Genomic DNA, 62857 nt, shown 5'->3' on the forward strand with positions numbered 1-62857 from the left:
TCAATTATCTATAGATTATAGCTTGATTATAATAATGACAACATTCTTAGATGTTTTCAGGCATATCATTGAAAGGGGTCGAAATGTCCAAAGAGTTGGGGTTGAAATGTCTTGGGGGTCAAATTGTCTCTTTGGGTTGAAATGTCTTGGGGTCAAAATGTCTTGCTAGCAGTATTGTCACTGTTTTCTTCATTTGTCACATATGTCGTCGGAAAATGGAAACGGTAAAAGATGTCGGATATTGGCTTGATGCCAGTGGATTAGGGAATTATAGGGATAGTTTGAAGGTGTATTTATTATCATAATACATAAAAGTTGTAACTTTTGGCCGAGTTTGTTTTCTGCCAAGGGCGTGCATGATTCGCTTTCTCCGGGATCTTTGGAATATCCCGAATGACACTTAATGAATCAAGCGTTTTGTAGAAATTATTATGGTAAAGTCTGCAATATTACTTGCATCAGTATCCTAGCTGGGTATGTGAATATTGTAATTTACAATGATTTAGAGTCACGGCTCAAGTGGAGATGGAGATTATCATTGATGTGTAAAAGTAGTCCAGTTAACTCTGACAGGAGTGATTGTTTTCGCTTTGTGTGTGCCCCACTAAATAGCGAGTTTTCGCCCCGAGACCCACTGGCGTAAACAAAAAAAAACAAAAACAAAAAAAAAAAAAAAAAAAAAAAAACAAACAGAATTAACAAGTTAGTTAAAATCATGGGGATTATCTAGCGGGCCGCAGAGCAAAGATATAATAACTAGCTGGATCGTGAGGCGAGATCCAGCAGTGAAATTTTGGGGGTTGGGGGAACACGGTGTTTAAGCAGGGATAATTATTCTGTTTCCGCCCCGCGCCCACGACATACTAGTTACTAAATCTCGTTCCGCGACATGGTTTATCATCGTGTTTTTATTCCACGCCCCCTCTAAATAGCGAGTTTTCGCACCGCACCATTTCAACTTCTTTATACTTGTGTTTTCGCTCTGCGGGTCGCGTTTCGAAAATGCGAATGGCAGAAATCAGCCACCATACAGAGTAATGCAGTCCGCAAGGGGACGCGGTTTCACATTTCTCTCATATATGAATTTTTTTGACATTTGATGCCTTATAGGGGACTGCAGTAGCTTTGCATGGTTAGTATCAGATGCCTGCACTTTCTTACATACCTAATGTGCATATGTATTGCCAAAAAGTGATACATACTACAATACAGTACAGTGACATTAAAGTGGACGTAAGTCTAACGTTACTTAAGAAATAATATATCTCATCCAGTGATTTGTCGTTGAATAAATCATTGCTTTGAGTTCAGATGCGAAGGAATTATATCAAGAGGGCGTAGCCCGAGTGATATAATAATACGCATCTGAACGACAAGCAATGATTTATTCAAGAGCAAATCACTAAATGAGATATATTATTTCGATTCTAACACGTTATAAAGGATTTTAAAGTAAATCCTCGATGTCATGCATTAAATATTTGCCCGTTTTCAATCGGTTTCTTTTCCAGCGCGCCGCTATGCCGCTTGACGCCATGACGTAATAATTGTGACGTCAGAACAGTGATTTGTTGTATGATAATTCATTGCTTTCTTCTTTCTTTGTTTAATAGGAAACTGAATCGGATCGTGTTAGAATTCTGTATTCATTTTTATAAATTTGGACAAGGAGGTATAACTTGTAGTCAAAGTATACATGTATTAAATCTAGCTAATGTTTATCAATAGTGAATACTCATCATATTGCTGAGAGGTTTTTGGAATTACCATATCTCTTGATGCATTTTATCATTTACATACTACTTTGCTTTATCAGTATATTTATATAAGATGTAGGCCTAAACAATTTAGTCTTTTGTTTTAATATTGATATATTGTTTCTGAAGGATTAAATACATATCTTTTATTTAAATACATGTCACAGTTGCTATGGGATCACCTCTTGTAGTGTAAAGAAACACACTTACTCTTGTAAAAATTCTAGGTTCAAGTCCTAGCAAGAAGCCCTTTGCACATTCACAAATCTTTATATGTACATGAACAGCAATGCAATTCTCTGGCCTGACTTAAATATGCAGTTTTACTTTTTTAAGCAGAATTAGTATTTATTCATATAATTAAACAATTCAGTTTCCTACTAAATTTACAGTTTTTGTCCCTGACAAGATATCGCATAGAAATAGATTGACTGATATGAATCAATACTGACAGAGCAGAAGGATCAAGTTACTTATGCAGAAAAAATAGCTAAGTCATAAATACTTGTGGGGGACTAATAATTGTCATGGACTTCATAGTTGTGTAATTAAATTCTAACAAGTCAATAACAATACCATTATTTTTGTCTTCCATAAAATTAATTTATATCCATGGTTTCTGGTCCCCCTTAATACAGTGACACAAAAGTTCAAAGTATTAAGTATTATCTGATCAAGTCAGGGGTGTCATTGGATGTCATCCAACTCATTGTTGCCAGATTTTGGACATATACATTGAGCCATCATAAAAAATGCGGCATCCACAGACTTTGTCCGTAGCATATTTTCTTCATGCATACAGGGATTTTGATGAAACTTGTCACATGTTTTCATAATCATGAGACGGAGTGTCCGGTGCAAGAACCAGGTCCCTAGGTCTAAGCTTAAGGTTACACTTGGAGGTCAACGGTCAGATTCAAGAATGACTTTGTCCGGAACACCTCTTCATCATTCATGGAGGGATTTTGATGAAACTTGGCACAATTGTTCACCACCATGAGACGAAGTGTCATGCGCAAGAACCAGATCCCTTGGTCTAAGGCCGTGCATTCTCTTTTGCTGCATTTGCAGCAAATTATTTACTTGTTACTTCATGGTTGTGGTAAAAGATTATTAAAAGAGACTGTAACAATAACAATAAAATCTGTAAAAAGATCCTTTAGAAGCAACGATACGAGAATAACGATAAAACAATAATTATCAGAATCCTGTATCAATTAAAAGTATTTACTTTATAATTGCCTAAATAAGTTACAAAATTTATATTTTATCATTTAAAGATTTTACTTCAATCGGACTGATTCGGAAATCAGTCCGTTTACTTAGAATAGATAGAGAATGCATGTCAAAAAGATGTTAGTTTGGCAGGAATTAGATATTTCGCGAGGTTAGCAAGATTATGTGTTGTAAGGCACATGAAATTTAGTGACCTTTCACTCACAATTTATTTCTTTCATACCGCGTACCATCCCTGGTAACAATAACACAGTTATGCAAATACAGCAGTTAGGCAGACAAATACATATGAGCCGTGCCATGAGAAAACCAACATAGTGGGTTTGCGACCAGCAAGGATCCAGACCAGCCTGCGCATCCGCGCAGTCTGGTCAGGATCCATGCTGTTCGCTAACAGTTTCTCCAATTCCAGCAGGCTTTAAAAGCGAACAGCATGGAGCCTGACCAGACTGCGCGGATGCGCAGGCTGGTCTGGATCCATGCTGGTCGCATACCCACTATGTTGATTTTCTCATGGCACGGCTCATATGACGTCGCAGATCAGTAAGGACAACACAATATTTATAGGGATGGATACAGGATGGTGTGCTGCATTGTATAACGAATACAATGTTTGGCTTACCATTAATAATAAAGTTCTATCATAATGTAACGAGGGCTACACACAAAACTAGTCTCATTCCATAACACGGATTACATTCGTATTTTTTTATCTACGTATTTAACGGCAAAAGTCAACTCAATGTACATGTATTTGTCACGCCTGCGAACCAATTGTCTTGCTAAATTCGTCCAAACAACATCAAAAGCAACATTGTTGTCCATATTATTAATTTATACAAATTATCATAACATGCTATCAAACCTTTCATTTTTACCTCCTAAACCAAAGTTCTCATTCTGAAATTTAAAGAAAGGTTGTCGTGGTAATGTCTAAGTTCCATACGACAAAGTTTCAAACAATATCATCATTATATGACGCATTTAGTATACTGATATATTACAAAATGAATTGAAACATACGAAAAGGTATCAGTTATTAATATGAAATATCATGTGCATTAATATAGGATTTAATTTCTTCAGACTTGCTAACATTCAGTTGAAGCTCCCTACTCTGTATTGGATCCCTAAATAACACATAACCCCTTGTTAAGCTTGATTCATTGCTTATTAAACGTTATGTACTACAAAAAAGTATTTCTTTTCTTTTGACTTCTTGTGTACTTGCAAAAAAAAAAAAAAAAAAAAAAAAAAACAACACGTGCATAGGTATTGCTCTAAATTATATGAGAACTCTGGTGTTAATCTGTTTTGGTTCATTAAGAATTCCAATAAAAAAGATTTTCTATTAACACCGCATTGTGTGAAGCGTAGCGGTTTCTGTTTCATACATTCTGTCAAAAATACGGTTTCTGTTTCACAAGTAAACAAGAACAGGCAGAGAAAAAAATCCGTATCATATCTAACTTTTGATCTAATCCGTATAACGGCAAAAAGAGGTACCAAAGGGAATGTACTGCGATTTGACGCTTTCCACCAAAGCCTTACAGGGTTACTCTCCTTTACCGGTCAGTTTAGGGAATAACTTGTTTTATGACATTAGGTTATACATTTTCATCGTTCAGTGAACAAGTAAAAGTGATCACAACTGGAAATAAACTTTATAAAAGTATTATGTTTGCCTAAACCTAAATGGATAATAATAATTCAAACTCATATGTGTAACATTATACACACTCTTACAAAAAATAAAGTTTCTTCTGCACTACAGCTGATATTAGAAAAGGGGGAAAAGTGGGACGGGACACAATATCCCCGGCTTTTTTTTGGAATTCATTATCAGTTCAACAAGTTTTTCTTTCGTCCTAAAAGCTGTTTTATACCAAGTCCGCTTAAAATTTCTTTCAGTTCTTTTATCGTCTTATTGTTCAGATTTTCTTTATTTTCACAAAACAAGGAAGCTGATTCTTTGTACTCGAAGTCAATAATATATGATATTTCAAAGTGAAGGCCAGACTTGAAGTCAGGCATACTTAAATTGATCAAAATGCAGTTTGTTGGTTATTCCCTAGAACGAAGCTTCTTTTATTAAAATTTAAGTACGTTTAATATAAAATCATATGATGATAAATGCAGTTTTCCTCTTTATTTGATAGACACAGTCGACACCAGCACTGACTGGATATTGAATTACGTCTCTGACAATTTGGGCATGCATATGGCTCTTGATAGGGGGCAATAAAACTGTATACCACGAAAAGATATCTGGAACTTTCCCTCTGATTGTAAAGACGGTCAGGTAGTATTTACAGCGTCATTGCATACTTTCTTTATAAGGCCTTTCGAAATTTTAAACACTTTGAATGAATTTAAGGGAACATAATCGCTAAAGACGGTAAAAGTCCTCTTCATTAAACAGGTGCAAACTTGAAAAGAAAGCGATCAATAAACATAATAGTAATGTTCAGGTTAACTTGCATTATTCGTAAAATTGTATACAGATAAGATGCTCTCCGGTGATCCATGCCCAAATGGGGTCATCAGTATTAGCAGCGCTGGTATAATATATAATCTTGTTGTAATGTATGCCTTTCCGTGAAATTTTACGGGGCCTGACTTGGGTTGACGTGCATTTCCCATTAATTTTTCCATTTGGTAGGGTGTAAAGATCATGTTGTAATTTGTTGCAATTAGTTATGTTCTTAATAGTAAAATAGACAGCTGTGTCATCAGCAAAAAGTCAGACCTACGATTGTACATGGTCATGTTAGTCATCAATATATTATTGGGGGAAAGAACGACAAACCCCAAGAGCACACCAGATGTCTCGCGCTCGCTCTCGAGAACAACCACTTGAGTTCTGTCTATCCAGTAAAGAAGGAGTTCGAAGCCTTTGATTCCATTCTTTTGAAGTTTTGAAGTTTGTAGAGTAGTTAAGTGTGACTAATTTTATCAAAAGCCTTCCTAAAATCAAGGAGAATAAGGTCTAACTGCTGGTCTGCAACAAGGGTTATGGCTTAGTCTAGTTCATCAACCAATTGAAAGCCCGCCCGCTTAACTCAGTAGGAAGAGCGTCGGTCGGTCTACAGATCGCGGGGTCGTATGTTCTCCGTGACTATTTGATAAACGACATTGTGTCTGAAATCATTAGTCCTCCACCTCTGATTCATGTGGGGAAGTTGACAGTTACTTGCGGAGAACAGGGTTGTACTATTACAGAATCCAGGAACACTGATTAGGTTAACTGTCCGCCGTTATATGACTGAAATACTGTTGAAAAACGGTGTTAAACCCAAAACAAACAAACAAACAATCAACCAATTGAAAGAGTTGCGTTTCACATGAGCGACGCTCCGATTCATCTTGCAGTTTATATAGAAAATCGTACCTAATAAATACGGAGGAAATATTGGATATATTAATATGTTTTGTCAGTTTACAAATAAGACAAGTTAATGTTATAGGAATATAGTTAGATGATTCACTAGGAGGTCCTTTCTTGCATAGACAGACGGAACGTCGTTTTATCCAATTTTGTATCAGAGTCAAGAGGATTTGAGATAAGAATAATAAGAATAGGTTCTATTTGACCACGAAGTTCTTTGAGGACGATTTGTTTGATGAAATTAGGGCCAATAGCTTTATCAGCTTAAGATTTGCCAACAGTATGAGAATACCTGAAGACTTGCAGGAATGTCTGACCTGGAGGAATAATTCCTTTTGAAAGAGAAGGGGAGATAAGAATCCCATTGGTTCTGGTTTAGTACTTAAATTTAGTCATAAAACTATAGAAATAAATCAAAAACATGGTCAGTGGTTTTTATCTGGACATTTTTTTCACATGATAATTTCTAGACTGTTTTCTATGATTTTGAAATGCAAAAACTTTATTGATCTTTTACCATTCGAAAGTTCGTCAAATTAAAAATAAGCATCCAAAGAAGGTTGTGTAGTTGGTAAATGGATACCAAATGCCTAACGGAAGTTGAATTGAAATGATTTTATCCTAAAGGTAGTAGCACAGCTATTTTGGCAATACTCTTGCAGCGCTTTTTAAGTTTTATTTTAAGAACTTCCCGAAAAAAACATAATTTAGTTTTACTTGTATGGTACAGCTTTATCAAGTACCCTTAAATCGTAATCTCACATTGCACTGTCAAGATTACTTAAAATGCTCTGTCGCAATTTTAAAATCATTACTTTAACTATGTGATTGAAGGCGCCAAATAGCTAATACTTCCTGTAAAAAATATATTTCCTTACAGTACATTTACGATAAATGTACAAATGTATCCCTTTCAGGAGATGTGTTAATAAGACTTTAATCCTCTATTTTATTGTCAGTTGTCAATTTCAAGTGTATTCACGTATGAAATATATTTTGTTTTCCGGTAGAGATTGTCTGGACATGAACATCCTGTCATCAGTATTGGTGAGCATATATTAGAATCAGAGTAATATTTACCTTGTAATATTCTATGTCTTTGTTGTAAAACGACGCAAATTGTGAATGTTTTTTTTTCTATTTCAAAGCTGAGCGTTTTATTAAATTTGCACTTGAAACATTTATTTACCACGGTTGCTTTACAAACGACTTTATGTGTCTGCAGGGGACATTGTTTAAACTACAAAGTTACAACTTGCGCGTTTATGGAAATGAAAAGAGCTATATAAATATTGGATCAGTCGATCTAATGTGTTGTTTATAATGCCCGGGTTATCTTTATCAGAAGTATATAACCATTTATGACTTGCTACTGGTGTGGGTGCGTTTGTAGGCTTGTGAGTCTATAACTGTGCCCTACTGTTTTCTTATGTGTTGCTTGTTCGTTTCTTTATGTTATTCAGTTGATCGTCGTTGAGTGTTTATCTTTGGTATGTACATGGCACTCCCTTGTATTTTCGTCATTGTTCAACTTATCCGTTTCGGAATCCCCAACCCACCTAATGGTACTGGGAATAGTCAGCCCAGTGTCAGTATAATATGAGTGTAAACAAATTATACAAACAAAGCAAACTAGGATTATAGAACTTTTGTATTGCATGTCAGATCATCACATTGAACAACTAGTTTCCATAATTTCCAACTATAACATCTTACAAATAATTAACAAAGAGTATGCGAAGTCGACGAACGGATGCGTGCAATAGTCCTTTGTATTCTTCAAGTAGTCCATGTTAATCATCTTATGGAATAATGAAAATAGCTAATGTGTACAGGGGTTGCTTTTAAGTTAGTAGGTGAAAGGGCAAACAAACGTTTTTGTTTAATTTGGGCCTATTTTCTAAGTATTTATTAATTCCCTTTTCTAAACAATCAATTTACAAATGTGATAAACAAATAACCATTTATTGTAAAAGAATACAAATCAAATAACCCTCGAGACGATAAATGGAACCCAGGGTTTCAAAAACGAATGACATGAATATCTAACCAGCCTGGTACTCTAACGTTCTTACGCTGCTTTTTTAAAACTCGTTTTACCTACCTATCAGGATATATAGTGTTTCATTTCAAAAATATTCCATAAAATAAATCCGTTATTGAACGTAACACATTTTTCTCTGGGTATAGTGTCAATTTCGAATCGTTTATACACATCTCTTAATTTTTGCTTAGATATTTAGTTTTATGACCTTCAGTTTATTTCTTGCACTAGATTTTATGCAATCCATACAAAAGGTTACCTCTTATATCCAAGAAATGAAAAAAGGAGATAGATGTGGTTATATTATATGGTTTTATCAACTCTGATAACGATTTTTCGCGCAGGAAGGTGAATTTAATTGCTATCCAAACCGGTGTATACACAAAATCCAAACTGTTACCTGCTTTTCAATTACTTGTATCCAAACCGTTACACACTTGATACATATTATTGACTTACGATGGTATGTTTTCGCGGAAATACTATACTTTTAGTTTAGAGACCGATCACTAGATATGTGAAAATGTTTCTTCTTTCTTCTTAATTAATTATTTTGATGATATAGTTGCAAGAGGTTTGAAAACAGCATTTAAAATTTTCGTTTTCGCTTCTTGATTCTCATAATCTGCGCGTTTTTATCACTTAGTAATTATGTCTCCCCCCTCTGGGGGAGACATATTGTTTTTGCCCTGTCCGTCCGTCCGTCCTTCCGTCCGTCCGCCCGTCCGTCCGTCCGTACGTCACACTTCATTTCCGAGCAATAACTGGAGAACCATTTGACCTAAAACCCTTCGAATTTTCATGGGGTTTAGGGCTTTTAAATTTAACGCCCCCTATTTTTTGGGGGCACTCTGTCAAAGGTTACGGTACGGGGGCCAAAAATTAAAAAACAATATCCGATAAAAATAACTAGAGAATCACTTGACCCGAATTTTGAAATTTCAAAAGGATGTTTTGGTTTCCATAAAGGTAAATAAACCTCTAAATTTTTTTTGGAGCACCCCTTTCAAAGGGCCAAGGTCAAAGGGGCCTGAACATTTAAAAAACCCTTTTCCCAAACAATAACTAGAGAACCACTTGACCCAAAAATGCGGAACTTAAACGGAGGGTTTTGGCCTGTAGGTAAATGACCCCAAATTTTTTTTTGGGGCCCTTTCCGGGTTCAAAGGTAAAGGTCCGGGGGCCTGAACATTGGGAAAAATTTCCCCGTCAATAACTTGAGTACCACTTGACCCGGGAATGTTTGAAACTTCAAAGAGATTGTACATGCAAAGAAGATGACCCCTGTTGTTTTTAGAGCACCCCCGTTAAAGGTCAAGGTCACGGGGGCCTAAAACTTTGGGAAAACCTTTTCCTGCCCTAACTTGAGAATCACTCGACCCAGAATTTTAAATTCATGGGATGATGTTCATGCAGAATAAAAAACCCCCTTATTTTTTTGGGGTCACCCCTTTAAAAAGGTCAAGGTCACAGGGCCTGAACTTTGTTTAACCATTTCCTATAAAACAATTTCAAAAACCTCTTTATCCGGAATTTTTGAAATTTCCAATAAATGTTTCCATGCAGAGTAGATACCCCTATCGTTTTTGGGGGTTTACTCGTTAAAGGTAAAGGGTCACAGAGGCTGAATATGGAAAAAAATTTTCCGATCAATAACTTGAGAACCACTTTTTGACCCAGAATTTTGGAAATTTCATAGGAATTGAAAAAGCAGATGGTTTTGACCCTTTTTGATTTTGGGCCCGTCTTTTAAAAGGGTCAAGGTCACAAGGGCCTGGTCATGTAAAATATTTTGGAAAATCCCTTGAGAACCCCCTTTGTTTAGAATTTTAAAAAACTTAAAAAGGACAAATTGGAAAATGCAACCCGGTGACCCCAAATTTTTTTTTGGGTCATTTAAACCAAAGGCCCAAGGTAAGGGGAAGCCTGGCAGTGATTTGAAAACCCACTGGGCCAATAGTTTTAAAATTTAGCGGGTAATGGCCCATCCCAAAGTGGTTGACCCCTTTTTTGCACCCAAACCTCCAGGTTTTTTAAAATTTTTCCCGTCCTGCCCCCCTATTGACTTCTTCCCAAAAGGACTTTGCATTGGGGGACAATGTTTTTTTTTAAAAAAACCCAATTTCTATTTTTAAACTGGTTTAAATCTGTTTTTTTATTTTGAATAATTTAAAACCCTTTAGAAGGGAAAACTGAAAATTTAAATAATTCTTTATGTAAAAATATGTTTTTAAATTTATAAAAAATCAAAACTTACATGATTTTTTTGACTTAAATTTTGCTCGGGGAGGCCATAGGGGAAATATCCAAACACCCCTTTTTTTTTTATCTTTTAAATTTAGTTTCCCCTTTTTTTTTACTACATTAATTTCCATGTTTCAACCACACCATTGTTTTATATTCAGAAAGCCAAAATGATGCAGAACATGAAACAAATATAGTCCGAAAAATTAAAAAAAAATACGTAAAAAAACGAAAATGGCAGCTTGAAATTAAAAAATTTAAAAACGGGGGTTTTTAATTTAGGGAACCCACAGCTTTTTCTTAAGCCCCGGGCAGGGGCCCCTGTCGAAAAATTTTTGGTTTTCCCTTTAATAAAAAAAAATTTTTAGTGGTGGGGGCATGGTAGACCTTATTGGCCCCCGCACTAAAGTGATTTTCAGCTGAGTCATGACCTTAAAATGTCAAATTATTTGATCTGTACTACTGCTTGGAGTTACCCCAAAAATTCACAAAAATTCATCACTACCAAGCCCCTTTTGTATACATCGTTGGTTTAAATTATGTTTAAGCTTTTTAAAAATCCCGGGAAAAGCCCCTTTAATTGGGGGCCCGTTTTCAGATTTTCTACATGAAATGGTAATGTTTTTCCCTACCTTTTGTATAAAAAGACAACTACTACCACTGTCACCACCACTGCCACTACCACTACTACTACTACAACTAATAAAAAGGGATGATGGATGGAAATATAATAATAATAATAATTGGGTTCATTTTTTAATTTAAGTTCTTTTAAAAGATGATAACATATTTGACTGGGCCAGCCTGGGGACAGGAAAGGCCGTACCGGCGACAGAAAACCATCAAAACAAATCAACACCCTTTACAATTTACAAATTTTTTTACATAAAGATAAATGTTTAAACCCAATGAATGGGATATGAAAAAAAAAAACTGATTAAAAAGAAAGAAAAAAAAAGAAAGTTCAGTACCTAGATACAAAATTCTTATAGCCCCTTTCAAAACGGACGTGACAGGGGGGTCTTTAATGTAATTGTGAATTTTTAAAGTACACAAAAAAAACATTCTAAAAATTTCCAGCCCTTTAAACCGTAAAATCGTTGTTTCCCGAATTGGCTCTCAAAGGGTTGGTGGGGTTGATTGCATCCCTGAGCTGATTTCAAGGATAAAAAAAATCATCGTCTTTGGGGTTTTAGGGCACAACCTGGGCCCAAAAGCTCTCCCGCTAGGAAAATCACATCCGGGGCGAGTGAAACAAGTAAAACCCTGGGCATTGTATTTCCCGGGGTTAATGACATCACCAGGAAAAAACCCTTTCCTGGGGGAAAGAAGCTAAAATATATAACATATGGAAAAGCCCCCAAAAGCAAAACAAAAATTCGGGGCCCAATAAAAAAGCCCCTTGGGGTAAAACCATACCTCCGGGGGCCCCCCATAAAAAAATCCCGGGGCTACTTAAAAAAATTTATGTCTACTAAGTTCAAACGTCACTGTTTAAAAAAACGCCCATTTTATTCCCTTCCCCATTTTTTAAAAAAGATTTTTTTATTTTAAAAGACTAAAGTTAAAGTATAAAAAGATTAAAAATTTATTGAAAAAAAATTTAAATAGATAGGGAAATATAACTGCAGCTTTTATTTACAACTCCCAAATTAAAAAAATTTTCAATGTAAATCAAACGTTATATGATATTGGCATCCCCCATAAATATAAAAATGCCAAAAAACCTAAAAGGGGGACAAAAAAATGGGTTTGCAATAGACTTTCACACAATTTCATATTACAATAAATATACATGGTACTAGATTGCCAAAAAAATTTTATACATAACAACCCAATTTGCAGAAAAGGCTTTCCCAAAAAAAAACAAAAATGTTTGACAAAAATTTTTGAAACAAAGTACTTTTATAAATTTTATTTTAAAAAAAATTTTCAGTAAAAATTTTTACATTTTTAAAATAAAAAACATTTTAGTTTCCTCTTTCAAAATAATTTAAAAAAAGGTCTAAAAAAATTTAAAAAATAAACCGACTATTTAAAACTACCTAAAACATATGCCGAAAAGTAAATTTTACAGAATTCTGTAGAATGCCCAAAAAATTTTAACCCAAAAAAAAAATCGAAAATCAAAAATCATAAAAAAAAACTAACAAAAAAAAATTTCTTACCTCATCGAGCAAAAAATTTCTAGCAAAAAAAATTAAATTCAAAACATAGATTCGCCCTAAAAAGGGTTCGTGGTGGTGTGCGCAAGGCATATCTGCCCAGTCTAAAAAAAGGGATAATGCCCCCCAAATACTAAATTTCATAGGATTCACGGCAAAGCCGGGGAAATTTCCGACTTTTGCCCTTTTTTCACGGGATTCACGTTTATGGGGGGGGAAATTTCTAAAACTTTGGCGCAAAATTTAAAATTTGACAATTTGGGGCCCCCTTTAGGGGTTTTTGGGGATAAAAAAAATAAATTACTAAAGTTTATAAAATTTTAAAACTTTTTTAAATTTCTGAACAAAAATTTTTAAGGGAAAAATTTAAAAGGAAATTTATAAGTTAGAAATACAAAAAATTATGGGGGTATTTCAGCGTGAAAACCCCTAAATTTTTACCTCAAAAACTCAAAAATTTACAAAAAGATATGCAATCCCTGCATTTACAATACATTTTAAAATAAGGCCCGTATGTAAATTTGGGGGTTTTGGACACACTTTCCCCCCCTTAAATAAAAAATTTATAATTTTCTTAAATGAAAAAAAATTTGACATACTAAAAATAGCAAACACAAAAAAAAAACCCCACACGGTCACAATCTGTACATTTTTATAATTAGCCACCTGCAAACACTCTACTCAAAAAAAACTGCGCCTAAAATTTTTCTCTACCAGGAATTGCTCTAATACTGATCTTTTTGGCTCCCCCAATCCCCAAATGCCTTTCTCATCAGCTGGAATTGTTTAATTTTTCCTTTATTAAAATAAGTGAGGCGGTTTAGGATCTGCCCCTCTAATACAAATTTCTTTCCCGAACAAATACCGGTAAAAACTTAGCTAGGGGCCCATACAAACGCTAAACCTCCTTCTTAAAATGAGTATTTTTGCTCCCGGGTAAAATTTTTCCCTACAAGCAACGCTACAGGTAATTTCTTCCATCATTTTCCTGAACCCAATATGAGCCAAAACCTAAATCTGAAGCCAATCTATTTCTCAATATAAAATCTGATCAAAATTCGGCCCAATTTTCAAAAAGGGGGACCCAAAAAGCTAGCCCTTCAAAGTCTGAAAAGCCTTTTCTTGTTTCCTTTTAAACCCCAAATTTCTACAAGATTTGGCTGACCCTTTTTTCGTCAAATCTGTGAGGGGAAACTGCAATGGCGAAAAAATTTTGGGTTTAAACCCCTTTTCCCTGTAAAATCCAACTACCCCTAAGAATAAAAGGTCTTCCCTTTTTGGGTTTTTCGGTTTTTTTGGGGCACCCTTTAAATACCCTTTTTCCTTATTTGGAACGGTTCAAGGGCCCTTGAACATCTCCTATCATGTGCCCTAAAACCCATTCTAACTTTAAAAACCCTAAAAAAACATTTAGTGGGTTTTTTGCTTTTAAAACTACCTCTCTTATTTGGGGTTTAAAAAACTCATAAGGGCACTACTGTTCGGGCCCATGTGATTGTAAACACCGGGGTTTACCCTCATGAAAGCTATCTGGTGCCCTGGGTTTCCTTAAAAACCTTCCGCATCATCTAAAAAAAACTTTTGCGGGTGCTTAACAAACCCAAAGGGCATTTTAAACGGAACTGGGAAAAAAACCTTTCGGGGTTTCAAAAGCAGTCAGGGGTTTTCCCTTTTCAAAAAAGGAAACCCTTTCCCAGAAACCTTTGCCCCCAAGTCAATTTTTAGAAAAAAAAATTTTAACTTAGATACTTTAAAACATTTCCCCCCATGTTTGGCTGGGTTTCCAGAAATGAAAACCGCAGTTTGTTGACCTGACAAAATAAACAGAACCAAATACTGTTATCTTTTTTCCTTAGAGGACAATAGGGGGGGAAAAATGGACCAATTTTTTTGGTTCGATTACTCCCAACTCCAACTTTTTAACTACTTCCTCTTTCCCCTACCGGGGTGTGAATGAAAAGGAATAGGATTTAACCCTTTTTCTCTTTCGGGGTTCCCGTATTGACAAATGAATATCTTTTTCAAACAAAATTTTTGGGATTTCCCGGAATTCTGGCAGTACTTTTGAGAAATTTTTCTAAAAAAGCTTTCTACTTCCTGTTTTCATTCTACTGGTAAATCCCGGGTTTATCTCTACATCTTTGTACGGTTTTTTTAAACCCCGCTTTATAGGACCAAAAAAATTTAAACCTTTTCTCTCTACTCGAAAACCAACTTTCTTTATTCGGATCTAACTTCATAAAACTTTTCTGGGTCCTCCTCTACCTTTGCCTCCAACCTTACTTAAAAATTTCCTTTATCTGGTATAGACTTTCTATCTTTCCCTTCCCTTTTACAGTACTGTTTCAGCATGTTTTCATGAAACGTTTTTTAACTTTCCGTCTACATTTCCTGTAATCTAGTCTATTTTCTACCTCTACTACACGTAAGGACCCCTTTCCCAAAGTAAAAAACAACTTTTATGTTTTTGTAGGTAACCAAAACAAGTACCTTACTTTCCTGCCTTAAACCTCCTATCTTAGCCCTTTCCCCATTGTAATACTTCTTTTATCTAGCCCCAAATTTTTTCCCAAATGTTGCTGAGCTATCTTACACCCTATCTTCCAACTTTTTTGCAAAATCCAAAACATACCCGGGAAAGGGGGTTTTTAAAACCCCTCATTCTCCGTCTTTCCCCGCCCATAACTTTTCCCTTTGCCCCCGTTATCGGTCCAAAGGATTGGGTTTTCCATAAAATAACTCAAAGGGAGAAAAACCAAACTTTCTTCGGGGAACTTCACGGGAAACAAACAACAAGCATTCAAATACCTATCCCAAACTCAAGGGCTCTCACTAAACATTTGCTTCAACATTTGCTTCAAACTTTCCGTTAAACTTTTCTACTTAAAAACCCTTAAAACATAGGGTTTATACGGGTTGTAGTTAACTGCCCTTAAAGCAATAACCTACAAATTCTGCCATAAGGGTTTGACGTAAAAAAATGCGATCCACAATCGGAAAACTTTCCTCTGCACTCCCCAATTACGGGACCCTATTACTTTAAAGCCTCTGCTACTCTCTCAGTTTTAATACTAGGTATTTCTAAAAGCTTCTGGATATCTAGTCATAATTACCATAGTTTAAAAAAGTACCTGTTTTTCCTATCCCTCATAGGTTCGATCGGACCAACGTTTTACGGGGAAATCCTTTTAAAAGGAGTATCAATCCAAAAGGGATTTTTCCCCAAAGGAACTTTACCCTTCTTTCCCTTAAAATATAGTACGTTGGGGGAAAAACTACATGGGCTTTACATACCTTAAAAACCCCGCCATTCCCCTGCCAGTAAAAATCGCCCCAATACCCCATCATAGTTTTCCTTATACCTAAATGGCCTGACAGTTTAAAGATCATGTGCAACTTTTTATCAAAAGTTTTTTCCCAAGACATTTGGAAAATAGTGTTTTATTTTGTCTAAATTCTGGGGGGTATACTTCTAAAATAAAAAATCTATTCCTTTTTCCCAAAACCTTAAATGAACCCTTTTCCTCTACACTGCTTAAAACGTACCTTCCTCCGCCTTCTTTCCCACCCCAAATCTAACGTGCTATCTTTCTGTTGCTTTTCTAAGAATTTCCCCTTAGATACAAACCCCCCCCCCCAAATCCCCCCCCCCCCCGGGCGGAACTTTAAGCTTTTTCTTTCTTCTTTAAATTGGCTTTCCCCTAGTTTCTACTGCTGACGGCCCAAGTACTTTAAACCCCGGGTTTCACAGCTCCCTCTCATTACCAATTATAAAACCCCCCCCCCCCCCCCCCCCCCCCCCCCCGGGTAGGATTATCTAAACCCAAACCCCCTTTCTGTACCCTTGAAATACGGACAAACAATATCTATTCCCATTAAACTAACCTATGTTCCACTTCCCATCTATGTACTTACAATCTACGGGGGTTTTTTTCTAAAAACGCTTGCTTCTACTAAGTTTCCCTTTTACTAACAAGGGACGCCTGTAAAACTCGCCTTAAACGATTACATCCCCACCATTTTCAAGTAACCCCGGGTTTTTTTAGGACATTACTTTCACCAAACATACCCCAACTCCTCAACAACACTTAGTTTTATAATTTTCTATTTTTCCCCTCCTGACCTTTCTTACTTACTCCTATCTCTATCTCTATTTCTTCCTCTACCTCTACTCCTTTGATCGGGCCCGGGCCCCTACCTTATTTCTACTTTCCTTACTATTTAATTTTCCCCCTTTTCTACTTTTTCCCTTTTCCCGCTCAATTTCCCAACTCTGCTGCTGCATTACACGGTTTTCCGCCCCACTTTCCCCCCCCAAAGTAATATGAACTATGCCCCAAATTCCCCACCACACTTTAAAACAATTCAAATACACCAAAAGGGGTTTTAACCTCACCCCCTATTGGGAACATTGTTTTTCACCTTAAATTTCTATTCCTACTTTTCGACTACTAGGATAGGGGTCTCTGAGGTTTTTATTTGGTTTTTTTAGTCCGGTCCCTTTTGGTTCATTCACACTTTCTTGGGACCCCCACCCAGTCTTTTTCAAACAAATCTGCATCTTCTGCTACATCCTTTGCTTTAACAAAAATTCTTACTAACCCAAAATTTTGGTATATTTCTATTTTCATACATCTAAAAATTGGGCCCTAAGTTTAAAATCTAATAATCCTTCTACCTTTTCTCTACCTTACCCCAGTTTTAAGCCAAAACCCTTAAATATCTACTTATTTTTGGCTAAAACATCACAAAAGGTCTCATTATCCCAAAGGGCCCTTTTTGTTTAAAATTTTTTTTTAAGCCATCGTCATGAGTTTTGAAATGACGTTTGCAAAGCGGCCCTTTTAGTTTTTCTAATCCCTTCCCCATCTTCCAACGGAAAGCCTAACAAAAAACCCCTCTTTTTCCGTACCTTTAGAAGGAAAAGGTAATTTTAAATGACCATATCTCTTTATCCCAATCCTGCGCAAAAAGCGAAAGTTTCCCCTACCCCATTTTAAGTACCATCCTTTAAACAATTTTTTCATCAAAGGGGGCATCTTAAAACCCTTTTCCTTTTTCTTACTTTATCTTTTCTAAGTCCCGTTTTTAAACCTTTTGCTCTTTTTCTAATTCCTACTTTCTTGGGTTCCCCTTCTCTGTTTCTAACTTTCCCAGCAAAAATTAACTTCTCCTTTTCCATTTCTAACTTATCCCGTTCTAACTTTCGTCCGAAATTTTAACTTTTCTAATTCCCAACTTACGTTCAAACTCTAAAACTTTTCCCTTTTGCCAAAACCCAGCCCCCAAATCTAATCTTTCCCTATCTTTCTTCTAACCCTTTCCCTTTTCTTTTTCTCTCTGTTCTAAATATTTGTTTTTTTATATTCTTCTTTTCTTTCTGCCCCAAACCCGCTTCCCAACTCTAAACCCATCTTTCTCCTTTTAAACCCATCTTCTCTGCCTCTTTCTCTTAATTTTTTCTGCCTTTAACTTTCTTTCTCTGCCTCTAATCACTATGTCTTTCCTCCCCCTTCCCCCAGCCTGCCCCCCTTCCTTAAAAAAAAAGTTAGTAACCCTCCTTCTTTAAACCCCAATCCTGTCCTAACCTTTGTTAACTCTAAAACACTATCAAGTTTTTTTTTTCATACGTTAACACTATTAAAAAAACTACGCACTTCAGCTATATAACAAACCAAAAACACTAAATAAACAAACGTTTAGGGAATTTCTAGACTACACTAGTTTAAAATAAGGCTCTTCAGTTTTCCACTGAAGCCCAAAAAAAAATACTTACTCTACTTTATACTACACAAAAAGTCCCCACTAAAAAAATAACTAATTTGCGCAACAATACTATGTGTCAAACAAGGTTGCCCTAGGCAACAATCAACAAAGTACGTGAAGTGGCTGTAAAAATTCCTTAGCCTTACCAAAAATCAATCAAATTAATGGTTTTTTAACACTTTTGTTTTAAAAAAAACAAAAAAAAAATCAAAGTGGGTTTTTTCCCCAAAAATCAAAATAGGTTTTAAAACAACTGGTAGCACTAAAACTTAAAAGTAGGGAAAAAAAAAATGCAATAAACAATTTTGCTAACACACACAAAGTAAAAAACTGTATCTAGTATTTTGGGACAGTAACTAAACATATTAGGGTCAAAGGAGAAGTAGGGCGACGCACAAAATAAAAATGGTAGGATAAAATCTCCTTGGCAAGGGGGGTCACTCTCAGCCCAGTATAAGGTGGCCCCTTTAAACATTTTGAAATGACACAAAATAAACCCAAAAGAAAAATAAAAGGAAAAGAACTCACCCCCGAATCCCAAATGCGTATAAAATGTCTATTGTCTGTAAACCCAAAAAGGGGGGTTTGATGAAGCTTGGCTCTGTCTTGTCTTGTCTGAGGGAAGAAGTCACTCTGAAAAAAGAAAAAAACTATTTTATTTGACCAATAAACAAAAAAAAGGGAATCTTTACAAAATTTTTGCTGCGTTAAATGGGTGTTTAAAAATGTTCGAAAAGCTAATGTGTTGGGCGAAACCCAAACCCCCTTCTGGGCACCCAAAAAATTTTTGACAGGAAAGGCCGTACCGGGGGACAGTAACCATCAAAACAAAACAACACCCTTTTAACCAAAATTTTTTTCAAATTTATTTACATAAGATGAATTTTTAAAAAATGAATAAAATATGGAAAAAAAAAAAAAAAATGGGTTATAAAAAAGAAAAAAAAAAGAAAGTTTTTAGTATCTCTAGATACCAAAAATTCTTATGGGCCATTCCCAAAAGACGTGACACAGGTCTTTTTAAAGTAAATTTTGAACTTTAAATTGCACAAACAAAACATATCTCAAAACCAGTCCCTTTTAAAACCCTTTAATACGTTTTATTCCGTAAAGGCCCCTCTATGGTGGTAGGTGATTTCATCCCGAGTGACTTTAGAGGATAACAAAAAATTTTATTGTCTTTTCGGTTTTCGGGAAAAACCATGGGACGAAAGCTCTGGCTGGGAAATCAATCCCGGCGAGGGGAAGGGCAAGTGAACCCGGGGATTGTTTCTTCCGGGGTTTTGACAACACCAGGTAAAAACGTCTGGCGGGAAAAAGGGTAAAAAAAATTTTAAATATGGTAAGCCCATGCAAAACAAAAAGTCAGGGGATTAAAACTGCCCCCTTTGGGTAACCATTTCCCCCCGTAGGCCACCCCTAAATAATACGTGCTACTTATACAAAATATATTTGCTACTAAGTTCAAACGTCACATGATTAAAATACGTCACTTATTACTTCCATTATTACAAAGATTACTTACTTAAAAGACTAAAGTTAAAGTATGAAAAAGATATGAAAAGTATATGATGAAACATTATAGATACGGATATGATAAACTGCAGCTATTATTTACAACTACAAATTAACAAAATTCAATGTAAATCAAACGTTATATGATAGTTGGCATCCATAAATATATAATGCCATACACTAAAACGGACATGTAATGTGTATGCAATAGACTGCCCACACAATTTCATATTACAATAATATATACATGGTACTAGACTTGCCATATAAATTTATACATAACAATACAATGCAGTAATGGCGTTCCATAATAACGAAATTTTTGACATAAGTTTTTGAAACAAAGTACTTTATAAATATCATGTTACAAATTTCAGTACAAATTTTACATCTTATAAAATAAAACATTTTAGATTCCTCTTTCGAAATAATTTACAAAAGTCTGAAAATTTAATAAATCATCCTGACATACCGAAACTAGCTAAAATCATATGCCGAAAAGTAAATGTTACAGAATTCTGTAGAATGACCAAAAATTTACCCAAAAAAAAATCGTAATGCAAAAATCATACAAAAATCTAACAAATAAATTTCTTACCTCGATCGAGCATAAATTTCTAGCAAGAAAATAATTCAGACATAGATCGTCTATAAAGTCGTAAGGTGGTGTGCGAAAGGGCATATCTAGTCCAGTCTATATTAAAGGATAATGTCCCGCCAAATACTAAATTTCATAGGATTCACGGCTAAGCCGTGGACTCCGACTATTTTCATTTTCACGGGATTCACGATATAGCCGGGGAATCTAACTACTTTGGCGCGAATTTAAATTGACAATTTGAGGCCCATTATAGTGGTTTTGGGGATAAAAACATAAATTACTGAAGTTTATAAAATATCAACTTTCTTATTACTGAACAGAATTTAATGAAATTTACATGGAAATTTAAGTTATGAAATACAGAAAATATGAGAGGTATTTCATGCGTGAAATCTGACATTTACCTCAATAACTCAAAAATTTACAAAAAGATGATGCAATACCTGCATTTACAATACATATAAAATAAGGCCCGTATGTCAATTTGTGACACAGCCTAACATATCGTCCTTTAACAAACTGATTAAACAATTCGATCTTTCGTATGGTACATAGACAATAAAGCGGAAAACCATAATGGTATAAACAATATGTTGTACTGTAGTAGGGTAGAATATTAGAGTGTTCTTTTACTTCCTTGCTATTGAGCTAGCTTTAATAGCGATGTGGTAGAGTGTCCGCTTTACGTATGAAAGGTCCCTGGTTTCATTTCCTGTCACGGCTATTTTCAGTATATTAGCACCCAACGTAATTAACTCACGAGTTGATATAAACAAATACATTGAAACGAATGTCCCACAAAGGTTCAAATTTCTGCAATTCGAGTAAATTTATGTATATGGTGCATATATACTTCCTTACTATTGAGCCAGCTCTTATAGCGAGTGTCAACCATAGGTGTGAGAGGTCCCGGGTTCATTTCAAAGTCAGGGCTGAAACTTTTTAAGTCTTTGACAGTGGTGTACTGAGTTTTAAATCTAGGCAAATTAAGGTTATGTTCAAGGGGTGAACGAATAAATGTTATTAGTATTAGACTATCACGAGCACGGATACTAACATACGGAAAATAATCTGATAGAAACTGAAATTTAATAAAGTCTCATTATTGTCCCTAAACATATTTAGTAGGTAAAGTACCATAAATATTTTCAATATGACTGTAAAGTACTTTAAGATGACGGAGGAAAAAACATCTGACTCACATTTTGTTTTGTGTTAGTTAAGCGTGTTTTTCTGTTTAATGATTTGAACATTTTGAGTAGAACCACAATGCAAATATGTTCAAAAAGGAACCGTAGAAGGCAGTTCATCATGTTTGTAAAAAAAAAATAGGACCATAATATATATAAGCACTTCCTGACACATGTCCACTCTTATGTATAATGATTGATAAACATATTTAACCCTTACCATGCTAACGTTTTATGGTGAATTTGTCCATCTTCCAATTGAACAGTCCCATTAACTGTTACAAAAAGGTGCTTACCAAAAGAATACTGGCTAAATAGCAAACATTGCAGAACATGATCAGCACGGATGTGCAGGCTGATCAATGACATAATCTACACTGGTCACAAAGGCAAAACCAATCGTGTCCAGCATGGTGAGGGTTAAAGCGACATATAACTTTATATGAAGCTACACCACAGTTACTACAAAGGTTTGTACCAGACGTTTCAGTCAATACTGGTACATGTTTATGTCGGGTCAAATCAATATTGAATTGTCCAATTCCCTCATGTTACAATTGTTTAATGTGTACCTTTAGATTATATAGTATTGTACTATTAATACAACGGTTACTTAATTAGAGTAACTTTTCATAGCTGATAAACGTCGATCGTTTAATATTTGTTTGGCAAATATGATATTTATCAAAGCTTCTTGTTTAGTGCCGGTATAAAACAAAAAAAAAAAACAACAAAAAATTGAAAAGACCTCCAAGACATTTCTCTGCCGAATCGAGCCTTCTATTGAGAGATAAAAGTGTAAAATGTGCAGTAAAGCTTCTGACTAGTCGGATTCATTTGTTTACTGGACTTGTATATGTGATAGTGTAAGAAATATTTAAATACCTCTGTGTTTAGCGATATTTTTCTGCAATTGATGACATGCATTATAAAACTTGTGTGGTAAAAGTCAGTGAAAATCGTGGACACTAAAAAACTGTGTATGTTTATGAGTAAAACTGTTGTCAAAATATTCATAGTTAAGCCACTAACGCAAAGCAGATTTTGTAAATAGTTTACACGTTACCTGAAGTACATTTCGAAAACTACGCGAACAATTAAACAAATGTATTTTGAATGACACTGAAATGTAAAGGCAAAATATTTCAGCCATCTTATACTTTTTTTTACAATTTAAGACCATACAACATTTTTCCTACGTACTGAATTTTTAAACAAGAAAATTTGTTTTTGGCAATAATAATTAATAAAACAGAGTAAAACCACTGTTTAGTCACACTTAAGAAGAAATGTAATTTTAGTTTTGCAAAATAAAGTTAGTGTCTACTCCTTTGTGTTCTTTTTTAAAATTTGAAACCGTTAATATCACGGTAACTGCAGAGAAGGATAGGGACGTGCAACATGCAATGACGATAATTCTGAATACTTCTAACTTTTCTTTTAGGCCTGAATGGTGCCGTGAATGTGAATCGGCGGGTTCCACTTCGAGACAGCTGTTTTCAAATCTTACATAATTCTTAAGCTACATTACGTTCCGTTTTTAAACCTATTGTGAGATGGAAATAGAAAAGTTGATAACTACATGTAGATACGAATTATTGAATGGAAAGAAATGATTACCTAATTCCTTTTATAACGAGGCCCTCGACAAACTCGGCTATACAAAGGTGCTTGTAGAGAAAAGGGTCAAGATATATGACAATGCAGCCGATTGTTTGGCCGGGGCAACGAATAGAAACTGGCCAGAAAGCATATATTATTGTTGCTGGACGTCGTGGTGAAGGGATGGCAGTTTCATGCTAAAGTGATATGGATACGATGTTTGTTCAGCCAGTAGTCAAATGTTTTGAAATTTTCCCAACGACTGAATCCAAAGAAGCTGAAAACTGTGTTGCAGCCTTTGAACTTGATTTAGATGATGTTCCCGAAGGTTATACAAAATTACTTTTAAAACATATTGAATCGTCCTGGGAATATAGAAAACTTACATCTAGACTTATAGTGTCATTGAAGCACAACACATATCTGAAGAATGGCCAGAGACTGATTGAAGCGGTAAAGTATGGTGGCAAAAATGTTAAAAAATAAGGCTTGATCAGCAGAAATGACCTATTCGGTGAAGTAACCGGACCTGCACAGCCACTCCAATTTCCACTTCTATTCCCTAACAATTATCTGTCTTTTGACTATGTTCAAGAATTTCCCTGTCGGTATTATACGACTGGTCAAAACGAGAAAGACCAAATGTCTGGCCTGGTTCAGATGACCTGAATGCAGTAAAGGAAACAGATGTATTTGTTGTATCTGTTGGACTGTCCGGTAGTAAAGAGGAGATATTGCAATGGAGAATTTAATTAACACTTGCAGAGAGAGCTCTGGTACGCTCATTTAATGACAGGCAAATAAAAGTGTATGCTGCAATGAAAATGCTGGTGAAACATGAACTGAAACCAATATGCGCTAATATCACTTCTTACATAGTGAACAATGTGATCTTCTGGGTGTTTGAAAAGAGACCAGGCACATTTCAGAGAGACGAATTCGTTGAGATATTATTGCAGTCACTGATATACATGAAATATTGTGTAACTGTGGGAAGCCTTCCAAATTACATGATTCCGTCTAGGAATATGCTACAAGGAAAGTTATCACAAGAGGAAGCATATGCTTTGAAAGTTCATCTAGATATTTTGATTACAGAAGGTTCGACTGTTCTACTTCGTTGCCCTCTGGTATACAAAATGGCTGAACTATCAGAGGATGCTCTTAAAGATAGATTTTTATTTAGGGAACTGTCGGACAAGTTATTTCTTGCAGTCTTCTCTGCTCCACCGCATATATTTGACGGAATTGAACATTCATTTCATCTGGCACAGAACGCCGATGAATGTTTTCAGATGTATTTTAAACACTTATTACCAATAATAAGAGAGGCAAATCTCTTCGGTGCATTCAGTCTTTTGAAAACAATGGCGGATGAAGAAATCATAAGTCGGATAATCATAGGATTTGGGCTTTTATGATAAAATGTGGATGGATTAAGAATTATAATGGACAAATAAGACAACTCATACAGTTCTGAAAAGTTTAAGACCCAGTTGAAAAAATACTTTGTCGTTTCCTCAAAAGCCACCATATCACTATAGTTAAAGAGCACTGAATTGTACATATAGAAAGAGTTCATGCACATGTGACATATTCTTTAACTAATCAAAAACAAAACACAAACTCCAGTTTGCAGTGGACTGCTAGTTATTGGACAAAATGCAGACGCATAAAATATATACATGCATATATATATGTACATAAATACGGTAACAAATAATGACAATTGTGTTAACATAATAACTTGCTTTAGAATAATTCTGAAAATCGTATCTGTTATGCTATCAGTGTAGCTTCAAATATGTACATTTTAAGTTAAATTCTGGTACTGTAGTTATACATAAACCTGTAATATGACAAAATACGATACATACAGAAATAAATCAGGTACGCACGTACGACTGGAGGTGAAATTCTAATCTGTATCGACAAAGCTGCAACGTTTTGAAATATCTTTGTTAATGTGCTCATAATGATTAAACGTTACAATTGATGTTCGTCTGCTGTCAAACCACAAGATGTAGGGTCTTATCCCTGTAGGACCTTCCATACATTTAGATAGTATTATTATAATTTCTTTAAATAAAATATCAAAATCTGAATAGCGGAAATACGTGTAGCCGTATGGCAGTAAAGCCTTAAACTGATTTACACGCCTCTTACCGTGCAATAGCCCGCCAAACAGCAGGTGACGTTCTTCGTCACCGCATCGTACAAAATGTTACCGCGATGTTGTGTTTCGCTGAGATTAATTGCGTAACGCTCTTAATCTAACTGTACATAAAACACGATCTTCTGTTTGCAGTGGTCAATACTTTCAATAGAACGGATATATATGTTGGAGAGAATCGCTATTCAAATTCGATCAAATTGTTTGACGGAACTATTATATCGAAGCTGTACTATCTCAGAAAACTTGAAACTAAGAAACTAATTTTGTTTCATAAAAGTGATTCCTACGTTGCTCGAATTTAAGTAATAAAAGATGCAAGTTAAATTGTAATTTAAAATTTCTTCTCTAAATAAAAATTTTATGTACCCGTCTTTGGCTTCTCCCTTAACGTTACAAGAACTTGTCTGTAACGCAAGAAGATAAAAATCATACATTATTTCATTGTTTAGTTTATGCATATTTGTAAAAAATTCATGTTACATAATATAATTATCATAATTAATAGTAGAACTAGGGCCGTCAGCACTTTCTATATTGACATGCAAATCTTAAAATAGGTGAGTGACGTCATTTGTGAGGTCATGTTGATGTGTCGCTGTATTACAATAAGATTATGTCTAGCTGTGCAATTTTCAATGCAAAAATTTGTTCAATGCCTTTTTCATTGTATATATCAGATAACTAAATGTTAATAGAATGTCATTGTTAAATGTTGTATCAAATATGATACTTTTTAGTTATTTTATGCTGACTGATGAAATACTATGTTTTGTCAGTGAGATATAATCCATATCTCTCACTACATATCACTAACTGTAAATGCCGATCTATTTTTACATTGTGTATAAATTTTCAAATAGTTGCCTAAAACAGGATGAAAATTGTAGTCGTACTTTGTTCTTTATAGTATATTTCTCGATTCAAAGTATGTTACTTAATGGGAATTTAATAATGTTATACAGCAAGAACTGAAATAGAATGGAACTTTATGTTGTGTGCGTCTTTCTAACGTCACAACACGTCTGAAGTCATATCTGTTTACGCGCGTCTATTTCCCGCGCTGATATTATAATTTGTTGCAGAATACACATCTCAACGCAATTAAGCATAAAATAAAAAGAAATTGTGTTTGTTTTGAGTGAAGATGGAATCTACAAATGTATTTCATCTCAAAGTGGGAAAATTTTCACATTTTCACTCGCGCTACGCGCTAGTCAAAATATATGAAATGTTTCACTTCTCAGTGAAATATATTCCATATTCACTCAAAACAAACAAATATGCTCTAGATATCAGGTTGAAACATATAATGAAGATTTACTTCAATATGCCTACTGAGTTAGCTTACACTTATGCAAACACGGACTTTTATCAAGTTTTCTTTTTTTTTACTTAAAGATTTTACGTTATATATTATTTCCTTTTGTTGTTGATATTTGTCGTCATTTCTCGCGTTATGTTTCAAGTACGTGTCAGGTTACTAGTGAGACACTAAGTTCGTATACGTTTTCATTTACTTTTATAAAGAATGGGTAAAAGCTCTTTCGATGCCGAAAAAAAAAGAAGGAAAAACAGTATTAGATAATTTTTAGTAAATATCACAAAGAGGCATACTAAAATACTAAATTTATCGAAGAGATACTTGAATGATAGATACACCCATGCTAATATATTATAGATACTATTGACCCATTGAATGACATTATCAATAGATTCATTGTACGAAAATGCTAGATTCTAATTACTATTTCTGAATATTTTTAATTGGCAACACTACAGGCAATATCGTTATGCTTTGTAAAGTGAAAGATATACGTCTTCCGTGGCCTTGATGAATGTAAAATAATTTATAACTGTAATAAGAGCTGGAGATCTATATGTTTAATCTTTTCGGTCCAGGGGCTAATATAATATTAAATTTTATCTACATCTAGTCGATAATGGTGGTCATGTGTGAACATAGAAATGTACAAGAGTGTTAACAACATTATTAAAAGTATAAGTATTCAAAAGGTTAGGATAAAATATTTATTTAAGAAATAATAAATCTCATCCAGTGATTTGTCGCTGAATAAATCATTGTTTGGAGTTCAGATGCGAAGGAATTATATCACGATGGCGCAGTCCGAGTGATATAACAATACGCATCTGAACGACAAACAATGATTTATTCAAGAGCAAATCACTAAATATGCTGTAAATGTTCATTAATACAAATCAGTTTCACTTACTATAGGTATATAAATTCTCATATCATAATTATATAATATATGATGGTATGCTTTTATCACAGTCTCAGTGTGTCTGCTGCTGTTTTGTTCAGATGTGTTCTATTCTTCCAAAAAAAATCTTCATATAAATTGTGTTTTAAAACTAATTTATAGAAAGTAACTTTTTGAAAGAAAGACCAAATTTTTACATGACTCAGCACATATAGTGAAAAGTCGGGCATAAACTTCGCAAAACGACATGTAAGTAGCTTATGAAAAGAACGCTAGCATCATATAGGTAAAATATGATTATTGTTAACATATGATACGAAAGCAGCTTCAAGGACATAGTTTGACAGATTGCCTAGATGCAACGATATATGACAGTCTTATTAAAAGTATATATCAAAATAAAAGTAAACACCATTTTTCTACAACTGTATGTTAGAATTAATTTGAGGAAAGAAAAGTTATAGCGGTCTAGCTGTTACACTCTCTGACTACAAAATCAGGGATCGTGAGTTGAAGACCTGCTCATGCAGCTTAAACTACTAATAAGGGTTAGAGTCTCGTGTATAAGAGCTTTACACCTTCATGCTAAAGAATAAGGGAATGTTGTGGAATTAGAGCGTGTTCCGTATCTTGCGCTATTTTCCAACTAGATGAGTTTCCGTAAGCGACAATAAATAAGCTTTCAAACACGCAAGCATTATGAGAAACTCATTTGATGTGAAACTGAACGTAGAAATATAATTCAAGAAAATGCAATTATTAGTTTCTTTTTATGTAAAGGATTTTTACATCAAGGTTTAAAGTAACAATAAGTGTACATAAATCTAAATAGTTCGGGCGTATTACTAGCGTAATACTAGTCAATATCTATGTACTGCAAACACATAAGTTTAGCGTAGTAATAACTGGCTACAGTCAGTTAGCAGGGCTGCAAAACGTCAGCGTGTAAACAACTTGTACACTCGAGCAAGAAGTAAAGTATATTATACTGAAAAAAATCCAGTGATATTTGAAATAGATCACTAGACATGTTGTATGGTTTGTCAATGGCATTGTTGGATTTCAAAGTTCAAAATGTGAATTTAAATTGTTTACAAATAAATTGTCATCTTAGTTTATTCACATGGTATATTACTATGTGTGAAACCATTTTAACATTAACCGTGTTGATAGTTGAAAGCTTTGACTTATAAGTATTTGCCATTTACATGTAGTATGGTCTGTGTAGAGTGCCCTGCTCCTTGTCTTTCTGTCATAACAGTGCGACAATACTCCTCTTCTCAATGGTATTCCAGGCTTTTCCTTGAAAGCATGCAGAATGGCCTTCGTCATTGAGAGGGTCGTTTGTACCCAAATCTTAGCTACATATGCCGAATAAGCAATATCATGAAATAACTCAGACGTGTCATCAATTCATATCATAATTCACAAGAAGGGAAAATTAAAAGGAGACGTGTTTAATATTAATTTTATTATTTATTTAGTTAAATAATATTTTATTGTAGATATACACGTACATGCATAAATCACAATTATACAGGTCATGAAAATAAGTATATATGAAGGGGTTGGGCCGAATGTTATTCAAGCATTACTCAAGGCCCACTCAACGCAACTCCGCGTCATCATTTTTAATAGGCCCAGATATTTAAATTCAGAAAATTGCAATAAATACGTCCAGCGAGTTGAAACATTAAACTGAAAATATACGATGTAAGAATGGTTAAACATTACTCAAAAATTTGATAGTATTCTCAACTTGTGGAAGATAGACAAATTGCAATATAAATGCTAATATGAAATATCTTCAGCTTTCATCTAAATTACCTACCAGTAAATGTAAAATCAAACACAAACTCAGAAGTTAGTTTCATGGATGTTAATGACAAATTATTAGGCTGATGATTGTTTTCTATATTGATGATAAATCAATGGTGCAAGTAAATTCAGACCTAAATGGATAAATATTCACACCTTGAATTCATACCAACTTAGACAAACAAAGGTCAATTCATATAGGTTATGCTGCAACTAACGCATATTATGCATATCTTCACGTAATGTCTTACTTACTCTCTTTGCCTGACGCCTGACATATCTACCTTTGTGCAATGTTTTACTTTCTTTTTCTTTTTTACATTTCTATCTTCCGTGAGGCTTTGCTTTCTATTTTCAAATAACGCCTTACATTACTATCTTCTCGTATTGTCTTTATTTCTGTCTTCACGTAATAATTTCTTTCTTCGTCTAATATCTTAATTTCTGTCTCCATCACATGACTAACCTTCCTGTCTTCTTTGTTGATAATGACAAAGTCGTGTTAAAGGAATCTGTTTTGACGAGTAATATAGATATTAAGCTACAAAATGTGTGCTTTTTTAAGTTTTTAATAGAAATAATGATATAATTCAGTTTATTGTTAGGCCACTACCGATTGTATACTTATTTCGGTGTTAATTTCACATATCACGTTTCAGATTATTTTTGCTATATAACGACATGACAATAAATAGTTTTATTATACACCTATACAAAGTCTGTCAAATATAAGGCTTGTATTTAACAAGCAAATATGAACTGCAAGAAATAATCACGCATTGTACCTTTTTTATTGTATATTGCCGGACTACTATCATTTAATATGCATGACCTGGCACAGTTCTATAAATAGCAGAAAGTTCACTCACTTTAATTTTAACATCGAAAAGTATTTAAGATTCCGTTTGATAACAAAACAACAAACAGACAGGTGGAGGTATATGATAAAAGGGTCATTACAATGGGATTTTATATTCGGCTGTCGTAGATTTTGCAAGGATGGATGACACTCGGCGCTTGCACGCCTCGTGAGATCCGATCTTGCAAAATCCACTGGAGCCGAATACAGCATCAAAGATCAAGCTACTTTTATAATAACTCTTTTATATTTCAATTTTGACGCCTTTCAATGGTAATACTGTGTCTGTGTAAAATTACACACTATGTGGTCTGTATATAAATGGTAAAATATTGAATTTCCTTTTTTTGGCTCACAGAAGCATATAATAATATAAAGATAAAGCCGGGTTTCATAAAATATAATAATCTAATTGTAATTATAAATTTCAGACGAAGATAGACTATAATTATATGTCTTGTTTTCTTTGGGAAAGATACTTAATTCAGCAATGTCTATAAATAAGCTTATTTATCCCTCCTGTTTTGTGAAATAGATAGTGTCGTATACTATACAGTTTTATAAAGAATACGTTCCTCATAAATCACATTAACCTTTCCCCGTTTTTCAGTGAAAGGGAGACTGAGGATGTTATAATGAAATGAAAAATGAGATATTTATCCATTAACTCAAAAGTGAAAATATTTCAACAGAGCTAAACGTAATTTTAAAATCTTGATATAATATACCAGATAAAATCAGACATAACAAAATTGTTTACGTGTCTGCACATTTTATGAAACTATATTTGCAAAAAATATCTGAATAAGTTGCAATTTTCTTTTCATTTTTCTTCAATTTTTAAAGTAAAGAAAGCAATTAATTTGCAATAATCATTAAAGAAATTAAAATGAATTACAGACATAAGCAAAAGCAAAACTGGAATCCCCCCACCCCCAACACACACACGCACACACCACCCCCACCCCACGTTCCATAAAATAAAACAAATGGAAATAAAACATTTCACAAGTTATAAAATAACATGATAAATGATCATAATTAAATCCCGTAAAGGGCTTCTGCTGTTCCTAGTTGTAATTGCTTTCTTTTTGAATGCGCACGAATTAAAATACCTTTAAAACCTCTATTTACAGCGTCGTGTCTTATATCAGTATGCAGAAGCTTTGTGTATTGTTGTTCCTGTGTACTTTAATGATTGAGGAATCATATGCTGGAACCCAAAATACATGTGCCACTTCACCAGATTGTCCACTTTTCCCGAACCAAAACGATGCCACGGTTTCACTTCAAGAGCTGACACAGGTATAGTTTATGTACAGGCATAACATTATTACTATGTTAAGCAATATTTGAAATTTGAATACTTGTTTACGATATGTGTATAATCATTGAATGTGAACCAAGCAAAATTGGACACTGCAATGTTTGTCTGTAGCGTGATCATTTCTTTAAAAAGTTGGAACGTTTAAACTTTGAATATAATATGGGGACGTCCCATTATAACACATGTATCAGTGACAAAACACCCATAAGGAAAATTATTTTACCTCTCTGAAAATTTAAAGAACATCAAGAACCCTCTTCTATTTCAAGACTTAAAGTCCTTTTATATAAGCAACCGAACATTTTATTGAAAAATAACTTAATTATGAATTTCGGGTTTCATCACGGGATTGTTTAAATTCTTATAGTGCTTTGGCATTTTTGAATTTCGACTGTCATGACGAAATATATTTTTATGCAATAATTATATCACGCAAAAATTAAAGGTTTTCTTAAAAAATGTATAAATCATACATATAATTAGATATTTAAAGAATCAAACTGTATAATGTTCTGAGTTAAGAAACTTACGATATCAGATTCCGTTCGGTCATAAATTAGATAAAAAGAGCAAATCTTCGTAGTTGTGCCGCCATGATAGAGAAATAGTTTTGTTCCGTAAGTATGTATATCTAAACTTTATACCTTCCTATAAATAATATGTAGACCGATTTGCAATACCGATACTTTCCATAAAAATCATTGGTGTTGTTTCACATTTGTTATAAACGAATTGAATATTGTAGTCTAGGTCATAGCTGAAGGTTTATTTTTAGTCGTCTCCGTTCATAAATGTTGCATAATTTTCAGATACGCTGGCAAAAAAGAAAAACGACATTGCAAAAAAAAAAAACAAAAAAAAAACAAGGCTTAGAAATGTTAGTACCGCTGATGAATAGACTCAATCAAACCGTGCCAGCTGTAATTGTGATTGGCAACTGCACCAAATGTGACAGCTCTTAACTAGATAGTTGCATCGTGTATGTGCCAAGATATTCCATTACAAAACATTCGCAACCCACCCGCTTAGCTCAGTAGGGAGAGCGTTTGTCTACGGATCGCGGGGTCTCGAGTTCGGTCCCCAGGCGGGGCGTCGTATGTTCTCCGTCACGATTTGATAAAAGATATTTTGTCTGAAATCATTCGTCCTCTACCTCTGATAAATCATGCAGGGAGGTTGGCAGTTACTTGCGGAGAACAGGTTTGTACTGGTACAGAATCCAGGAACACTAGTTAGGTTAACTGCCCGCCGTTACATGACTGAAATACTGTTGAAAAACGGCGTTAAACCCAAAACAAATAAACAAAGTTAACAAAACATTCGCGAAAGAGCATATACAATGGTGACATGGTCGTGTAAAAGAAGGCAGTTAATCACGACTTATCTCGTGATATATCTAACAATTTTGTCGTAAAAAAGCGCATACGATGATGTTATATAGCAGTTTATGCCGTCATATCACGTTTATCAGTCGAATCTCTTAACTTTAAATGAAATGCCTTTTCAATTACCGTAAAAAAAAACATGTAAATAAAATGAGTTAGTTCTGTTGTAAACAATGTCCGCAAAGTTTGCAGTTTCATATTTGATTATACGACAGTTCTGATCACAGGAATGTACTCTTTATTGTTTAATATTGATATCTAGCTCACATGCGTTTTGTCAAATTACTATAAGTAATCGAAATTTCAAAACGTTAATCAAATCATGGATTTCATTCAACTTTTATGGGTAAAAAACTTCCGCGTAAGCATGTTACGGGAGGGGTGGGGGGGGGGGGGGGGGGGGGGGGGTAGGGGGATAGTTGGGGTCGGGGGAAGTTTAGGGGTGTTGCACTTTATAACCTCTTAAGGACAGACTTAGTCAAACTGAGTCTGTCAATTTGTGTTTGCGTGCAGGCTATGCTTCGAACGGATCTTCTTTTACCTTTCATTTTGTTATACACACTCGCTCGTCAGATAACTTTATTAGAAACAAAATCTCAATGATGCCAACAGTAACGTCAGCTTATTCATGCCAAACTGGTTCTTGTGCTTCAAAAATTGAAAAAGTGAATTTTAAAACATAATATCATCACGGATTTTGTTTCGATTACATTCTTAAGGCAAAATAAATCATCTAGATATCGCAAAACTCCATGTGCTATTTTTGCCAGTGCAAAAAACTCAATCTCCGATTACGAAGAGGTTCTCAATGGGTTACAGTAAACAAAAATTAAAACAAGTTTAGTTTTCTGTATTTAAGCTAGTAAGCCCATTTAGTATGGTTATGCTCAACAATATCTGCGAATAGCATTAACTGGTATACCTGCGGCCAATAATGCAAAACAAAAAACAAGTTTAATTTAGATAGATACTTTTTGTTCCATACATTATAAAAGCTGGTTCTCAATTTGTCAGTATTGTATAGAAAACGAGGAAAAATCCTCCATTGTTTTCGTTGTTTTTAGAGAAAAACCTGTCATTATACATAAGGACCGGAGGTAAGCAATACACATCTATATTTGATAACGTAACTGCAAGGTAGTCCTTGTTGCAATGATTGAATTATTATTGGAATTTCATTTTAACATATACCTTAATAGACTGCTTAATAGACCGTTTATTCTGGTGTAAATGAGATACCCTACATTTAGTCATCTTTAATGTAATGTCGGAGATGAAAGCCGTTTGTATTATGCTTGTTTACTATATCTTATTTTTTCATATCTTCCATATTGATCATTAAAGAAAGTGCAGTCCAAACACTGGATCATGATCTATTACTCCGAGTTTGCCGCCAAACAAACGTATGGAAAATGTAACTTCAGGTGGAATGCTCCTGATTCAGAACAGAATGTTAACAGGGAGCTGATGTGTTAGTAAGTGAAGGGTTAGACACGGTTCTTAAGTTTAATAACTCGTTAAATTCTGTTTGTATGTGTGCTTGTATTAGAGGACTATACTCTGTTTTCTCCGCAGAATTTGAATCTTCTAACAGTACCTACTTAGTATTTGTTCCAAGGAAGTAAATGACATTTTACCTCTATGAAAAAGAAACGGATAAGCATAACTTCAGATACGTTCTCCCTTACATTTTGTATCCAATCGTCACGAAAAACGTTCGTCTCACCTAGGGATCAAACTCGCAATGACTGGATTTATAGTATTTATTTACAATTCTAACACGATCCGCAGCAATTGCTATATAAACATATAGCGAAATCGCCTATACAACAATCTACGATAAAATATGGTTGGCTGTTACATTTCACCCCCTAAGATTGTAACATAAGAGATTCTACTTCAGTTCCATTACATACGAATTATTTCAGGGCCAAACGGTTGAAAACAGCATTTCAAAAACATAAATATAATAAAAAGTCATACTGACTTATGTGTAGGTCCGTAAAACACGTTCTGATCTCTACGAGCGAATTCAATTAGCTTAATTATGATTCAGCGTTGACGTCATAAATGTATGACATAAAGTATGACATCATAATAATGTGACGTCATATAAAAGTTAAGCTCGCCACTCGTAACACAGGGTCAACTCGCCTACTTTGATGATTCTGTTCATAATTAGTTTGCGAGCTGTTAGGTTACTAATTTATAAATACTTCTCAAAATTCTGATAAAAAAGAAACAAATATCTATACGTTCCATCGGCTATGCAACACTTTCTAACCATAGGGGGTAAATTGTAACAGCATTTGACCCGAATGACGTATTACGCTGAAAATGTAGTACTGTAAAATGCGAGTTATTTGCGTTGTTAGAATCGAAATAATAAATATTTTCCAATAATTTTATCAATTAATAAAACATGGGCAGTCGTTTGGATGCGAATAATTAAATCACTCGTGCTACGCACTCGTGATTTAATTATTACGCCTTCAAACTCCTGCCCATATTTTATTAACTGATAAAATATAGGAACATATTTATTATTTCTTAAACATATAGTTAGCCTTGCCTTTATTTTGATAACTCGTAATAGCGTTTAAAGATGACATCCTCTAAGTGAAAATAAAACAAAAAAAAAACAACAACGCAAACTTGAATTAGTTTTCATTAAATTAAATTCACTCCATTTTCTTTATATATTGTGCATACTAGCATTGTAAGACAAAACCCTTTCCTAAATACACTTAAAGTATCTGTTTATGCAATTTTCATTATGTTTACTTAGAATATTTTATTTGTTTCCTCTTATCTTCCATACTAATCATTGAACGAATGAACATTTATTAATCCTGCTGCATATATCTTTATATGTGTACCGCTTCACATACACAGGCTAACTATCAGAATATGACAACAAACTGTAAATACTATCTTACAGATGTTTCGATTTGTATCAACATATATATCACCAATATATGCACCAAAATCTTGAAATCCAAAATGTTATCCTCTGTTGCTAAACTGATATATCTACCACCTACATTCAGGCCGTCCTTCTGTGTTAAATTGATACAACAGACTATTAACCATGAGGCAGAAGCGCCATAAAAAAACTAAAGATGAGCATTTCTGCATTTTTTACTTGGAATTTTATATTATGAATACTTATACTTGAAAAAGTATATAACAACGGTTAGTAGCCTGAAATCTACAACTAATTTGCCTGAAGGAGTAAATGAAAATACAAAGTTCTCTTATATACTAGTTTTAATTATTTTCCAGTAATTATGAATTAAAGGATTGTGAAGACTATGCAAAAACAAAGTATATAACAAAGGTTAGTAGACTGAAATCTACATCCATTTTGCCAGAAGGAGTAAATAAAAATAAAAGTTTTCTTATACAGTTTCAATTATTTTCCAGTAATCATGAATTGAAGGACTGTGAAGACTATGCGCAAAAAGTAAAAAGGATGTCGGATGACTGCAGCAGAGCATCTGAGAGTAATGGTATGTTATGTAGTTTACATATATAGGACAATGACGAAATGAAAAACTGTATGTTATGGAGGTTACATATATGGGTGAATAACTATATGGAAAATAGGAGAATAACGGCGTGTTATGTAGGTTACATATATTGGAAAATAGCGGTATGGCATGTAGATAACATATATATGAGAATAACGGTGTATTACATAGGTTACATATATAGGATAGTAAAGATTTATAATGTAGATTATATATATATACAGGAAAATAACGGTATGTTATATAGGTTACATATTTTTTTTTTAATTAAGAGAATAACGGTATGTTGTGTAAGTTACATGTAATGTATATAGGAAAATAACTGTATGCTAAATATGTTATACATGATAACAACATAGGATTTTTATTTACAAATGTTTATGTACAAAAATAATAAAATTCAGAAAAAGAAATCCGACAAAAATATCTAGTTTACTTGTTCAAGTATATAATTTTCCAGGGTACTGGTAGATATGCTGATAAAATGTAATTACTAAAACATTTCCGACTGTTGCCACAAAAATTACAGACCTAGTAAAATTGTCCTGTCAATACAAGTCGATTAAATAAAACACGTTAAGTGTCTTAATAACACCGCGAAGAAGCATTTCGAATACTGGTAGTCTTTTAATGACCATCTTGACAATACATATCCAGTATTTCTGTTTCATAACTCAGTTAAATATCAATCCCTCGAGGTGGAAAATGGCAAAATGCTCTTGCTGTCTACTTACAGGTTTTCGAGAGATCCAGTCATACAAAATATAGGGACAAGTAAAATTGTGTACGAAAATTATTTTAAAATGTCGTCAGTAATACGTACCGTAATGAAGAAGGCCTGATTTCTAAGTATCAGCATATGCAAAATTAACGAAACGTTTAAATTGTGTATCTTTATTCAACAGTTACAAGCAAACTAATGGATGCAAAGTTCTTCAGTCAGAATCTTGACCAGTACTTCTGGTACGATTCCTGTTATGAATACAACGACGCTAACCAGTGCACAATCCGCTACTTGGATCTTCTAGTTAGGAAGGATCGATACCCTGGTGAGTAATAGCCTCCTAGTTAGCTACACTCTGGTACGTTATCATCTGTCCGTAAGTATGTCGTTATACCCAGTTAGTAATTACCTGCTAGTTAACATCTCTTTGTTAGCCAAGCCCGATACCACGGTACGTTATTTTATCCTTGTTTTTATAAGTCCCCATTACATGGTTACATGTGACTTTGAAAAGACATTACAACAGCGTACATTTTTCGAAACGTTTCAATGACCTTTTTCGTTCTAAAAAATGGATTTATTTACATTTTCAAAAGTTTTTTTTTTCATAAATGAAACGGTTTTTCAAACTTGATATTAATTTGAACATAATTGGAGATTTTAGTCTTCAAATGTTGACGTTAGCTTACTGGCAGAAAATGTAATATTGAACTATAGACTGGTCAATAGGACAAACTAAGGGTAGGTGATTTATGTAAAAATGATTGTTGTAATACATCCTATTTTCACTCAAATATTGGTCATATATCGACTTTTCAGCTTTGATGATGGAGGAAGACATTATGTTCCTCTCCGCCATTATTTCATCACGAGCAGGCTCCTGAGCACACCCTATAAACGACTGTATTTCCCCTCTTCCTCTTGCGAGTGATCAAAACAATAAACAGACAAGCAAAAGGAAAGAATCGTCTTCAAATTCATTATTTGGCTTTACACTGTATGTGTATTTAAGTTAAACGATAAGTCTAACATAAATATGTGTATATGGTGATATAATAGATGAAACTGACAGGTAATGTTTAAAAATGTTGACTGATCACACTCATTGCATGAAAATTCACTCGACCAAGTCAAGAAACTGATGAATATCACGCCAAATTGATTTGTAATCCTATTATCCATGTTTTCTGTATGCATACTCCATAAATATATGTAAGTAAAATGTTTCGTTTCTGTTGCGTTTTTGAATGAAATTAATTTTTATCTAGCCGGTGAAAAAACATTTACTGTATGCCGACTTGCCAATTTTGATATTTGATCTGAATGCGTATTTGCGAGTGATACTGTATTCCATCTTGCGAGTACAATAGGCGATTTATGTCCTTAAAAGGCGTAAATAAAATAAAAAATACGCATACAAAATTGTTTCTTTTGATCAGTCGTCATGTTTATAATGTCATTTAATGTCGACCCCTCCCCCCATGCGATGATTGTACTTACCCATTGGGGATGGGGGGAGTGTCTGTGAGTCGATATCCTACTTAATTAAATAATTAATTGAATGTTTCGGCGTCGTATACATACAAGTGTTCAGTGTTGGTTTTACACACATATACTATCATAAAATACGAATTAGAAACTGAATGTATACACAGGGTCTCTACTATGTCTTGCAAGAAATTAACCGTCGATTCCCTATGGAAATCACACAAAGAAATGTTACCTTACGATTTCAAAATATCGATGAGATGAGACAGGAGAGGACTATTGGTTGATCCCCGTCTGTCTGTCCGTCTGCAACAAAATGATCGTCTGATTAAAAAAACACTATTTCACCCGCAAGTATCCTGCGAATGGACGTATAAATAGAAAAGGATAACGAAAACATTATCGGAAAAGTCGATTAAGTCTTTATTAGTAATTCAGAGTTTACTTCATGGTAAATCAGTCAACAAGATTCAAAAGAAGTACAAAATAGTTGAATGGCCTAATGGTTTAACTACCCGATTCCCCCTTCCTCAATAATAAATAAACATGTTATCGTTACAAATACAGCCGTCGTGTTTACTACCTGTCAAGTTTTACCGCTATTTCTCATGTGATAAATAATTTATATTTGATAGTGATAACGCACACATGCCGGGAATCTGTCCTTGCGGATTTGGTCGTTGTTTTAAAAATGGCGTGAGTTGTACCTCGTCTTGTTTCAGTATGATCGGCAAATTCCGACATTTATATCGAAAGCTGTATGTTATTTGTTAAGTATAAATGTATGAGAACTTATTATCAAATCACAGCGGGTAGTCTAGGGTAGGCATTAGAGATATTGCCATATTTATGGCCGATAGAGAGTTAACAGGCTTTTCCTTTGATTTTATTTGGTGACCTAGTTTTTGACCCCACTTTACTCTGATTTAAAGTCACCTATAGATTATCAAGATCGATATTAAGTTTTATTACGATATGGTCATAGATGTGGCCTCTAGAGTGTTAACTTGCTTTTCCTTTGATTGACTTGGTGACCAAGTTTTTGACCCATCTGACACAGATTTGAACTCGACCTAAATATCACCAAAACACATTTTTAAAAGAGTATCATTAATAAATTGTGATAAATGTGGCATCTAGAGTATTACCTAGGTTTTCCTTTGATTTGACCTGGTGACCTAGTTTTTAAACCAAGATGACCCAATGTCGAACTGATTCAAGATTTCATTGAGGGCAATATTCAGACTAAGTTACATTGAGATTGGACCAAATTGTGATCTCTAGACTGTTAACAACCTTTTCCTTTGATCTGACCTGGTGACCTAGTTTTTGAGCCCAGATGACCCAATATCAAACTCGTCCAAGATGCTATTGAGAGTAACATTCTGACCAAGTTTCATTAAGATTGGACCAAAAGTGTGACCTTTCAGTGTTAACAGTCAAATTGTTGACGACGGACGACAACGACGGACACAGGGTGATCACAAAAGCTCACCTTGAGCACTTCTTGCTCAGGTGAGGTAATAAACCTTCATTTTTTCCTCTAATGGCACTTCTGCTTGTAAAATGGCGACTTATTTCATTCGCAGAATGTATTTTCAGTAAAAATAAGACATGTTTCATGTTAACGTTTATGTGTATGGCAAATACAAAGACAAAACTAAAATAGAGCTGTTTACTGTGCGACGCTGTCAAGAAAGCGATTCACATAGGACTAGTGGATTCGATCTGGCGCCGTTTCACTCAAAATCACCCTATCTACTGTTCATATTTACACACCTTATTAATTGCAGTTGCGATTATATACTGGTTTCAATGGTTTGAAATTCTAGAAAATATAGTCTTGTATGCGACACATCGTCGCATTACGGTCTCATGATGGTGAACATTTGTGCCAAGTTATTTCAAAATCCCTTAATGCATAAAGAAGTTATGGTACTGACACGAAAAACAGACCATGTTTCACCTTTAAGTGTCACTTTAAAAAGAAAAAGGAAAATAATAAAATGGACATTAACTACATATGGCCGATGTTTGTATGTAAACTTTGAGAGAGGTAGGTACAATAGCATTGAAGTAATTGGACAACCAAATCTATGAGGACAGGAAACATATACAAACGGACCAAACAGACAGACCGCATGGTGGCTGCTTTATACCATCCTCTTTCAAACATTGTTTGCGGGTTCTAAATATGAAAAAATACTACAGGAGCATAGGAAACGCCGATATTTCATAAAGAAGTCACTCACAAACAGGCATACAGTCTTTTTACCAAACTCGCAAGTACAGTAATTAAGCAAGCGTGCATACAGTCAGGAATAACACCGTATCTTCTTTCATTTACGGTTATAAACAAATTGTAGAATTTATCAATGGTTTTATTTCATTTTACCAAACTAGTATTGTTTCTTTATCCATGAAACAGCGGAATTTACATGTAGGTCATTCCTCAAGCAAGATAATGTACAATTTCTGGACAAAATCAGTGATCAATCGAGTTTTTTGCTATAATTCTACCTGTCATCAGACTAACACATTATATACAGAAACAAATCATGTTTAGCTTCCAATAAAATGTAAAGTTATATACCTTCAAAGCAAATCAGTCACTTTAAAATGTTGTTTTTAACTTTTAGCTGTCCGTTTATTGTTTTGATCACTCGCAAGAGGAAGAGGGGGAATTCAGTCGTTTATATGGTGTGCTGAGTAGACGCACCTCTGCAAAGTATAGATATTAAGTGGTGCACATAATTTATGCAGTAATTTTGTTTATTATACATGTAAAAGAATAATGGTGGCCAGTGATATGCCATTTTATCAAAACTTGACATTTGTAGTAAAAAAATAGCATTTCGTCATACAGACACTAAATATTAAGAATGAATGCAAGACTCATGTATTGTTTGAAGGTTGAAATCAAGCCCGCTAGTTTCACGCAGTAGGTAGAATGTCTGTTTATCTGAATTGGCCGTCTTTAAATAATAGAGTAATAGTTTGATACCCAGGTGTGATGCATGTTCTCCGTCAAGATTCGGCGGGAGGCATTGCTGTGGTTGATTTGGGTGTCGAGCATCCTATGAGGAATTCATCGAGCTGGCTTTAGGGTGGTTAGTGGATGTACCCAGGAGCCTGCTCGTGATGTAATAATGGCGGAGAGGCAGTCTCTTCCTCCACTATCAAAGCTGAATAGTTGTCATATTACCTATAATTGTATTGGTGTTATGTTAAACACAGTAAAAACAAAACAAACGATTCTGTTATTCTAAGAATAGGAAATGTCGGCATATTGTAAATATCCAATCGATGAGCTTTATGTTTTGTTATTAAAACATGACCTTCGCCATATTTTGCATACACTTAAAGATTCGGTAAATAGGAACACAATTTTACAATCGTGTTATATTTAGTACGAACATGTTGACATGCTTTCAAGATTATACAAATTATGTGAGCTATTACATAAAAGCGTACATGTAATAGAAAGAGCATTGAAACCCGAGGGTAAACGATTTGTACAAGGGGGCGTAGCCCCCGAGTATAAATCGTTTACCCGAGAGTTTTAATGTTCTTTCTGTTTTGTATCAAAGCCATCCATATATGGTAGTTGTGGGCGTTCCACATTGCCATATACAGCAGTTCAGTGAGTACTTAAAATCATTGCTTTACAAATGTGTAAAGCCCAGGTAAAATAAACCAATGCTGGAGCAGAAAATCAATAAAATACACTTCGCTGTCTACTGTTCAGGACACGCTGGCATACTTTCCTACCCAACAGTGTGGTAACTAGCGTGCGGGTATTAAATACCTGCACACTTTTAGTTACCGCACCCTGTACTCAGTGTATACGAATTACCTGCACCAAATTTGTTAAGAAAAAACACCGAGCTATGATACAAATTGATATTTGGCAAGGGCGTAAGTATGATTCCTACATGCGATTCAATATATTCACAGTTATAGACGAGCCTTTATCTAACACCAAACTCTTTCTAAAAGTGGGGAGGGGTGTTGTAAGAAAACCGCCCATGTATTAAAGGAGATCAGTGAATTTCCTTGTGAATGCACGATTTTCTCCAGTTAAAACATACTCGGATCCAGTGAACTTAGAAGTATTTATGAACATATATAGGTACAACTGCATGCTTAAAACAGATTGAGTGTGCCCTTATCATTGCAACGAGCATAAATTGTCATTTATGTTACTTGTAACGTAGTAGATCTATGTTCAATATTTTGTCATTTGTACAATGGTTAATTTAAAATTTACATTTTGTAAACGATTCAGGAGTCTATTCTATGCGTTAAAGATAAACTATTCCCAAAGATTGGCGGAAACGGAGTTGGGGGTCAAACTGCAACTTAGACTGAACCGCCAATTAACATGCAACTTAAGTCAATCAAAATAGGTTTTGAATTGAACTTTTCAAATAACATTTGTTTTAAAAAAAGATTGTTGAACGCATAACATTTGTTTTAAAAAAAGATTGTTGAACGCAAAAATTCGTTTTTCAATTGTCAAAGTTTGGTGATGCATGTAACACCATTTTGTCAAAACTAGCCAATATTCAAGTAAAACTCATTTGAGCTTACTGTCGTATTGACCTTTTGACTAAATTGGTGTCTTATTTTGTTCATTATGTCTCAAACCTTTCATCCGTTATTTGATACTAAGTAAAAAGATTTTATTTGCTGCGTTTAGTCTTTTTGTACAAAACTGTTGAAAGTTTTATGAAACTTCCGAAATCTTTGGGTTCGAAACTGAGCACAATTTCAAATCATACTTGGTGATGTACAGTTTTCAAATCCACCAGCAAGGTGTTTGTCTATGCGTATGAATAATGTTAATCATGTTTAACATAGAAATGTGGTATTGCATTTATTTTCCAATGTGGTACAGTCTTTAGAGAAAGAAAAGAAGTAACTCAGTACGACCACATTTTTTTTGCAGTTGTAAATCAAATCTTTTAATGCATAATATACACTTAAATCCAAACTATAGGTAATATTTTTAAATACTGATAGATCAAAATTGACTTAAGTTCTTTTGTTTTTGTTTGTTTAAAGTTAAATCTGGTAAAACTAGATTGTTTTCTTTGAATCAATAAATAGAATACACTACCAATATATGAAAAGCGATTTACAATTTTGTGAAAAGGCAGGTAAAATAGTCATTTAAACAAATTACTTCTTTGGTTCGTTTAAACTCCCAATGAACGGAGCATATATCTTCCTTTGTCTGTTTGTACCATTATTTACCCACAGATTCGGACGAGAACGACAGTGAACTTGACCTTCAGGGACTACCATGGCATCAAATAGTTTCTGATCTTAAAAACCACTTCAATATGGAAATCTCGGATGTGAAAATGAAGTTTTCGTGGAAAGGACCAGGTATCAGCAACTTTTGTTTACTTCTTTATTTTTTTCTGTATTTAATCAAAGCAACTCTAAAGTTGTTATCAAGCCCCTTGGTTATAAGAAATGAAACGAGACATCGATGTATTTGAGTTGATCTGTATGTATTATCAAAAGCTACGTGTAAGGAATATATTTTACATACGTAAACAGAACATTAACATGACTCTGTCAGACCAAAAATTTTGATTTCGGCTGATTTTACAAATTTTGTTGTCACGGGCAGATAAAATTCTTTTTTTTAAATTGTCATAATCTGCTTCAGTTGTTCAACATTTTCATTTCGCTTTTAAAGTATTTGCTGAAAAATGTACGGATAACCATTTTTGTTAAAATTTGTACAAAAAATGAAGTCATATTATTAGTCCTTTTTTACAATTTGTAGAATGCGGATTTGATGGAAAGATCATACAAGAAACAAGCACTGCAACACGAGGAGGGATTAATTTCTTGGCATTGTTTCTCATTTTGATAATAACATGCATGTTTTAAAACATTACCTGTTTGTAATATGATGTAAATTCTGTTGCTAAGAACAAAACAAAACAGTTTCAAATAATGTAAGAAGAGCCAAACTAAAATTTAGTTTCTTTGTAATTTTATTACTGTAAAATGTGTAAAAATTACAAGGGTGTAATTTCGCCTGTTGTCGAGATCAGAGCGACACGGGAATTCAAAACCCTAGTGAATATTAACAAACATTATCTATGAAGCGCAAAGCTTTAATAACATGTATATGTCTTTTTGTCCGTAAAATCTCAAAAATAATGTATACATTAACTAAATCTACAGTAAATATATTAGCAATCAAGGTTCAGATGGTACATACCTTTTCTGATGATAATCATATAATATGACATGAATAATCTTGGAAGGTGTGTCTTTATTTTTACGAACAGAATTTATATATTGTATCACGTGCATGTTCCTCATTCATCAACGTTTTAACAAAAGTTAAAAGATTTTGCTGTCTTTTTGTTAAAGAAGCACAGACTGTAACGAAACGTTGCATAAGAGTAACCTTTCCAGCTATATGCTGCTGAGCAAAGTGAGAAAGAGCTATAAACAATTAAATAAATGACATTGTGAACTATATAATCTAATTTGCTTTAAAATCGTTGATCAACAAGGTTTCCATACATGTGGCCCGGGGTAAATCTTTTCGTTCATTATGTTCTCAAAATTTATTGCAAGCTTATGTATATGACTGTAAACTAGTGAAACAATATCACGTTCTATACGGACAATTCACATTTTTCGAACATGCCCTTAATTCATAGAGACGTGTCTTGTCTTTTGAATATGGCATGCGTCTTCTTGTCCTCCCTAATGACGTCTGTTGTCAGTATGTTTATCATCTTGCTTGCTTACATTCTGTATAAACTAATGAAGTACACATCCAAACGTATACTCCCATTTAGGTACTAAGTTTGTTGTTTGATAACGAAAGGTGGTATTTTTTCAAAAAAAAAACAAAAAAACGATAAAATGGTGAACAGATCCATTTGAGGCGTAGAACGCAACAAAGCCGCCAAAATAATAATTGACTTCATCTGATTGAGACTTTTCATGACCATGATGACAGTTTGTAAAATGTTTAACACCCATCAGGTCCCCTAGCACCGCCTTACACGTAGTTTTATTATAATATAATTGAATGATCTGCATGATGAAAAAAGACCAGGAAATATTAACAACACTATAAGTCCCAGTGCAGGGGAAAACCTTTAAAGGTCACCATACGACACTTAAAGACTGCTAGTGTCTACACTAAACCTTTACAGGACCCACGGGACGAAATGAAGCTAAATAAGAGCAGAAATGCCTTACATTTACATTTTTTTTGCTCTGTTGGATGTTGTCATTACGCTTATGTATTCAGATCCAAGTGACAGACAGTTCTTGTAAAGATATTAATATGTAGACTGCAATGAAGAAACATTTGTTTTTATTCCATTGAGAATTCTTTTGCTTGTTGATACTGGTCTTATACATGTATACCGGATGTGTATGTTAAAAGTGTTATAATCAATATACACGTTATATCACAATTTATATACATGTCTCTAAGTTATATTCCGGTACTTACATCATGTGTAAATGTTGAGTTTTGCTCAAACCGGGGCTAAAGGGCGTGGACGGTAGCTTGCATTATCACTACCGTTCATGAACAGGCTCAATCAAACTAAGCCTGCAACATTTTCGTTTATGTCATGTTAGGCGACCTGTGGTTTTCCACTTTTTCTATTCTAATACAAATAGACATGTTCCTATTTTGTTTGTTTTGGGTATAATACCGTTTTTCAACAGTATTTCAGTCATGTAACGGCGGGCAGTTAACCTAACCAGTGTTCCTGGATTCTGTACTAGTACAAACCTGTTCTCCGCAAGTAACTGCCAACTTCCTCACATGAACCAGAGGGGGGTGGGGATAATAATTTCAGACACTATGTCGTTTATCAAATAGTCACGGAGAACATACGCCCCGCCCGATGATCGAACTCACGACCCCACGATTTGTAGACCAACGCTCTACCTACTGAGCTAAGCGGGCGGTCTTCGCTTCCTATTAGAAATGAAGTATTTAATTTCCTTCATACACTGCGCTTTTTATTTACCAAATTTCGCATAGCTGAGTATATCTTTCGATTACAATAGAATTTTTATTTTGATAGATATTGAAATATTTTAGCTGTTTTAACCTAAAAGAGTGTGAAACAGATTGTAGTTATTTAAAATATATTTTTGTTGCACAACAAATAAGACAAAGCTGAATTTCTGGTGAAATTTACTAAATGTATTATCATAAATCCAGGACAAAAATATCTGCATTGTTCTCATAATCATATCATTCCGTATGCTGTGTATGTTAATTAACCTTATGTTAAAATTTATCTTGATTAAGGTACAAGGACAGAAAATGCCAATAGTAGGTCTTTGTTTATACACGCCAGGGCCGGAAATGGTAATACGTCTTGCGGCAGAGTTCAGTTCGGGCGAAAATTTATTAAATGTGCATTGGGTATGTATGATTAACGTGTTGTCTCCATTTTGCAAGGATTTTACATCATTTAAATCTTATAGATATTTTTTGTCGCATTTAAGATGACAACCGACACAATCGTATGTCGTATGGCGACACTCCAGGTTTTGACGGTGGAGGAAGAACCCTGCATTATTTCATCATTGGTGGACACTTGGGTAGAACCACTACCCCTTCCGAAAACCTGCTGGATAGTTTTCACCGGTGAAGAATTTAACAACCCGAGCGAGGCTCGAATCCACATCGATGAGTGGTAAGTGATCTTAACAACTCAGCTACGGTTTCCCCTTGAAAGCGTTTTAGATAAAGCACTATCAAACAAGTTATCCATTGACACTCATACCTTGTAAAAGTATTCAATTACACTCGTACCTTGGGCATCTGAAACTGATGTAGCGTCTTCGTATATTTTCTGGCTGGTTCCTTGTTTTCTCTGTGCAGAAATAAGTGTTTCATAGCCTAGAATATGAAATTATATATATGCAGATTCCTTATGTATGCAGTAAAATAAGTATTATAATCAAATCTCTATTATTAAGGAAAAGGGATTATTCTGGATGTTACTTTGGCAATGCTAGTTAAATTGGAGATGCTTTACAGACTAATTTTCCGTAGTTTTTCTTATTGGTAAAGATGACAGAAGCTTGAGTTAAAAGAAGTAAATAACATTTTTACTTTGTGAATCCGGTCTTGATGTGTTCCTTCGGTAAATTGTCCGACTGCTGTCCGGTTTTGCTTGTATAGAAGTAGGTTTATCATAGCCTTAAATATAAAAATTATTCCTTATGTATATAGTCGAATAAGTATTTTTTTAAAGTTTTCATTAAGAATGTGAATGGTGTATTTATTTAAGATAAAGCTCAAACAATGTTATGTTTTTAGAGATGCTCAGAAACAAGCTTAAATTGATATATGTTAGCAGAAAAACTACACTCTTCCATTGTGAAGCCGGCCTTGGGGCGTTTTCTTCGTATATTGTCCGGCTGGTTTCAGGTTTTGCCTTTAACGAAACAGGTTCTTCATAGCCTAAAAATTAAAAACAAATATGAAAATTCATTACATATAGACAAATAAGCACATTTATTAGATATCTATTAATCAAATCATTAAAATGTTGGTTATCAATGCAGTGAATTTAGATATAACTCTAACTCTTGTAGTGATAGGTAATTTTAGAGGTTCTTCTTATTATTAAAGCAGACATAAGTTAGAGAAAATATAGGTTAAAATATATAAGAGTACAGTGTTACTTTGTGAATCCGGTACTGTGTTTTCTCCTTGAAATGGGTGTACAGTTCCAAGTTCCACCTGATCTAATAGCTCTTCAATTTTATTATTTCGTTTTAAACGATAACTGCTAATTCTGTTATTTGACATGATACTAGAGAGATTTTGCTCGATGTCCTTCAGCGCAAGAAAAATAATTTGGTTCGTCACGTTAAGACACAATATCATCACTTATTTGTGACAGCTCTTTGTCCAAATCTACGCATGGTGCTTCAAGTGATTCAATATGAAGTTTATCGGTTGCTTTAGCATCGTTTGCTTTTTCAACTAAATATTCTTCCAGTTTGTCTAAACGGGAACTTATTTCATCTCGAAATGATTTAATGTCGGCTAGAAATCCCTGATGTACATCTCCAATTTGTAGTTTATTATTATTGATTGATGTTGACCATTTCTGTACGGCTTTCTGGCAGCAATTGACAATTCTTTGCTGTTTTTGAACGCTTTTGATATATCACGTCCATAATCAACTTTACATGTTTTGTGTTCTAATATCATAGTCACCACATCCTACCTTTTCGTGAGTTGAACAATAAAACTTTATATCTTCATTTTTGTGCTCCGGAAAATTTTCAAAATTATCTTCTTTTGTATCACTTAAATCCTGAATATCTGTATCAATATCAACCATACTGTGGTCTTTACATATTTTGTACTTTTTGTGGTTTCCGAAACACGCTATACACATATGTTCCTCACATTCGCAACATAAACCGTTTGCTGGTACATGTTTATTGTCATCTTCACAAGGTTTATAGAACATTATATTTGTTTGTGAAATACTCTTTCTTCCATTAACCTCCATTCGATATGCTATTTCAATTACTAGCCATATAGATAGTAAAACATCATCCCGTGTGTAATGCTTTGTCGCATAAGTATTTTAATGCAATATATTCCCCCACTTATGTTAAGTTGTTCTAAATTTAGCATTTGTATGTAAACATGTATATCGATTTCAGGTACAGTGACATCTAAATCAATATGCTATTCATATAAATGGGTTAGGTAGTATTGAAAAGGTATGTCATTACACAGAAACTCCTCGAAAACACTTTAAATCGATTAAATCCAGTACACTCAATGCAGTCTTTAATGTATTGCTTCCCTTTGCATGTTTTGCCTTACATCGATAATAGTCAGACACTCCTATTACTTTTTCCATAGACTTCAATGATAAGAAATGACTCTGTCACATGTCCCAAAATTGAGAAATGACCATTAAAATGTGATTCTTTCAGTAAGACAACATTTCAGACACATAAAAATAGCAATTTTATATAGGCTTATCTGATCAAATTTCTTACAATTTTCTTCTGACAAACCTACCACCTTTCTTGAATGGCATTTAGAGGCAAAATGCCCACTGACACCTACTATTCTAAATACCGAATTGTAAAGTCAGCCATTCAGCCAGACACTAGTAAAATATTCCAAATTATTCAGAAAACATTATATTGCTTGATTTTGACACAAATTTTATGATTGTAAACATAACCTTTTTATCCAATCAGCTTACGTCTCATTGAGTCTTACGGGTTTCCCCAAACCTTTTTTCAACAAATCCAAAGCACGCTTGTAATAACAATCTCTGACCATTAATGTTTTGCTTCAGGGCATATGCAATTTGTTAAAGCGATAAAACACAGAAACATAAACAGTTCTTCGTTGTTTGTTTATTGTAAAGGATACTTTTCTTTAAAGGATTTGTCTTATTTAATTTATTTTGTAAACAAAACACCCGTAACTAAACGTTGCAGACTACGTCCATTATTAATGTTGTTATATGTACCATCCGTCTATTGTTAACGCTGTACTGAGTATGGCTATTTTTCAATGTGGCAGAGTATTAATATGCAAACAATAAAACAATGTTATCCTCCTGTGCAAGTACACACCATGTTGAATAATTCACAATCAAGAAGATATTTGAAAACCCTATGCTATATGCGAAAATAGCAAAATGATACTAGTAATGCATTTTAAAGTGTATGTTAGCAAAAAATAAAATGAAAAAAATACAAAAATGAAAAAAATATTGTTCTCCGTTGGAATTCGAACTCAAAAAAGTTAGATTCAGTAATACGTACGACCTGTTTATTGTCAATGTTCTAATACGTAACATCCGTCTATTGTTAATGTTGTAATACGTACCACCTGTCCATTGTTAATGTGGTTATACGTATCAACCGTATATTGTTAACGTTGTAATACGTACCACCCGTCTATTGTTAATGTGGTTAATGTGGTTATACGTATCAACTGTATATTGTTAATGTTGTAATACGTACCACCCGTCTATTGTTAATGCTGCAATACGTACCACCCGTCTATTGTTAATGTTGTAATACGTACCACCCGTCTATTGTTAATGTGGTTATACGTATCAACCGTATATTGTTAATGTTGTAATACGTACCATCCGTCTATTGTTAATGTGGTTATACGTATCAACCGTATATTGTTAATGTTGTAATACGTACCATCCGTCTCTTGTTAATGTGGTTATACGTATCAACCGTATATTGTTAATGTTGTAATACGTACCATCCGTCTCTTGTTAATGTGGTTATACGTATCAACCGTATATTGTTAATGTTGTAATACGTACCATCCGTCTATTGTTAATGTGGTTATACGTATCAACCGTATATTGTTAATGTTGTAATACGTACCATCCGTCTCTTGTTAATGTGGTTATACGTATCAACCGTCTATTGTTAATGTTGTAATACGTACCATCCGTCTATTGTTAATGTTGTAATACGTATCAACCTTATATTGTTAATGTTGTAATACATACATCCCGTCTATTGTTAATGTTGTAATACGTACCATCCGTCTATTGTTAATGTGGTTATACGTATCAACCGTAGATTGTTAATGTTGTAATACGTACCATCCGTCTATTGTTAATGTGGTTATACGTATCAACCGTATATTGTTAATGTTGTAATACGTACCATCCGTCTATTGTTAATGCTGTAATACGTATCAACCTTATATTGTTAATGTTGTAATACGTACATCCCGTCTATTGTTAATGTTGTAATAGGTATCAACCGTATATTGTTAATGTTGTATACGTATAACCACATTAACAAGAGACGGATGGTACGTATTACAACATTAACAATAGACAGGTGGTACGTATTACAACATTAACAAGAGACGGATGGTACGTATTAAAGCATTAACAATAGACAGGTGGTACGTATTACAACATTTACAATAGACGGGTGGTACGTATTACCACAATAACAACATACGGGTGGTACGTATTACAACATTAACAATAGACGGATGGTACGTATTACAGCATTAACAATAGACGGGTGGTACGTATTACCACATTTACAATAGACGGGTGGTACGTATTACCACAATAACAACATACGGGTGGTACGTATTACAACATTAACAATACACGGATGGTACATATATCAACATTAACAATAGACGGATGGTACGTATTAGAACATCAACAATAGACAGTTGGTACGTATTACAACATTGACATTAGACGGGTGGTACGTATTCCAGCATTAACAATAGACGGATGGTACGTGTTACAACATTAACAATAGACGGATGGTACGTATTACAACATTAACAATTGACGGATGGTACATATATCAACATTAACAATAGACGGATGGTACGCATTAGAACATTAATAATAGACAGTTGGTACGTATTACAACATTGACAATAGACGGGTGGTACGTATTACAGCATTTACAATAGACGGATGGTACGTATTACAACATTAACAATAGACGGGTGGTACGTATTACAACATTAACAATATACGGTTGATACGTATAACCACATTAACAATAGACGGATGGTACGTATTACAACATTAACAATAGACGGGATGTACGTATTACAACATTAACAATATACGGTTGATACGTATAACCACATTAACAATAGACGGATGGTACGTATTACAACATTAACAATAGACGGATGGTACGGATTACAACATTTACAATATACGGTTGATACGTATAACCACATTAACAAGAGACGGATGGTACGTATTACAAGATTAACAATATACGTTGTACACCCGTCTATTGTCAATGTTGTAATACGTACCAACTGTCTATTATTAATGTTCTAATACGTACCATCCGTCTATTGTTAATGTTGATATATGTACCATATATATATATATAACCCGTATGTTGTTATTGTGGTAATACGTACCACCCGTCTATTGTAAATGTTGTAATACGTACCACCTGTCTATTGTTAATGTTGTAATACGTACCATCCGTCTCTTGTTAATGTGGTTATACGTATCAACCGTATATTGTTAATGTTGTAATACGTACCATCCGTCTCTTGTTAATGTGGTTATACGTATCAACCGTATGTTGTTAATGTTGTAATACGTACCATCCGTCTATTGTTAATGTGGTTATACGTATCAACCGTGTATTGTTAATGTTGTAATACGTACCATCCGTCTCTTGTTAATGTGGTTATACTTATCAACCGTATATTGTAAATGTTGTAATACGTACCATCCGTCTATTGTTAATGTTGTAATACGTACCATCAGTCTATTGTTAATGTGGTTATACGTATAAACCGTATATTGTTAATGTTGTAATACGTACATCCCGTCTATTGTTAATGTTGTAATAGGTATCAACCGTATATTGTTAATGTTGTAATACGTACCATCCGTCTATTGTTAATGTTGTAATACGTACCATCCGTCTATTGTTAATGTTGTAATACGAATCAACCTTATATTGTTAATGTTGTAATACGTACATCCCGTCTATTGTTAATGTTGTAATACGTATCAACCGTATATTGTTAATGTTGTAATACGTATCAACCGTATATTGTTAATGTTGTAATACGTACCATCCGTCTCTTGTTAATGTGGTCATACGTATCAACAGTATATTGTTAATGTTGTAATACGTACCATCCGTCTCTTGTTAATGTGGTTATACGTATCAACCGTATATTGTTAATGTTGTAATACGTACCATCCGTCTATTGTTAATGTGGTTATACGTATCAACCGTATATTGTTAATGTTGTAATACGTACATCCCGTCTATTGTTAATGTTGTAATACGTACCATCCGTCTCTTGTTAATGTGGTTATACGTATCAACCGTATATTGTTAATGTTGTAATACGTACCATCCGTCTATTGTTAATGTTGTAATACGTACCATCCGTCTATTGTTAATGTGGTTATACGTATCAACCGTATATTGTTAATGTTGTAATACGTACATCCCGTCTATTGTTAATGTTGTAATACGTACCATCCGTCTATTGTTAATGTGGTTATACGTATCAACCGTATATTGTTAATGTTGTAATACGTACCACCCGTCTATTGTTAATGTTGTAATACGTCCCATCCGTCTATTGTAAATGCTGTAATACGTACCACCCGTCTATTGTCAATGTTGTAATACGTACCAACTGTCTATTATTAATGTTCTAATACGTACCGTCCGTCTATTGTTAATGTTGATATATGTACCATCCGTCAATTGTTAATGTTGTAATACGTACCATCCGTCTATTGTTAATGTTGTAACACGTACCATCCGTCTATTGTTAATGCTGGAATACGTACCACCCGTCTATTGTCAATGTTGTAATACGTACCAACTGTCTATTGTTGATGTTCTAATACGTACCATCCGTCTATTGTTAATGTTGATATATGTACCATCCGTGTATTGTTAATGTTGTAATACGTACCACCCGTATGTTGTTATTGTGGTAATACGTACCACCCGTCTATTGTAAATGTGGTAATACGTACCACCCGTCTATTGTTAATGCTGTAATACGTACCATCCGTCTATTGTTAATGTTGTAAAGCGTACCACCCGTATGTTGTTATTGTGGTAATACGTACCACCCGTCTATTGTAAATGTTGTAATACGTACCACCTGTCTATTGTTAATGCTTTAATACGTACCATCCGTCTATTGTTAATGCTGTAATACGTACCACCTGTCCATTGTTAATGTGGTTATACGTATCAACCGTATATTGTTAATGTTATAATACGTACCACCTGTCCATTGTTAATGTGGTTATACGTATCAATCGTATATTGTTAATATTGTAATACGTACATCCCGTCTATTGTTAATTTTGTAATATGTACAACCCGTCTATTGTTAATGTTGAATACGTACCACCCGTATGTTGTTATTGTGGTAATACGTACCACCCGTCTATTGTAAATGTGGTAATACGTACCACCCGTCTATTGTTAATGCTGTAATACGTACCATCCGTCTATTGTTAATGTTGTAATACGTACCACCCGTATGTTGTTATTGTGGTAATACGTACCACCCGTCTATTGTAAATGTTGTAATACGTACCACCTGTCTATTGTTAATGCTTTAATACGTACCATCCGTCTATTGTTAATGCTGTAATACGTACCACCTGTCCATTGTTAATGTGGTTATACGTATCAACCGTATATTGTTAATGTTATAATACGTACCACCTGTCCATTGTTAATGTGGTTATACGTATCAATCGTATATTGTTAATATTGTAATACGTACATCCCGTCTATTGTTAATTTTGTAATATGTACAACCCGTCTATTGTTAATGTTGAATACGTACCACCCGTCTATTGTTAATGTTGTAATACGTACCACCCGTCTGTTGTTAATGCTGTAATACGTACCATCCGTCTATTGTTAATGCTGTAATACGTACCACCTGTCCATTGTTAACGTGGTTATACGTATCAACCGTATATTGTTAATGTTATAATACGTACCACAGGTCTATTGGTAATGTTGAAATACGTACCACCGGTCTATTGTTAATATTGTAATACGTACCAACTGTCTATTGTTAATGTTCTAATACGTACCATCCGTCTATTTTTAATGTTGATATATGTACCATCCGTCAATTGTTAATGTTGTAATACGTACCATCCGTATGTTGTTATTGTGGTAATACGTACCACCCGTCTATTGTAAATGTTATATGTACCACCTGTCTATTGTTAATGTGGAACGCGTAAAACACGCCTATTGTTAAAGTTGTAATACGTACCATCCGTCTATTGTTAATGCTGTAATACGTATCACCTGTCTATTAGTAATGTGGTAATACGTACCACCTGTCTATCGGTAATGTGGTAATACGTACCATCTGTCTATCGGTTATGTGGTAAGACATACCACCTGCCTATTGATTATGGGGTAATACCTACCACCTGCTATTGGAAAGGTGGTAATACGAACCACCGGTCTATTGTTCATGTTGAAATTCGTATCACCGGTCTATTGTTAATAATGTAATACGTACCACCAGTCTATTGTTAATTTTCTAATACGTACCATCCGTCTATGGTTAATGTGGTAATACGTACCACCCGTCTATTGTTAATGTTGATATAAATGTATGTACAATCCGTCTGTTATTTAAGTTTTAATACGTACCACCTGTTTATGGTTAATGTTGTAATACGTACAAACCGTCTTTTGTTAATGTGGTAATACGTAACACCTTTCAATTGGTAATGCTGTAATATGTACCGCCTGCCTATGGGAATGTTGCAATACGTACCATCTGTTTATTGTTAATTAGGGAATACGTACCATCGGTGTATTGTAAATGTAGCTATACGTATCACCCGTCTATTGATAATGTAGTAATACGTACCACCTGTCTATCGGTAATGTTGTAATACGTACCACCTGTCTATTGGTAATGTTGTAATACGTACCACCTTTTTATTGTTAATGTGGTAATAAGAACCACCCGTCTATTAATGTTGTAATACGTATCACCTGTCTGTTGTTAAAGTTCTAATACGTAGGGTCCGTCTATTTTTAATGTTGTAATACGTACCACCTGTCTATTGTTAATGTTGTAATACGTACCACAGGTCTATTGTAAATGTGGTGATACATACAACCGGTCTATTGGTAATGTTGTAATACATACCATCCGTCTAATTTAATGTTGTAATACGTACCAGCCATCTATTATTAATGTGGTAATACGTACCACCTGTCTATTGTTAATGTTGTAATACGTACCACCCGTCTATTGTTAATTTTGTAATATGTACAACCCGTCTATTGTTAATGATGTAATACGTACCAACCGTATATTGTTAATGTGGTAATACGTACCACATGTCTATTGGTAATGTGGTAATACGTACCACCCGTCTGTTGGTAATGCAGTTATACGTACCATCCGTCTATTATTAATATGGTAATACGAACAGCCCGTTTTTTTTTAATGTGGTAAAACGTGCAACATGTCTATCGGTAATGTTGAAATACGTACCACCGGTCTATTGTTAATGTTGTAATACGTACCAACTGTCTATTGTTAATGTTCTAATACGTACCATCCGTCTATTTTTAATGTTGATATATGTACCATCCGTCTATTGTTAATGTTGTAATACGTACCACTCGTATATTGTTATTGTGGTAATACATAAAACCCGTCTATTGTTAAAGTTGTAATACGTACCATCCGTCTATTGTTAATGTTGTAATACGTATCACCTGTCTGTTAGTATTGTGGTTATACGAACCACCTGTCTATCGGTAATGTGGTAATACGTACCATCTGTCTATTGGTTATGTGGTAAGACATACCACCTGCCTATTGGTTATGGGGTAATACCTACCACATGCTATTGGAAAAGTGGTAGTACGAACCACCGGTCTATTGTTCATGTGGCAATACGTACCGCCCGCCTATTGTTAATGTAGGAAAACGTAACACCTGTCTATTAGTAATGTTGAAATACCTACCATCCGTCTATTTTTAGTGTTGTAATACGTACCACCCGTCTATTTTTCATGTTGAAATTCGTACCACCGGTCTATTGTTAATATTGTAATTTCGAAGATAAATCCTGAAATGCTATGAGGATAATAGCCAATATTGTAGTTTGAAATTTTGCATATGCTGTTCACAAGGTACTGATTGTTGTATATTGAAGAAGTATACTCATAAAATGTGGTAACTATTGGCTGTAGCATGCCCAAGGTACTGTTTTATACACATGGTCAGTACCAGATGTTCCTGAAACATTTTATCAAAAGGGTAAATGTCTATATCTTTGTAAAATTGTGTTTTAAAACTCAAGTCCGCTGTCAGAAGGTTCTAAAGCTTACACGCCTTTATCTTTTCTGCTAGATTTTGGTAAAAAATTAAACAAGCCAGAACAGGTAAATTTAACACCTAAATCTAAATGTGCTGAGATTCCACAGGGGAAGAGGGGTACACCCATATTTAGAAAATAAGTATGCTAGGGGTCTGTTAGCATTTTAAGAGTGTGAAAATAATGACACTTTAACAGGTCAGTTTTGCTGGAATATGTTGAATACTGCTGTGAATTCATAGAAGTACATTCCCTTAATCCCTTAACTGACAATAGTTTGGTATTAATAATTTAGTACATTTGTTATCTTTCCATACAAAGTTGTCCCCTACCAAGATTTCATCTGCAATTCAAGTCTCACGTGCATTTCTATACTGAAATATAAAGAGTTGGTCCCAGTGTATAGGATAAGATCTACGTTCATTAACTTAATATTTGTGCAATATCCCCTTCCCTCTTCTTCCGTAAGTTCAGTACATTAAGTTGGTGTTATGAATTGTAACTGAGATCAATTTTTTTTTGCTTTGTTCCTTGGGCTATAATAACCATGGTATTTTGACTGCTGTTCAAAATCTGTGGTATGTTTTGTGGTGTTGAAAATCCTGGGCATTTCTGAAGACAGTAATATACGTCTCGTAGATCTTGGTAGGATGAAGATAACCTCCAGCCAGACTCCAAACGCCATTTCTAAAGGACTTAAAGATCTGTATAGGTTGACTGCCGGGTACCCTCACCAGCACTGTAACAAGCGCCAATATCCTTAGGACGGCCAGCACATATTTATGCAATCTCGCCAGGCATATGTATGTTTTTGACAACACAGAAAATGACGTCACTCGACCTTCAGCTATTTCCGGAAGTAAATAAAATAAAAGTAATGCTAAACTTGAAAACGAAAGCCGCATTTTGATTCGTAGATAGCCAGGGGTCACGCGCAGGGGTCACCCCGTCTAAATGTATGCGCGTGGACTTCTTTTTATTTTTTGCTATTGGGGAGCCAATTTTCAGCACTTTATTACGAATTGAAATTACCTGGGCTTTAGTACAGCATGCCAGATTTTAATCTATGAAAAAATATTTGAGCTCTGGATAAACAGAAATCCCACAGGGTCCGTAACGGACCAAGGGTACATTGATAATTTTGGAAGTTCATCAAATTGCTCAAAATGTCATTTTTCATGTTGTCTGAGAGTGTCAGTATATGCCTCAGATGTAAGATATAACCGTATTTGAGAGCTGCAGACCTAGACATTTCAGAAATATTTTCAAAATAAGTTTCGTGTAATAAATGTTGTTTCTACGGAAGCGTGAAAGGGCCATAAGACGCTAATACGTTTTAGTACGTTAAGGCTGTTGAAAGGATATATGGCTATATCTTTTCGGTATTCTTTATTGGGTCTTTATCCAAAGTCATCATTCGGACTATCTCTATAATTGTAAGAATTACATTCATGGAAAGAGAGTGTTAAAATTTCTTTCTGATAGCATATAAGGCAAAAACTCTTAATCTGCGATGGGTTTCATATACTGTACTTATTAGGTTGCTGTGCCTGTATAACAAGAGCTGTCGGAGGACAGCAAAGCTCGACTATTCAACAGCCTTGTCAACTGAATGAATACAAAAGTCGAAAAAGGGGCATAATTTTGTTAAAATGGGAAAAAGGGTTATGGAACCTTCACAGTGCTTATCAGCTCATGACTGATACTCATGACTGAGTGTGTAAAGTTTCGATCCTTTCCCATTAGTGGATACTGAAAAACTAGCTTACATGCAAAAACTTTCAAAAACCTATAACTGCTAAGTTGAAAAAGGGGCATAATTTTGAAAAAAAAGCAAAATAGAGTTATGGGACCTGCACAGTGCATGTCAGATCATGACAGTAAACAAGTGTGTGAAGTTTCAATCCATTCCCATTAGTGAGAACTGAGATACCAGCTTACATACAAAACTGTAACCAAGAATTTCTAAGTCGAAAAAGAGACATACTTCTGTAAAAAAGCAAAATAGAGTTATGAAACATGTGCAGTGTAGGTCAGTTTATCACAGTGAATAAGTGTGTGAAGTTTCAATCCATTCCCAGAAGTGGTTACTGAGATACCAGCTTACATACAAAACCTTAACCAAATCGGGACGCCGACGCCGACGCATGGGTGAGTCCAATAGCTCGACTATTCTTTGAATTGTCGGGCTAAAAATCGTTAACAAGTTCATATCATCAAGTTGTTACAAACTCATTCACCAAAACATGTCCACACACACCGAACTGGTCAATGTGTAATGTTCTGTAAATGAAAGAAGTCAATGACGGCTATTATCCACTTTCAAAGACAACACATGTAGGGCATTATCCATGGTCATTTTCGGCTATTATCCATTTTTCACACAAGGATCAATATAAATGGTTTTGACATAAAAACGGCAAATGTAAACAACTTACTTTAAACTATGTCAGATAGTGAAATGGTAGAGCTGTATAAACAGTGAATTACAAGCATAAAAAACAATTCTAAATATTTTTTTATGAATTTTCAAACTAAACTTACATGGATTTTGTAAACTATTTAACATACTGTGTATTGTATTCACAAAAATAAAGTAAAATAATTTGAGTTCCATGGAAACAAATCACCATTCGTTCTTTTTGCAACATCTGGTGGTTAAAATCTCTTATCAAGCCACAGCAACTTACCGAAAAACCTGAAATTTTCAGAAGCGTTCATCTGTCATTTTGTAGCATTTTGGAATTATCACAGCATTTCGTATTATCCGGATAAGGGTGTGGATGGCATCTATGAATCATAAATGTGTTTATTTAGCGGAACTTGACGTTGACGTTTAATAACGTTACGTCAGTTCCGGTTTTGTATTTCAATTGTTGTTGTTTTATGAGACGCCATGATGTAGAGAATTTCTCGGTATTTATCATTTTGATAAAGGCCTTAAGGCCGAAACGTTTATAAAACTGAGTGAAAACTATAGAGTCTCTTTCGAATTTTAGATTGTATTTTTCTCGGGGATTTAAGAATTATAAATAGATACTACTTGTTTCCAGTCACTTAGTGACTTACAATTGTATTTAAAACAATTAGAAGAATACGAAAGCAAACATTTGAAATCATCTCCCGGTTTTAAAGAAACAAATATAGTCTCCCCTTTGTAAATACTGGTCTCAGTATTCATATCGATTACCAGACCTCTAGCCAGCCATGTAGGCATAGTCTAGACCCATAGCCACTGCCTAAATATTTTGACCCCTTACAAAAAAAATATCAACTTGTCTAATTTATTTATGCACAGTTTGTAGTCTGATCCTGTAGCGTTCAATTACATTGTTTACATTTTTATGTAGGAATTTGCCAATGCTCGGCGCACGTTTAATACACCTGCATAATATGTTCAATTAATTTATTACTACATAAACAACTCTGTAAATAACATTCCTCTCAACCTTTTTTATATCAATAATACACCATGCAGGGTTTATTTGTGGTCATGTGACCACAGCGGAATTTAACCGGAGACCTGGGTAAAATTGAGCCTGATGAAAACAACTATAGCTACATGCTAAATACCTAGGTTGGATAAAGATTAGATTAGTAAAACCCTTGAGAAATATTTACACTGTGCGTTGATATACGCTGGGCATTGGTCCAACCACTCTAATTTTGCACCACTTCCGATAACTTACCTGTCCACCAATGATTTGAAGTGTTTAAGTAAGCACTGTTGATGTATATTTGTTACATATTTGTTAAAACATAGATATTTCAATAATATGTTTTTTTTATTCATGTCTAATGAGAATATATACATGAAAAAAAAAACATGAGTGTCAAAAGGAGATATGAATCTAATCAGCTTCTGAATCAGCTGTTGATCAAAATTCTTGTCATCTAAAAACCCTAGTATAGACGTGTAAATTTGAAATTTCTTGCATACCAGACGGGGATTTCCGGTATTTTTACCGGTGCTGGAAAAATCCATCTTACACCCCGGGGTGTAAGATGACTCTCGTGCTTTAAATGACGTATTACGAACTATATAATTTTATTTAGAAGATTTATGTAATTATTTATATTTTATTTCGAAAAAAACGCAATAAAAGTCCAATACCTTGACAATTCCTCTTTGTTCCTGATAGTATATTTCTCGATTCAAAACACGTTATTTTATCAAAAATTCATAACGTTACCCTGGAACTGATAAAACAAAACCGGAACTAAACATAGTTATTTGTCTTTGTAACGTCATGATGTCTTTCCTGTTTACGGAAGTTGATTTCCCGCGCTTTGTTTAAATACGCTGCAATAAGAAATAGTTCTAAAAAGAAAGCCGTTCGACTGATTTTATTTTTATTGTTATATCTTGATATCGGTATGCAAGAAAAAGATTATGTCACCGGTTATAGGTGCAGATGGGAATATCCGGCTCTCGGGTGACTGTTTAGGCGGTAACTCGGTAGGAACCTCGTTACCGCCTAAACAGTTACCCTCGAGGCCGGAAATTCCCATCTGCACCTATCTTATAATCCGATATCTTGACCCGATATACTAGTAGTAATGTAAACATTTATTTTGTAATATTTCAGCAATGATTGACAGTCTTGGGGGCCCAGTGAAAGTAAACAACTTCCTTTCTACACTGAATTTACCAACTATGAGTAATGTTAGCTTGAAAAAGATGGAAAGGCGAGCAGGGACTGTTATAGAGAAGGTTTCCCTTGAATCCTGTGCTACAGCAGCAAAGCAAGCATTTAATGATGAGATGCAGTAAGTACAATTTATAAGTATATAAGTATGCTATTAATGAGCAGTATAATACAGTGGGTGACATAACTTGAATTTTTAACTCTTAATCATGCCGGAGACGATTAATTCTGCCTTTGCGACCAATGTA

At 34.5% G+C, this 62857-nt stretch overlaps 1 protein-coding gene across 1 annotated transcript; it reads left to right on the plus strand.

Moving 5' to 3' along the window:
• Window positions 1-31675: 31675 nt before the first annotated feature.
• Window positions 31676-45822, plus strand: LOC123541902 (uncharacterized). Its single transcript, XM_053533546.1, has 6 exons — window positions 31676-31888; window positions 34640-34770; window positions 36722-36807; window positions 37734-37877; window positions 44306-44434; window positions 44844-45822. Exons 1-6 carry the CDS (start codon window positions 31739-31741, stop codon window positions 44948-44950), a joined length of 747 nt encoding a protein of 248 aa, XP_053389521.1. The 5' UTR covers window positions 31676-31738; the 3' UTR covers window positions 44951-45822.
• Window positions 45823-62857: the final 17035 nt, after the last annotated feature.

Source organism: Mercenaria mercenaria, unplaced genomic scaffold (assembly GCF_021730395.1).
Source record: "Mercenaria mercenaria strain notata unplaced genomic scaffold, MADL_Memer_1 contig_2851, whole genome shotgun sequence".
Lineage (NCBI taxonomy): Eukaryota > Metazoa > Mollusca > Bivalvia > Venerida > Veneridae > Mercenaria > Mercenaria mercenaria.

Coding starts and splice junctions, on each gene's coding strand:
- LOC123541902 (XM_053533546.1), top strand. CDS start 31,739: ATGCAGAAGCTTTGTGTATTGTTGTTCCTGTGTACTTTAATGATTGAG. Junction 34,771..36,721: donor AACAGGGAGCTGATGTGTTA/GTAAGTGAAGGG, acceptor ATTATTTTCCAG/TAATCATGAATTGAAGGACT. Junction 36,808..37,733: donor CAGAGCATCTGAGAGTAATG/GTATGTTATGTA, acceptor TTTATTCAACAG/TTACAAGCAAACTAATGGAT.